Source organism: Tamandua tetradactyla, chromosome 13 (genome assembly GCF_023851605.1).
Source record: "Tamandua tetradactyla isolate mTamTet1 chromosome 13, mTamTet1.pri, whole genome shotgun sequence".
Taxonomy (NCBI): domain Eukaryota; kingdom Metazoa; phylum Chordata; class Mammalia; order Pilosa; family Myrmecophagidae; genus Tamandua; species Tamandua tetradactyla.
The window spans coordinates 58,670,668-58,741,376 of NC_135339.1; the positions used below are offsets into that span (position 1 = coordinate 58,670,668).

At 45.3% G+C, this 70,709-nt stretch overlaps 3 protein-coding genes across 5 annotated transcripts in view; 1 reads left to right on the forward strand and 2 right to left on the reverse strand.

The window, feature by feature from the left end:
* Positions 1-3,946: 3,946 nt before the first annotated feature.
* RRP12 (ribosomal RNA processing 12 homolog) lies at positions 3,947-39,604 on the reverse strand. 2 transcript variants are annotated; one of them, XM_077125632.1, is made up of 34 exons: positions 39,366-39,604; positions 38,663-38,892; positions 37,002-37,085; positions 35,905-35,981; positions 35,268-35,373; positions 34,945-35,061; positions 27,358-27,496; positions 27,139-27,266; positions 26,125-26,223; positions 25,402-25,493; positions 23,167-23,278; positions 22,911-23,008; positions 21,505-21,619; positions 20,119-20,261; positions 19,781-19,902; positions 17,501-17,565; positions 17,246-17,408; positions 16,659-16,813; positions 16,338-16,405; positions 15,712-15,805; positions 14,685-14,843; positions 14,489-14,569; positions 14,237-14,342; positions 13,904-14,011; positions 13,194-13,351; positions 11,714-11,805; positions 11,386-11,547; positions 11,091-11,266; positions 10,742-10,864; positions 8,354-8,403; positions 7,151-7,226; positions 5,610-5,677; positions 5,167-5,249; positions 3,947-4,459 (listed from the first exon to the last, which is right to left on the reverse strand). In XM_077125632.1, the coding sequence occupies exons 1-34, from the start codon at positions 39,502-39,504 to the stop codon at positions 4,357-4,359; spliced, it is 3,891 nt and encodes a 1,296-aa protein (XP_076981747.1). In that variant the 5' UTR covers positions 39,505-39,604; the 3' UTR covers positions 3,947-4,356. The 2 variants fall into 2 exon arrangements, with proteins under 2 accessions (XP_076981747.1, XP_076981748.1); XM_077125633.1 differs by lacking the exon at positions 38,663-38,892 and having other exon boundaries at positions 39,366-39,475.
* A 16,452-nt stretch (positions 39,605-56,056) lies between these two features.
* On the forward strand, positions 56,057-63,284 carry PGAM1 (phosphoglycerate mutase 1). Its single transcript, XM_077125649.1, has 4 exons — positions 56,057-56,320; positions 60,420-60,694; positions 61,262-61,442; positions 62,193-63,284. The coding sequence occupies exons 1-4, from the start codon at positions 56,182-56,184 to the stop codon at positions 62,360-62,362; spliced, it is 765 nt and encodes a 254-aa protein (XP_076981764.1). The 5' UTR covers positions 56,057-56,181; the 3' UTR covers positions 62,363-63,284.
* A 2,037-nt stretch (positions 63,285-65,321) lies between these two features.
* EXOSC1 (exosome component 1) overlaps positions 65,322-70,709 on the reverse strand; it is a 33,529-nt gene continuing 28,141 nt past the window's right edge. For both annotated transcript variants that reach the window (XM_077125655.1, XM_077125654.1), the window contains exon 8: positions 65,322-70,636. In XM_077125655.1, coding sequence (XP_076981770.1) covers positions 70,530-70,636 — 107 coding nt within the window. In that variant the 3' untranslated portion in view covers positions 65,322-70,529. The remainder of the gene's footprint in view (positions 70,637-70,709) is intronic.

Genomic DNA, 70,709 nt, shown 5'->3' on the forward strand with positions numbered 1-70,709 from the left:
TATACAGGGCCAGGGGAAATCTACTCAGGGTAATATTAAACTCTGTCATTTTTATGAGCATATTTACAACTGAGGGTTAGTCCCGTGTTATCTGTGTATACGGTTGAGGCCCAGTGGCCTCAAGTCCAAGATCTACAGTTTAGCAAGTTCTGGTTAAAAGCAAGACATTACAAGGGTTTGCACAACCTACAGAGGCTCAAAAAGACTGTACGAGCTCTTTCCGGCATCATTCACAAATGGGTCATGTGGTTGGTGCCTCAGATTGTCTCTGAAATTCTGACTTAAAATGGTATTAGCTCGGGCGGGCCATGGTGGCTCAGCAGGCAGAGTTCTCGCCTGCCATGCCAGAGACCCAGGTTGGATTCCTGGTGCCTGCCCATGCAAAAAATTAATAAATAAATAATAACCTCTCCCTTTAAAAAGAAAAAAGGGGGGTTAGCTCTATGGGTCTACAGGGTGACATCCCTGGAATGTGGAAATCAGGTTGCCCTCTAAGTTAAACCCTTCAAGTCCACCCTTGGTGGTAGGATTAGTTATCTCCAGGAAGCAACAGAGGAATAGGACACCTCCCAGGTGAAAGCAGGAAGAACTCGGTTTGGAAATTCAATGTAGGCATGCCTGAATGTGAAGGAAGTAGGAGGAGCCTAATTAAATCTCAGAAAATCTTGTGAACAGAAACTGGCTGCAGAGTCTTCTTGGAAGACACCGGAGAGGATCTGTCTGTCTCTGCAGCACTAACCAGAACTGATGGGGACCCAAGAGGCTGCCAGGAGAATGGGTCCCACCAGCAATTATATCCCCATGGAGATAAAACCGTCCCACCTGAATGACACCTAATGTATCATTTGCATGATTCCTTTCGCTTTGACTTCCTCCGCAAGGGACAGCATGCACGGAGCAGCCACCATGAGTGTCCTGGACTCCTTGGCAGTTGTAATTCTCATTACAAATTAATAGTTTATAATTTTGACTAAGACTTTCTAATCTGTTTGTTCTTCTCTGAACCTAAATCAACCCTGATTTTAGAATTGCAAAGCTGATATCCAGACCCCAAATCTGGGATGGTGACTGTGTAGCAGTAAGCCACCACTCTTTTGGTCCATGCCCACTGCACACGTTCTTAATCATATTAACTGATAACTGATCCATCTCCACAACCTGTCCTAGGCATTTCTACTACCATCAACAGGACTCGGCACGTGAGGAGAAAAACATCTACCATCACAGCCCAGAGCCGGACTCTACCAGTCTTTTTAATAAAAACACCTATCTTTTTTTTTGCATTAAAAAAGAGCTCCATGTATAGAAAAAGGAGTGAAATACATTGAAGCTAAAAGAGAATCTAAGTAACAAATGAGTATGACTGCTGAATCATTATATTGGTAATTCTTTTAGCCTCCAGTACCTTAGAGCAACTAGAAGTAAAAAACCTAAAATTGTGGAATTGTAACCCTTACCAAACTCTGAAACCTGTTCTACCACTAATTGTTGGAATGTGCTTTGAAATTTATTGATTTTCTGTGTATATGTTATTTTTCACATGCACACAAATATTTCTTCTAGCCTCCAGTGTTTTGGAGCAGCTAGAAGGAAAAATCTGCAATAGTAGAATTTTAACCCATTAACAAACTCTGAAATCTGTTCTGTTACTACTTGCTGAAGGGTACTCTGACAATTATTGTTTTTTCTTTCTTTTCTTTGTATGTTATATTTAACGATAAGTGTTTAAAGAAGAGAATCTAAGTAGAAATGTACTAAATGAATCTTACTTGCAGAGGAAGAGCCCCTGCTCTTATTTCCGTATTTTTCTAAATATTCTATGCATCTTTGTGACATATAGTGAAATAGAGAGCCCTTTAAATTTTAAAAATTACTCTTTGAGGACACAAAAGCATTTGAGAAGGAGAATGGGAAAGTACCCTGAGGACTGAAAAGAGACTACCTGAACTTCACTAAAACATTCTCATATGTTGCAAGTACAGGAAAAAACACCCTTCCTGGGGCTGATCAAGCTTGGGGGTCTGAGGTGGGCTTGCAAATACAAGGTGTCCCTACTAAGGACAACCAGTGCTAGGGGTGAACTGCTGGGACAGTCCCCCCCGACCTTGTTGTCTCAACCACAGGAAATTACAATTCCCCAGAAGGGACATGGTGAAGGGGCAGGATTGGTTTAACCCGATCCACTTGTGTCCAAAAGTGTACTACGGGGTGTCCTGACTAGCTCATCTTTGTAAATCTGCAAATCCTCATTGTGAAAGAGACAAACTCGTCCATGCTTGACCATTCCCTCAAGTGAGGGTTGCTGTTTTGGTGCAGTCAGATGGGGTATGTTTTGTCTTCCATTTTTAAGAAAGAGTAGATGGACCCCAGAGAAGAAAAATCTTAGATTTTGACAATGTCAAAAGCATACCGCAAGTAAAACAGTAAAATTGGATGTTGGGGGAAAGAGGGGCGGTTCTCAACTTTTCTACTTGCCCATAAACCAGATGAGCCTTGGGCGGTACGCTGTGCCTGCCCCTCAGCTACCACTGACTTGCATAACAGATGTTGGCACCTGAAGTTTCAACGGCAGGTTAATAATTTTTGCTTCTGCATGAAAATAAGGTGCACTTGAGATCTGCTTCCAAAAGAATATGGAGCTCAACACACACAAACACCAAGCTTTCTACATCACCTGCCCCTCCCACCTTTGAAAGAAAGGAAAGCTCCTTGGAAAACACTGTAAGTAGACTGGCTTCAAACTTTTTTTTAAACATCAATACTGGGTAATTGGCTCATACACGTACCCACTTTATACCAAGCTTCCTGCTGCATTTTATATTTCCCAATAAAGGACACAGTAAAGGGCTGGAAGTGGCATAATTTGACACACCTCGTGTCCAGAGTGTCATAATGGGTCAGGGTTAGACCACCTCTGCAAATCTCTAATAACCACTTCTTTTCTTCCAGGCTTTCTGTAACCAAGGCCTGTAAACAGCGCCACCTCTGGGCGAAGTGTTGTACATCTCAGCTTCCTCACCCAATCATGGGGAGAGAATGCCCAAATTTGGGGAGCAATGAATCCAGTTAAGACTTGAGTCCCCTTAGAGAAAAAAATGGAATATTATTGTGGGCCAGGCTGCTAGGAACAGCAGCCTGTTCTGAGAACATTATCAGAACTAAGAGCATTGAACAGAAATGGAAATTCTGAAGGGGAGGAGATGAGATCTCATCTCAAGTGAGGAGAATCTACCATGAGAAAAATGAGCACTCAAGTGGCAGAGGACAAAGCACAATTCTTCAAGGGGGAGGGAGGAGTGCTAGGTTATGTGCTTCTTGATCTCTGCTGGAAATGCACACACAAGAGGAACCCTGGGCTGATGGGAGGAGTGAGCTCAGGAGCACAGGAGGCCTGTGCCGTACTCTTCTCTGCTCTGGACCAAAAATTAAAGCTGGACCAGTGGGAATCATGTTGCACTTTGCACAACATGATCCACTTTGCCTAGGAAAGAAAATGCAAGGAAACAGGAGGTGGGTGAATCAGGCTGTGTATGCACGAGGAGGGGATCAGTAACACTCGGTTGAATAAATGAGCAAAGCTGTAGGGAGAGACTCTGAGCCCAGGGGAAGCCTGAGGCAGTAAAAGCTGCAGCTCTGACCAGCTCTGGGCCTGCAGCCTCCTCCTATTCTGAATCCCTAATGCTCAGCCCACAGCTCTGGAGACCAGTCCTGTGATACTGGCTGCCCTCCCAGCCCCCCAACCAGCACTGACTAGGATCGTAAAGTGAAGTCAGAGGTGGGTACCGCTGGGCAAGTTCCAAAACCTGACCTTGTGTGCCAAGCATCCAGCTACACTCTGGCCTGGATGCATGGAGGTGGGTAGAAAGGGGTCGAGCCACCAATGTCAACAGCTGACTACTACTTTTTTGGTTACTACTGGTGCAAAACAGTGTTTCTAGGGATAATGTGAGGTTGTGCATGTTTATTCTACATCTGGTCACAGTAAATCTCACATAGCCAGACCAGAGCCAGGCTGAGAGTGCCACATGGCTACAAAGCAGTTGGAGAAAACAAGAGTGCTGGGGAAATCCCTGGACTGTCTGCTCCATTAGGCACCATTCTTGGCAGAAAGTACATGCGCCTCTTTGGGCCTACCCAAGGGCACTGAGGCCACACTCCCATCTCCAGGTGCCAGGGACGTCTCTGAAGGATTGTCCTGATTTGGAGCTTCCAAAATCCTGGGTGTCCGTCTGGAAGCCAACCCTGGTTCCAACAAGTAATTCTGATGCTAGGCTCTGCCAGAGTCTCGTGCATCTGGAGGCAGCTCTGAGGCTAATAAGGGGCCTCAGGCTGGACCACAGAGCAGCCCCAGGGGCTTCAGGAACGCCGATCTTTTCTGCGGAGTTTGTTTCCCACCTGGGACCCCCGTTGGGCAGCTTTGACCAGGCCTTTGAACTGTCCCTGCAGCTTCACCTTCTTCCTGCAGGGATGAAGAACAGGAGGGTCACACCGTACTGAGAACAGGTAGCCTTCCCGTTATGTCAAAAGATGGCTCACCCCAAGTGCCAGCAGGGACTGGGGGAGTGCACTGCCAGGCACAGGAACATGTGATCAGGCAGACACGTGCACAGCTCCAGCTTCCCCACGATACAGCCTGGACTTGGCTGTCCCACTTGGGGCATGATCCCCCAGGACAGAGCAATTGCTCTTTCCGATACCTCTTTAAATGTATGTGCAGAGAGGACTGAAGCTCACTCTGCCCACCCGTCCTTCCATCTAAAGGTAACTTTTATTCAGAACACACTGCATGGTTGCAGTTTAGAACATGGTCCTCCTATCTGTGCAATGTTAATTTCCAAAGCCTCTCGCATACGCTACCTTATGTGACCCCTAAGAATCTGACTTAATGGCCCAAAGTTGGAAACAACCTAAATTTCCCACCAATGGGGGATTAGTGAGACAAATTACACAAAGCTATTTGAAATGATGACTGTAGAGGTGTATATGCTAGAAAATGCTTTTATGTCATATCACATTTAAAAAGCAGTTGAAATCATAATATATATACACCAACTACATATATGTGCATCTTAAAAATGAAAACTGGCAGACTAGAGCAGTGGAGTTTAATGAGACCAGGCCTGCCTTCCTTAGTGTCGAGCCCCCCACCCCAGCACAAAACCATACCTGCGGTTGAGCTTGGTTCTGTTGAGGGGGATGTAGGCGTAGGGGTCGAGCCGACCTTTCTTCTTCACATCACCCTTGGCTTTCTGCTCGTTCAAAGAAACAGGCACTGGGAGTGCTGCATCCCCTTCTGGCCCTCCCCAAGCTCCACAGGCACGACCCCCTGCCCTTCAGTCTCTGCCTTAGGTGGTACCAAAGAGTCCCGGGAACCCTGGAAGGTCACTCAACAAAGGTCCTTAACCTCAAATGTCAACAAAGGCTCAATGTGTCCCCTTCTTCCTCCCTGGCCTCCATCTGGCTGCACAAGGCCGCCTCTCCAGGATGGTGCTGGGCACAGATGTCCTGGCCCCTTTCCCAGGTACTCTGCCAAGGTGGCAGCGCTGCACCTACTCGCCCCTCCATGACACCAGTCCAGAAGGCCCCTCTCCCCTGCCCACAGCTCTTACCTTGGCCTTGTATTCAGCCCCAGGCGCAGCCTTCTTGGCCACAGGGCGATGGATGCCAGAGCCTCCAGCTACAAGGGGACATGGAGACCTTAAGTCAGATAAAGGCAGGGGACTCCTCCTCCTGGAGGGTGCCCAAAAGCTGAAGAAGGTAATGGGCACCTTCTCTTTGGAGAGCTGCCGGGGCAGAAGGGGAAGGCGAGGAACTTGGCTCTGTTCTCTACGAACCCAGGACAAAGCTCTCCTTCGAGGATGGACTATCCAGGGATCCAACAGTTGGGCCACTGAGTTCCTCAGACTGAGACAGAATCCCCAGAGACCTCTATGTATTTTCTACTAACATAAAAGCACCCCACACTCTTCAGAGCTAAAACTGGTCCATTTGTTCTAGGAGAAAGAACACAGGCTTTGAAGTCAGATGGACCTGTGTTCAATAACCAGCTGCCACTTATTAGCTCCAACCTTGGGCGAGTCTCCTTCTAGAGCCTCTTAACTTCATCTACAAAATGAGCTACTTTTAATTTCAAAGGCTTTCTCCTTTATCTCATTTGGGCTTCACACCAACACTGTGAGATAGAAAGGCAGGGATCCATCCCATTGCCCAGATAGGAAAATGGCGGCTTAGGTCACAGTTGTTTCCGGCCTGGACTCTGACAGTCATAGATGGAACCCTGCAAAGCTGACTCAGGAGCACTCTTGGAGATGACTAGGATGAATCCTTCTTTCACAGATGAGAAACTAGAAGGTCAGAGAGGGGCAGTGTGACTGGGTCAGGGTCACAAAGCAAAGCAGCAGTCAGGTGAGGAGCTCTGAATGCAGGCTTTCTGCTTCTTGTTCGGTGCTATTTCTTTTGCACCTCAGAGCAGAAGAGAAGAGCTGGGCCCAGACTTGTGGGGTTACAGGAGAAGGAGCCGTGGTTCTCCAGCTAGGTTACCGTGCCTCTAAGGAGGGGTGCACCTGCTACGGGGGTCAGGACGTTTCTACAGGAGCCCCTGGACCATGAGGTACACAGCAAGGGCTGTGCTGTAAAGACTGCCCTGGGAGGAAGGAGGCAGAGGGGAAGTAACACAGGCCTCCTCTAGCACTGGACACCGCCTTGGTATTTCTAGCAGCTGCTCAGGAGAGGGAGACAGCTTGGGGTCCCCTAGACAAATGTATAGGGGAACCCCCTTGGACCAATACCAACCCTCCCAATTCCCATGCTCAACAAGGACAAAGTGACTTCTCTAAACCTGGCCTGACTCAGGCCTGGAATTTTTGAGGCAGAAATACTTCCTAGGAGTGGGCTGCCAGCCTCACAGGAGGCCTGCGTGGGAGGAGAGGATCGGGGCACAGAAGCTCCCTGGAGGGGCTGGGGGTCCCATGTTCATCTCCTAACTCCCAGGCTCCCCCTCACCCCCTCATTCCTGGCCCTCTTAGTCCCCAGCTCACTGCTGGGTAACTATCAGCCCATCTATCTTTGTGCCAAGGGCAGTTAGGCTCTGCTGTCCCTCCCCAAGCAGGTGACAGAGACCAGCATGTCCCAGGAGAGACCAGAGCCTCACCTTGATACTGAGGGGGCATCTCCAGCTCTTCATCATCCTCAGCCTCTTTCTGCTGCTTAAGCTTCTGATGTTTTTTCTATAAAGAGAGAAATAGGAAGTTAGTGAACAAGGGGATGGGATCATCCTCAACAACGATAACAGTAAAAGCAGAGGTCATCTGCATTGAGCATGAAAGGTTCCTAATTCACAGATGTGAAAATAAGGCTCAGGAAGGGCAAGGAACTATCCGAGATCAAACAGCAAGGAAGTATAGGTTCTAGCCCAGCTCCTGACTGCAGGGCTTGTCACAATTGCTCCACTGCTCTGCCTCCATGCAGAACCCCGCCTGCCCATCTGGGCACCCCAACCCTCAGCTTAGCATCCTTCTTCCTAACGGAAAATGAAGTCTTCAGCCTTGACAGAACAGCTTTACTCATTCTTCACCTCACACAAACTGTACTCTACCTTCCTCTGATTCCTCACTAAGTGCCAGGCCCTGGGGACACAGATGACAGAAGCAGTTATTATGATAGATTGGGAGTACTTTACCCTCATTGGTTCAGGCAGGGCCAGTTAGAAGTCTGTCCCATGCTGGGCAGAGGCGAGTGCCAGGTCAAGGGGGATAATGGGGGCAGGGATGTTAAGTGCTTGGGCAGAAAGACCTGGGTTTAAACCCCTACTACTACCACCACCATTTGGCATTTAATGAGCCCTGTCATCTTGGGCTAGGTGTAAGGAGTGTGATGTACCTCTGGAAGCCCCTTTCTGGAAACAGGAATGATAAAGTGCTCCTATCTTCCATGAGGGATAATTCAAGGAATGCCTGGCACAGCGTGCACCCCTCAAATGGTGGATGCCCCCACCCTATGCAGGAGCCTCCCCCTTGGAGCACACAGGCCACTTGTGGCCCTTCCATCCATACAGCACATGGAGAGACTCGGATGGGGCTTTGCCTCTTTTCCTTCCACTGGATAACTCGGCCAGCACTAACTGCCACCACCAAGAGCTTCAGAACAATCCAAACCCCACCCACCGTGCTTAGCCATCACATCTCCTCCCTGCCACGGGCACCCACATCCCTCTAGACTGGCCACCATGTGTATCTGTGAAGATTCTAGAAACAGAGCAGGTGGCGGTAGGGAGGAATCTGGGGATGAGAAGGGGGTGCTGGGCCCAAGGCTTAGGGCAGAGCCCATGGGCCTCCACTCAGCAGTGATTACTCACATTCCTGACACCCATGTCTTCCATCAGGTCAACCATCTCTTCATCCTCACCTGGAAGGAAGAGAGGCCTGTGGGCACTCCGGGAGCCCTGCTGTTTCCCCAAAGCCCACCCTGTCCTCCTGCTGCATCCTGATTCATCCAGCAGAGACAGCTGCCAAGTCTAGCCCCAGGAAATTTGCCTTCCCCAGAAGTTCTCCTTCTGTGGCAGAGAAGTTCTCCTTCTGTGGCAGACAAGAACCCCAAATGCTGCCCCTCTCTCCTTCCCATCCCAGTCCCGGGGGACAATGTCCCCTCAAGGAGGCAGTGACCCCATTTCTGTGGTGAATGTGACGATGTTTGAGGCTCTAAGAAAGCCCTGAGATTCCTGGGAGTACAGGCACTCCCCCGGCCCCACATATGCCCCTGCTTTGCCAGGAGGACTACAAACCTTTTTCATTTGCCCTGAATGTGCTGGGCACTATGTGGGGATATAAAGAAGGATGAAACTGACCACCTTGACGGAAGACAAATTTAAGCAACCGAAAACCAAGTCATAAAGCAAAACCAAAAAATACCAGTACAGGACTAGACTTGGCGGGATTTCTGAGGGAAGAGGCCTGAAGGCTGAGATGCCAGAGAAAGGCCATGAAAGAAACCATGAATTGTATCTTATAGAGCAAGGACGGCTTGGAGAGACAGAAAGCAAGAAGGGGGATTCTCAGGATCAGGAATACATGGGCAGAAAGGGACCAAGGGGACCAGGAGTGAAAGGGGAGCAGCAAAGAGCCAGATAAGGTAATAACAGTCACATTCACTCCAAGCCACACACGTCACCTCCTTTCATCCTTCTAACAACTCTGGGAAGGATGTACTGGTACTCGGTCCACTTTGCAGGTGAAAAAACTGAGGCACAGAGAGGGTGAATAATTGCTCAGTCACACAATGGTGCATGAGCTGGCCAGGATCCAAACTCAGCCAGTCTGACTTGCAAATCCAAGCATAGCACTAGCTCTGCTTGAGGACAAACAAGATTATGTGTGCCTAGAAATGTGAGAAGGGCACTAGGGACTACCAGAGGCAGCACTGAGGGGGGCTGGCCAGGGAGCTACAGCAAGCTAAGGACAGGAGGGCATGGCAGAGGGAACTGAAAAAAAGGAAAGACAGAGTTTTAGAAGACATAAGCTTTTGTGATTTAATGGACGGCTAAGTGGAGAGAGGGAGCAAGAAAAAGCTAGATGACTCCAAGAAGTTATGACCGGGTAACCCCTGGATAACAAGAGACAATGGAACTGGAAAATGGGGAGGGTCTGAGTTTGGCTCTTTCTACCTTTAAAATGAGCTTCAGGGCCTCAGCCAAGTTTACATTAAAAAAAAAAAGTCTGGGGGGAGAATAACAAGAGTGAATCTAACATGGTAAGGGCAAAGCACTGTTTTGTGAAGATTTTGTTTGAATTATAAATGTATTATACGAATGGCTGGGCAGCCGGAAGGATTCCTTAACATGGTTAAAAAAGTTTGAGAACTGTGGGACATGACTCCCAGGGGTGTGGACCGCCCTGGCAACGTGGGATGGAGATCCTGGAATGAGCTGAGACTCAGCATCAAGGGACTGAGAAAAACCCTAGAATAAGCTGAGAATTAACATCAAGGGATTGAGAGAATCTTCTCTATCAAAAGGGGGAAGAGTAAAATGAGACAAAGTGTCAATGGCTGAGAGATTCCAAACAGAGTCGAGAGGTTATCCTGGAGGTTATTCTTACGCATTAAGTAGATATCACCTTGTTGTTCAAGATGTAGTGGAGAAGCTGGAGGGAATTGCCTGAAAATGTAGTGCTGTGTTCCAGTAGCCATGTTTCTTGATGATGATTGAACAATGATATAGCTTTCACAATGAGACTCTGTGAATGTGAAAACCTTATGTCTGATGCTCCTTTTAACTACTATATCAACAGAAGAGTAGAACATATGGAATAAAAATAAATAATAGGGGGAACAAATGTTAAAATAAATTCAGTTTGAAATGCTAGTGGTAAATGAAAGCGAGGGGTAAGTGGTATGGTATGCAAAGTCTGTTGTCTTTTTATTTCTTTTTCTAAATCGATGCAAATGTACTACGAAATGATGAATATGCAACTATGTGATGATATTAAGATTACTGATTGTATATGTAGAATGGAATGATATCTAAATGTTTTGTTTGTTAATTTTTTTTAATTAATAAAATAAAGTTTAAAAAAAAAAAGTTTGAGAACTGAAAAAGTTTAAGATAGAGGTTCCTGGTATGTTTTCACTTTTGCTTCCCCAACCAAGGGCCAGCGAATGAAGGAATGAATGAGTGAGTGGATGGACGAAGGCATCCCTGGCCCAGACCAGAAGCAGCTGCGTTTCCCGAATGGGTAGGTGGCCTCACCTTTGGTGTCCGACTCATCCTCCGTCTTGTCATCTTCCTCCTCCCGGATGATGAGCCGGCCATCGGCGCTCACCTTGAAGCCGTGGTCCTTCCGCCTGCCCCGGCCGGGCCCCGGCTGCGTGGCTGGGGTGGCAGAGCTCAGCAGTGAGGAGGTGGAAGGCCAGCACTGACCCACTCCCCCCTCGCCGTAACCAATGGGCCCTGGTCTGTGCCCCTGAACGTGCCCTCCAGGCTCTGGCCCACAGCGATGCCCAGTGAGTGAGGAGTGTCCACTGGCCAGCACAAACTCCCGCTTCCTCCAAAAACCATGCACCAAGCCTGTCCTCAGAAGTGATGGCCGGCTGCTTACCAAGGACTCGCTGGGCCACCTTGGGGTCCAGGAAGTTGAGGGGCTCGTCTCCTCCACCTTCCTTCAGCCACGCCCTGCTCCTCTGACGGGTCAGCTTCCGCCGCTCCTTTCCCTGGCTCCTTTCCTCCTCCACATTGTCCTCCTCGCCCTCTGAGTCAGCCAAAATCTCCTCGATGCTGAGAACAGAGAAGCCCCAGGTCAGAGGCACTGCCGAGGTGTCAGGGATGCAGGGTGCCGCCTGGTGGGGCCCTGGTGGGAAGAGCCCAGGTCTCAGGAGCCTTGCCAAGGCCTTCACCTGTCGCCTCTGCCCTGGGTGGGGTCCTCCTCTTCATCTTCTTCCTCCCCGCCAGCTGCCTGCTTCAGGGCACGCTGCCTCTTGGCCCGGGCCTCGGCCTTCCGGATATTTACCAGGACCCTGTGGTACTCCTCAGGCAGCAGCCCCTTCACCAGCTCAAATCTGATGGTAGCAAAGAAGGGCCGGTGAGGGCAGTGGTCAGAAGCAGGTGTTCAGCGCAAGCCCTCCCAGGCCACAGCAGAGGGACCTTGTCTCCCACCTGGTCCCTGGGATCTGAAGCCCCTCAACCCCTCCCCTGCTCCCTCCCATCCTGATTCTGCCCACAGACCCAAACTTGCGGATGAACTTGGTGAACAGGTTCCGAAGTTTCATGCGGAAATGCCGCCGCATATCATCTGAAAGCTTCCCGATGGCTTCCATCTGCCAGACAGAGCACCAGGGCTGCACAATGGGTAGGGGACTGCCTCCCACCATGCCTACCCCTTTCAGCACTGTCCAGATCAGGGGCACAGGATGACAAGGCCCGGCTAAGAGGTAGGGTCGGAGTGGGCTTGTTCCTGACCACCTCTGGTCCAATCACACAACCTGGGCAGCCCTTCTTCCCCCACAAACGCTCCTTCATGACACCGTACTGATTACCCTACTACCCCACCAAGATTATGGTTGAACAGTGGTTGGCACTTCCCATGCATTACCTCAATAAATCCTTAGAACTCAATGAGGTAGATGCTATTATTATCCACAATTTACAGATGAGGAAACTGAGAGTCAGAGAGTTAAGGGGCTGCTAAACGGCTTCAGTAGCAGAGGTAGGAGTCTAGTCCAGGTCTATCTAAATCCCTGCCCACACTTTCCCCTACAGTTTATCTTTCTCAGTTCTATACTCCTCACTTCCATTGCACTGTGTTATTCTCTGGCTTGACTATTTTCAAGCTTTACCCATTTGTAGCAGCTCTTACTATCTGAAGAGTCTCTCAATGGTATTGGAGGGACAGGGACCACCATCCTAAGGGATCAGACTGATCCTCTGAAGGGATTTTATAAATCCTAATGCCCCTGTTGCAGGTCACTGCTTGGGTTGCTCTACCTTTCTCTGTAGGCTCTGGAGGGCAGGGGCAGGACACCCTAACTCACATCTGTCCCTTCCTGCCTTGACCCACAGCCAGACACCAAAAGGGACCCAGAGGTCAGATGTGGCTCAGCCCAGCTGGAATTAGGAAGCTGAGGCAACAAGTGTGGTACACAGAGGGTTTGGATTATTAGGCCTAGTTTGTCCCAAGCCGTATGTCCTGCTGGGTTATGCTCCACTTAGGCTGGTGGAGCCATGCACCCAATTCCAAAGAACTCTTCAGACTTTCTGCAGCCCTTGCAGGGGGTATCCAGAGGATTTGCTGAGAACCACAGGAAGGTTCAAATGAATGTTGAGGGGAAAAAAGCAAGATGAGGGCCCTGCAGATGGAGAGCCCAGAGTTCTGAGCCATGGGTTCTGGCCCCAGTACTGCTGGTGACCAGCACCGTGACCTCGGGAAATCCTGGGTCTCTGGGGAGCCTCAGTTTCCCTCTCTGTATCAGGGGTAGCCCTGCTCATTTGGCTATTGCTCTGCAGAGACCCTGGTTCCCTGGAGGGGCTGTGGTGGGTGAAGAGGGGCAGCCTGGGCACTGCACCTCTCCTTGCATACACCAGGGTGGCATACCCCTGCTCATCCCATTCCAGGGCTTCTGCATGACCTACTGTTGCACAAAATTGTATGTGGAGCTTGGAGGCCTGCTTACAACCCCACTCCCATCCTAAGGGGAGGGGCACTCACCACCAGCTGCACGTGCTTGGCCAGGTGCACCACGTCCATGACCACCAGTGCCACCTTGATGAAGCCCAGTGCAGACTTGACCACATCGCGGGTGCGGGAGGCCAGGAGCAGGCACACGTTCACCAGCAGCTGCTCCACTGTACTGGTCCCCATCAGACCTGTGGGGGTGAGGAGCTCAGTGTCAGACAGCCAACACCCCACGCATGGAAGCAGCAGCTGCCACCTGCCCCTGGCAGGTGAAAATAGTGGGAGCTAACACTTGGGGGAATTTCCTCATGCCTGACCCAGTTAATCACTCTCTGTGGAGTAGAGCTCCTTCTTCTCTAACTCCCCTATGATGAAGGTGCTACTCCATCCCCCGTTTGAGAGGTAAGAAACTGAAGTTCTTACAGGTTAAGAACTTGTTCACCATCCTACATGTCAGTAAGAGAACCAGGACTAAAACCCAGCATCTGACCACAGAGTCTGTGTTCCTAACTGGCAACTGATTTGAGACCCAGAGTGGCTAGGTCATGTGGCTGTTCCGTGGGCAGGCTTGAGGAGGGGTAGAAAGAGAGGTGCCAAGGAAGGACCATGAGAGGCAGGAGGCTGGGTTTGTTTGGGCTCTTCCTGCCCCCGTGGGCTTCCCCCACGGCTGCCACTCTGACCTAATTGCCAGGCATTTTCCCATGCTGTGGATTTTCCAGGCCTTCGAGGAGGTAAGCATTTACCTTTAAACTGGAAAAGGAGGTGGGTCAGGGCCAGGATGCTGCAGCTGACCATGCTCACGGGACCCACGAGGCCAGGGTAGATGAGGATGAGGTAGCGCTGCAGGGCATCTGGGAGGGCAGGGACCAGGCAGATCACACCAGGACCAAGACCCCAGGGAGGGGGATTTTGGGCCAGAGAGTGATACCTGCTCAGGTCCAGAACCCAGGAGCTGGCCCCCTCTTTTCTCTTTGATCAGTGGCTGTGGGGAACAACCCTCCCTCCCCCCCCCCCAGGCTGGGGGCAGAGCATCCCTTCCCTGCCCACCCCCCCATCCCACAACACCCGGGCCTCACCTTCCTGGTTTGGACCAAAGCGAAGGAAAGCATGGCCCATCTCCCCCAGCAGGGCAAAGGCGCTCTTCCGGGCCCCCACCGACACCTCCTTGGTGCACAGGATGACCTGGCCCAGAAAGCCCCATCCGATGAGCTCTCGGGCCTCCCTGGGAGGCAAACTGGGCCCACCATGCACCCCCAGCACCGCCCTCCCTCCATCCTGACGCCCTCTGGAGCCACCCTCCAGGGAAGAGCCCCCAGTCCCGCCCTCACCTCCGGCACAAGGGCGGCAATGAAGTCCTCGTGCTCAGCCGAGAGCCTCCTCACCACGTGCGCCAGGCACTTGAGGCGGGGCTGCGGGCGGGGGACGACAGTCAGGGCCCCCAACGTCAATCCCCCCACAGGCCCAAGGGGCCTCCACGGCTGCGCCTCTCCCGGGGTCACCCTCCCCCTCGGGTGGGGCCTTCACCCGCTTGGCAGGGGAGGAGGTGCCTCGCAGCGAGTCCAGCAGGGTCCTCTTCAAGTCGTCCAGGTGGCTCTGCACGAAGTGGGCCCCGGGGCCCTGAGGGCTGGCGCACACCTCCTCCAGCACGCGGTAGGCCTTCTTCTGCACCCCGTGCTCCTTGCTCTGGGAGGGGAGCACGGCAGACGGAGAGGGGTGGGAGGAGGGAGGAGGCGGAACTGGGGTTCCACCACACTCCCACAGAGCAGCAGTCACAGAGCATCCGCCGTTAACTGGGACCAGCACTGGAGGGGATGCAGAGGCTAGTCTGCCCTTCTGGGGCTCACGAGGTCTGACGAGACCAGTAAAACATGGACAACAAGAGATTTACTTCCGTGCCAGGTACTGGGGATATGGCAGGAGTGACCCCAGCACAGCTCTTGGTTCCTGCAGATCTTTCCAGCTGGAGCACTCTACTTTCTCCGTGTACCTGACTCCTTGTTATTTCAGTGTGGCTCTGTTACTCTGCCCCAGGACACCTACCTGGACTTCAATCCACCTGCATGATCTCCCCCCCAGCACTTTCACGCCATTTGATAACTTCTTATTAAAATGTCACTATGGTGGAGCTTGCAGGGGGTAGCTGCTGAGCCGAGTTTGACATGGCATTAGCCTCGGTGGGCAGGGGCACGCGTTACAGTAAAGAGCCCAGGTGAGGCAAAGGCACCGAAGAAGTCTGTTCTATCTGGGACCCTTAAAAGCAGCTTAATAAGCCTGGAGAGATGTTGGAAGTGGGGGGATACTGAGATGGGTTTGGGATGGGCCTGGGGAGCGAGCCAGGCAAAGGGGCATAAGAGACACCTGAGCAGTTCAGGTACTTTGGTACCTACGTGAGTGATGGCTGGATGGGGACATGGGGAAGCCACCACAAGAGAAAGCATACAAGGACCTGATCAGGGGTAGCAGCAGGTGATGGACACAAGATGTCCCACATTCCCAGGGACCCCACTTCCCCAAAGTGAGCGCCTGCAGGGGTCTGCCGTCCACAGCTCACCTCTAGGTAGGGCCGGATGGTGGAGTACAGCTTACTGATGGCAGCTTCATCAGCATGAGGTGCCAAGGCCACGATCAGGTCCAGGACAGACAATCTGCTCAGGGGCAGAAGACCAAGGAGGGGTTGGGGGTCTGGAGAAAGGCCCAGGTGGTCAGTGTTCTTCAGTCTACTCGGTACTGGGGTGGTGGAAGAAACCAGGGAGGACAGAAGCCTCTAAGTAGCTGGTGAACAATACACAGCTAGCGCCTAATTGAGCACGCACAATGGGCCAGGTGTTTTCAATCCTCACAGTAAGCGGTGAGCCAGGTACTGCTATCATGTCCATTTTATAGATGAGGATACAGAGGCACAGAGTGGGTAACTTGCCCAAGGTCACACAGTTATGTGAGTGATAAAGCTGGGATCTGAACCCACACACAGTGTGTCTCCAGGGTCCTTCTTCTTCCCAACAGGTAAAATGCCTCTCCAGGAGAAAGGAACCAGTCAGGCATTGTGGTGGAGCTGGAACACCCAATATCTCAGGACTTCCCCAAATATTTCCAGACAGAAGTCACAGGGCTTTGGCCAGCACATCCCCAGCCCCATGGGCTTCTCCAGCTCAAGTGAGGAAGCCCTGAGCATGTTACCTGGTGAAATCAGAGCTGGTGGGGTCGAGAACCTTCTCACTGGCTTTCTCTAGGAAACTGTTCACCAGCTGGCAGTCCCGAGGAGAGAAGGAGGAGTTGTTAGGGAGGAGAGAAACAGAGCAGCAACAGCATGCCCTGAAGTTGCTGCCTCACCCTCACGGCCCCATGGTACCTGACCCCATGTTCTCCAGGGGGAGAAACGCGAATGAGCCTTGGTGGGCTGAGTGAAGAACACTAACAGTCTGGGCCCTTCTCTCTCAGCCTCTCCCACACGCCACCCACCTGAGGGCACCCCTCCTCCTCCTCCATTTCCCATTTCACCTGAGGCTCAGTAATGGTGAGGTAAGTTTTGATGGTTTCCAACACAGCCCGGCGAGGGGCTGGGGAGTCCCCGGTTGCAGTGGGCTGCCCATAAAGATTGAAGAGAATTGGCAGAAAGTTCTTGGCAAAGCGGCTCACTTCGGCCCGGTCGGCCTCTGGTGGGAGAACCAAAGCTTGCATGAAAGGGATGACCCGCCTCAACAGCCTCTGGGGCTGCAGCCTGGAGGCATCTTTTGGGGCACTCTGTGGCAGGACCTGAATACATGGGTTTGGGGCTTCCATGTGACAGGAGAGGCCGAGACCAGGACACAGGCGCTGCTCCTCCATGGCTCCTGTCCCGGAGGCCAGCACAGCAACAGCCACACAGTGCCTCTGGCACTGACTGAACAAATTCACAGCAGTTGGGAATCAAGAGTGAGAAGGGGCAGTTTTCCGCTCCTTACTAACTCCTCAGGTCCCTACCATACAAAGAAGCCCCAGGTCCTTGCAAAGGATTAACTTAAGAGCTGCTTCTGTGGCTCTGGCCAGGAGACTGGGGCAGGGGTACTGTGTCACTCAGCTGCCCCCTGCCCAGAGCCCACACATACCTGCCTCACAACCCTTGGTGATGAGGGTGCGCAGGGCCTGGCACACTGTAACCCTCAGGTCCGGGCGCTCACTGATGGCTGTGCCCAGCGTCCGTGCCAGCCCTTTGAAGGAGGTGGCCACATCTGTGGGCCTCGTGCAGAACCCAGGCAGGAGGGTCCAGATCTGGGAGGGAGGTGATGTCAAGGGGAAAGTGACAGGTGCAGTCCTGGGCCTCTGTCACCCAGCCCAGGCTCCTGCCCCTGATGGCCCCTCACCTGCCACTGGAGAGTGTCGTATATCTTGGACTCCACCATGCTGTCTGCCTGGGCCAGGACCATTGCTGGAGTGAAATAAGGACACAAGTGACCCTGGGTACCTGCTGGTCAGTGGGCATCATTTTACCCAAACTTAAAGACCAATGATGAGGGTGGCATTATGGGTATTTTCCCCATAAACTAAAACATAACACTTGTGCATTATAAAAAACTAAAACAGACCTACATAAAACAGAAAGCAGGTATCTTTCCGTAATCTTACTCCTGCAGGGATTGTCAGAAGAAAACATACCTCTTTAAATACATGTATGTGTTCTTAAAGCATAAACAGAACTGCACTATATACCTTTTGTTCTGTAACCCTGCTTCACTTGACAATAAATAGAAGTTGGTAGCATTTACTGAGCAGCGTCTGCCTGCCGGGCTGTGACCTGTGAACTCCACGGGCACCATTCTGTTCAGCCCCTACAGCATCTCCATGGCTGTCTTTGTTTCACAGCTGAGGTGCAGCCCCACGGTGTTAAATCACGTCAGCCAGTGCCCTGTGGGTAGCTGAGCTAGGATCTGAATCCAGGCTGTAAGACCCTGACACCTGTGCTCTTTACCAGCTACTAAAACACTTCCATTTCTACGAACGGTCTTTCTTTACAACAACTACATTGGATCCCATGGCAGGACTTGACCTCAACTAACTTAACTGGCACTCTAGTGGGGACAGGTAGGTTGTCTTGGATTTTTTGCTACTGTAAACCATGCTGCTACAGACATCCTTGCATATATATAAATCGATGGGCATATGTCCAATTATTTCCTTAGGACCAATGCCTATATGTAATATCTCAAACTGAAAACCACTGCCAATGCATATGGGTATTGCTAACATCCCAGGAGGGGCTCATCTGTATTTGCTTTGATGTCTTTTTTCTTAAATTGCAGAGAAAAAATTTTCTGACATATATAGAGTAACTTCAATTTGGTACATAAAGTGTAATTCCTATTTGGTAAAAATATAATACTACTTTTACACACAAGAAAATTGAGAAGCAAATAGGTTACGATTTATCTCTGGATGGGGGTATTGAGTAGTTTTTACTTTCTTCTTCAAATGCTTCCTGTACATTCTGCAAAATAACATTTGAAATCAAGAAACTCTGCTTTAGAGCAGCAGCGTTTCTTATCCTTGCACTTCTGACATTCTGGGCCAGATGCGTGCTGGGGGGGCCGTCCTGCGTACTGCAGGACAACATTCAGTAAACTCTTAGCCACCACTGACGAGACGCCAGCGGCACAGCCCATTCCAACTGTGATAACCAAAACTGTTCCCAGGCATTATCAAATGTCCCCTAGAGCGCAAAATCTTCCCCACCCACCCCTGCCCTAGATCACGGGCTGGCAAACTTTTCCTGCAAAGGGCCAGTGTTTTAGTTTTGCAGGTCATAAGGCTTCTGTTGCAATGACTCTGAAAAAAGCTGAAAAGCACTGTGAAAGCAGCCATGGAGAATATGTCAAAATAACGTAACATCCAATAAAACTTTAGTTACCAAACAGGCGGTGTGTAGAATATGGCCTGCATATTGTAGTTTACCCACCCCTCCCCTAGACCCTCAAAATCTAATGAGACCAAGGGCTCCTGGAGCCATCACCTGGCTAAGAAACGTGACCCAGTCCCTCTGCCTGTCCCTCGTGCAGGTGTGAGCCTAATTAACATAGGATATAAGTAAACTAGAGGATGGGGGGAAGGAAGACCAAGATTATGAGGGGAAACAAACCATGCCTTAAGAGGAGAGTGGGAAGGAGTGAGGACTTTCAGCCTGAAAAAGGGACATCTCAGGGAGGTAATAACCATGTTAAAACATTTAAAAATTCCCATTATTGTTGTAAAGTAACCCATACATAGGCCATATGAGTAAACGCACAGACAAACCAAAACAAATATACTGTCAATTTTAAAGAACCTATCCCAAGGGTTCTCAAGCAGAGGGACAGACTTGTTCCTTGTGACCCAAGGGGGTAAGAACAAGGCTCAAGGGACCAAGGCCCCATGTGGGTGGGGCCAACGTCTGCATGACAACGAGCAGGTTCTGTAAGATATGAAATGCCTGTCATGCCTCAGAGCCCCACTAAGGAAGCACCGGGCACTGGCCAGCTGCTAGGCAGGGACATGCTGCCCGAGGGCCTGACAGTGGGAAGGTACTGCACTCGGGGCCTCTCCCAGCTCCTCCTAGCTAAGGCCCCAAGACTGCGGTGGCCCTGAGAAGCATGCAGTTAAGGGCTCCTCACCTTTGCTCTTCAGGGTGGTAGCCAGGGGCAAGAAGTAGGTGGTAAAGAAACCAAGTCGCGTTTCCTGGACGTGATCCCTGATGACAGGCAGCAGCCAGCTTCGAGGGAAATCCAGAGTCTCTCTAGGCAGAAGGAGGAAAGGACCCAGGGAGGATGAACTGACAGCCTGGAGGCCGGCATTCCCTGCTGAGCTGAAGAGCAGGTCCCTGCTCTGGCCTCTCCTGCTGGTCCCTGGCCTGCACATGAAGACTCAGCCCGAAAGAGCGGACACCCTTTCCTGGGACAGAGCAGGTCTGACTGCTGGGGCTTGTGTGGAAGCCAACTCAGGTCACACTTACTCAGAGCCATCAATTTCCAAAGGCACAGCCTGTAACAGCACTTCGGGTCCCATGCTGGCCACAGCAGCCCCCACCGCCTGGTCCAGTGCTGCCGTGTGGGGGAAGTGGGGGGAGAGGCGCAGGTCACACAGGGACTGTAGGCACTGGAGTGGACGAGAGAACACACAGCAAGACCTTCGCGGGGGAGGACTGCGGCGGAGTCGGGGCCAATGTCTCAAAGGCTGAGTGTGGCTCACGGGTCGAGTTCCCAGCGTCACCAGGCCCAGGCCACAGCTGATAACCAAATTTAACCCACTGATGGGTCCGGCCCCCTCCTCTAACTCCCAGGATTTAAAATTCTTTATTCATTAACAAGATGTAAAAATTAGGAGATAATATACATATATACAAATGTAGATTTCTAGTTTAATACGAAGGTCTGGCAAAGGCAACAAAGGGCCCCTATTCCTGCATGCTGACAAATTAGCAGCTGCTCCTCCAGCCAGAGCTGAACTCTCTGTTCATCATCTGCTCCGACCCCTGCAGCCCCACTCCCTATAAGGCCTGGCCTCTTACAGGAAGCTTTGTTTGCCACTCACATATGACAGCCAGAGCCAGGCATCTCAAGAGAGGCCCTGTCCTGCCAGGGTCACCCTTTTCCTCCTACCAGCAAAAGGAGTTGGTGAGGAAGGCCATACGAGCCCAGGGGCTGTTCCAACTGCTGATGTGGGGGTTTGCAACTGTCCTCAGGCCCCACCCCCCCGCCCAGAGCTGATCTAGACTTGGCTCAGAATCCCTGAGCCCTAAATGGTTTGCTCTGCACTGCAGTGACCTCTGTGGGATCTATGGCTGCTTAAAAGTATCAACGTGGGGTGCTAGGGTAGTTCAGTGGTAAATTCTTGCCTACCATGCAGGAGACCTGGGTTCGATTCCCAGCCCGTGGACTTTCCCCCCGCCCCCCGAAATAAGAAATTCAACAAATAGTGCTGCAAAACGGAACAGTCACATGGAAAAAGAATGAAACGTGATCCCCACCATACAGCATACAAAAAATAAATAAATACATAAAGCACCAATGCTCTTCATAGAGAACAGAAGAACTAAAAATAAAAAAAGACATAGGAGTAGGGAGGGGAGGAATCATACTGGTTCCCTAAGCTTCAAAAAGATCAATTTCAGCCAGGACAAGAGAGCAGGAGTCCTGACCTCCCCACCCCTTCCTGTTCCTCCTAAGCTGACCAAGTCACCTGGGTGCACATTCCCACATGCCTGCTGTGGGCACTGCCAGGGGGTGGGGTAGAGTGCAGAGATAACAGGCACACACACCCCTCCACCCCATGAGCTTCCAGTGGCAGGGGGGTCCAGAACTCCACACACAGCCCAAGCACTGCCTCCTCCCCAACTCACCTTCTTCATCACAGGGTGGGCCTGCCTCCCACAGGCCTCGAAGAAGACACACAGGAGTTGCAGCACGGAGCTCCACGCTGCATGGAATTTGTATGTCAAGCCCTCCTCCACGGCCCTGCCAAGGGAACAGGCAATCAGTGCCATGCTCATGCCCAGCCTGGGCCGTGGCCAGGAGAGTCTGTTGGCACAATGAGCAACAGGCCCTCGCAGGCTAGTGCGGGTGGGCTCCAGGAAAGGCAAAGGGAAGCGCTAACACTTAGGATGCATCCATACTACTCTGGACACAATGCTAGTTTAATTCATGTAATTTCTAGCCCTCAAAAAACAAAAAACAAAAAACAGACCTGTGAAATGGAGTATTTGTTTCATCTTCACATAGGGAAACTGAGGCTTAGAGAGATTAAGTGACCTGCCAGGGTCACTCTGCTAGTGGCCAAACTGAGCCTCCAAAGCCCGTTTCGTTTGCTGTCCTTTTTTTCTCTTGGTTTGATCCAAGGTGGAAGGATGAAATAGAAGCAGGGTGATCTGGGCAGAAGGGGCAAAGCTATAGCAGCGAGGGGGCCAGCCCAGCCTCTAGCCCCTTCTAACTTGGATATCCCTCGACTCTCCATCCACTAAAGATGCCTAGTTCTCTGGAGGTTTAAGGCAAGAATACCCAACAGGGGTCAGTCTGGAGAAAAGGGTGAAGCTGGGAGTGGTGGAAGTTCCAGCCCTTGAGTATTCCTAAAACTGTGTCCCAGATCCAACCATAAGAAACAGGCCTACTTGCTCCCGAGGGACAGTAACCAAAGCACCACACCTTGGAGCTGAGCAGACAGATCCAGATCCAGGACACCTAGGGATACTCAGGGTGCTTGGTGCTCTGCAAGTTCTCACTGCCCTGCCAGGAGGGTGAAGGTAAGTAATAACCTCATCTGTGAATGGCTTCTCTTGCAGGTGTGGAGGGCAGCATGGTGAGCAGGTAAGGGAACTCTGCAGACAGGCTGCCACTTACTAGGTGGGTGAGCCTCACCTCCTCCATCTGTAAAACGGGGCTACTAACCATCTCCTAGAAGCATAAGAACTACCAGTAGCAGTAATAATAGCTTACACTTAATTAAACACTTTGCTATGGGCCAGGCACTGTTCTGAGACCTGTATGACCTCGGTTAATCTGCTCTTCCCTGTCAATCACTTTTCACTGATGAAGACACCGAGGTATAGAGAAACCTGCCCCCAATGACTTGAGCTTGTGATCTCATGCCAACAGAGGCTGCTCTAAGAGGAGTCCATGAATAAACACAGCCCCAAATTCCATCATGGCCTGCACTCTGTGCAAGGCCCACTGTGATACGTGAATACTCATCATTATAAACTTTCCCTGAAATGCAGCTCACCCCTTACTAACGCATATACCATGTTCTCACCTGAACATTTTGGTGATGTACAGGGCAGGCCCTGGGGCCAAGGAGGTCACGGAGTGGATGTCAGCCATGTGGGGAGTGACACATTCCTTTAAGATCTCCTGCAGAGAGAGGCCACGGACTGTCTGGACTCCTGGCAACCCTCTCCCTCCCAGGCAACCACTACCCAAAGCTTCTTCTAGGGAGGCCCTTTCCCACCCTGAGAGCCTCCTCACCAGGCTCCAGCTCTGGGCGAGAGTGGGCAGCTAGCAGGCACTACCTTGAGGCTCTGGGTGGCAGCAGTCACCACCTGCGAGTGGGGGGAAAGGAGGCAGGTCATCGCAGTTCCAAAAAAGCGAGGGAGGTGGCCCAGCCCTAGGTCCCGCTGCAACCTGTCAATACAAAAGGATTCTTTGTGGCCCGGCCCTGGGCCTCGGGGACCCAGGTAAGCAAAGCTCAGCACTCAGATGATCCAGGTCCAAACACAATTGACAGACAGGGTGTACTGGGCCCTTCCTATGGGTGATTAAAAGCAAGTTCTGTTGTTTAAATAATAACTACCTGTGGTACAGGATCCACACTCAGAATAAAACCAAGAGCTCACCTTCCTTATCACGCCTTCTCTCAGACTGACTCTAAGACCCAGTTCCAAGGGGAAATCAATTTTAAGTTTCTCAGATATCCTTCCAGCAGTTTTTATACATTTACAAACATAAAATAATAACAGTAGCTAACATTTCTATAGCCCTTTTCACATGCCAAGCACTGGCACTGATACAACAGCACAATACATTCAGTCATTTAAACCCTGTACCAACCAACTTAAGTCCGATTATACAATCCTCATTTCATAGATGACGAAACTGAGGCACAGAGAAGTTAAGTAACTTGTCCAAGAATCACCCAGGCACTATGGCAGGGGCTAGAGTCACACCCTGGCAGTTTGAAGGTGCCTCATACAGGCTGCTGTGCCCCTGCCTTTTCTGACTGTATCTTGGAGGGTTTTCCATGGCACCATGTGCACATCTACTTCAATTATTTTGAATGTCTACGGAGCATTTCACTGCTTGAGGGATCAACATCCAGTTCACCAGTCTCCTCCTGTGGCACTTTTAGGTGGTTTCGCATTTTCTGCCATTATCTATAGTGCTACAACAAACACCCTGGGATATGCACCATGACAAGCTGGTGGAAGTGCTCCTGCCGGACAGATAAATCCTGAGAAGTGGGCATGTTCTGCCTCACCCCACCCCCTGCCAGGTGAAAGGTGGCTCAGTGTAGGGGAAATGAACATGGGCCTGACAGGGCTGGCCTGGAGACCTGGCTTTGCTCCTTAGTGGCTGCATGACAAGTTAACTCACACAAGTTCAGTCTGTTTACAAAATGGAGCTAAGACCTTCCTCATAGGGTTGTGATTATTAAAATTAAGCAATGATGCAAAGCTCTTAGCCAGTGCCAGCCTCAGAGCAGGCCAACTGGGCCCTCAGCTGAAGGGAAAATTCAGAATCACAGAAGGGTGGAGCCACTGGGGCCTCAGAGACCCCCATTCTGGACAAAACGCCTCAGTACAAGTCAGCAATTAACGTCTGTATCTTAACCTTCTCAGCCTTATTCCAGAAAAGTGGAATTATTAAGTAGCTACTATTAAGTGACCAAGTCCCAACTGCGAAGCTATGACAGAAACTAGGTTCATGGAATTAGGAAACCCAGAGGAGGGACCCTTTTACTCAGGTGTACAGTGGGGTGGGGTGAAGCAGCAGGAAGGAGATGATACATTCTGATGAAGGAAAGCAACTGCACAGGCTAATACGGCCAGGGAGTGACAGGGATCAGACTGAACTTAGGCCCTAACCTTGGTGTCTCACTACTACCTGGTGAATGCTCTGGCAGGAATCCCACTAGAATATACCATACTCTTTGTGGTAGTTAGATTCAGGCGTCAACTTGGCCAGGTGAAGGTACCTAGTTCTGTTGCTGTGGACATGAGCCAATGGTACTGAACCTCATCTATTGCACATTACATCTGCAGTTGGCTAGGAGGCGTGCCTGCTGCAATGAATGATGTTTGACTTAATTGGCTGGTGCTTAAATGAGACAGCATTAACATAGCACAGCCCAAGCAGCTCAGCATTCCTTATCTTAGCACTCACGGCTCAGCCCAGGCCTCTGGAGAGGCAGAAAGGAATCACCCCAGGGAAAGTTGTTAGAACCCAGAGGCCTGGAGTGAAGGCCAACAGAGATCGCCCTGAGCTTTCCCACATAAGAAAGAACCTCAGTGGAAAGTTAGCTGCCTTTCCTCTGAAGAACTAACAAAATAAATCCCCTTTTATTGAAAGCCAGTCTGTCTCCGGTGTGTTGCCTGCTGGCAGCTAGCAAACTAGAACACTCTTCAACTCATCATATATGACATGGGAACACCTACCAGGCCACAGGAAGTTCTGATACATATCCCTCCTTCCAGAGATATCCCAGAGCAAGTCCCCTAGATGGAGATATGGGGTACTCTTGTCTCTACCTGACGAGGTTGATGTGGGCTTTCTCCATGACCTTAAGCCAAGCCAGCAGGGGCTGCAAGTCATTCTCGCTGGGAAGGTAGTCGTACAAGGCCTGGAGGTGGGAAGGGAGAATAAGCGGGTGACTGAGTGAGTGCGTTCAGTAGCAGTCCCAATTCCTAGCAGTATTCCCATGGCAGGCTGCACACAGAGACCTCTTGGCTTTCCCAGTTCTTGCCTTTCCTTGCTCCCATGAAGCCCTTTCAGTTCTGACTCTATGGGTAAAAAGCTTTTAGGAGCAGTGGAGTATAACTCGGGTCACACAAAAGCTTTTATGAATCTAACAAAAGCCACAGAACTACTCTCCAGGAAAATGCATGTGAGAGCATGAAGACATTTTGGAAACTATTTTGGGGGTTTATGCACACACACACCCTGAAATCCATTCATGGATCCCTAAGGTTGAGAGTCTCTGCTCAAGGCAACTATTAACACCATGGAACTAGGCTAAATAGCTTATTGCATTAAACCCACTAGTCTAAGAAAGACACCTGGTCCATTCAAAAGACGGGCCCCTAGCCACCATGGACAATGATGTAGCTTCCAGGGTCACTCTCTTGTCTACTGGCTTCCTCCTCTGGGGCAGATCCGCCCAGGCTGATTCAGCCTCACTCTGCAGGAAAGACACAGGGCCCAGGCCCACCCAGCCCAGCAGGCCCTCTTCCCCCAACAGCATCAGGCCTCACCGTGATGATCTGGGCGTTGAGCTCTGCTGACAGGGTGCGTGGGCCAGGCTTGGCGTGGAAGAGGCTGTGAAAGGCCTGCATGGCACAGGCCGTCACCAGCTGGAGAGGACACACAGACTGAATGGGGAGCTACAAAGTCCCAGAACCCCTTGCACCCCTCACCCTCCCACTGCAAAACATGGCCCCCACACCCAGAAGAGGACTGTCACTTTAGCAAGGATGTGGCAGCACTGAAAGATATGCACATGATTTATACAAAGTCAACGGAGAAACAGGAACAAAAATACTTCTAACAGGATAACAGGCCAGAAAAGCAGGCTATCAAGCTCGGCATAAATAACTAGAGCTGTATTATTATGTAGATTTGTTTATCCAAAGAGAAAATATCTGAAAGGAAATACAGCAAGTTGTCTCTCAGGAACAGGAACTTTATCGCTTGGACTTGGAGGGAAAAACAGACTCTTACTTTCTACTTTATATATTAGTGAATTATGTTTCTTTTTAAACAATGACCATGCTGCTTATATAATAAACATTTAAAATATGTACATGAACAAAAACTATAAAGAGATGTACAATGATTAGCAGGAGTGTGATAGGATAGTAGAAATACAGGGGACCATTTTTTACGCGTTTTTAAAGCTACTATACCGATTTGTTATAAATAACCACAAAGAAATATTAAAGAGAAATAACAATCTGTGACTTGTAGCAGCAGAGCTCGTGGGCTGGGAAGGATGGAGCCTGATGCCGTGCCAGCTCCACAAGCTTTCTGGCCTCATCCTGACCTGACCTTCTCGGAGGCCAGCTTTCAACTGGATGCTGACCCAGAAGGTGGCCCACCCTGCCTGACAGTACGGATGAGATGGTATTCTCAGTGAGAGCAGAAAAATAGGGGCAGGGGACATCCGCGACCCTGCTCCCTGCCTGATGAGTGAGTTACCCAAGCTCCAGCACTGTGGGCATAGGGTCTGAAGCTATGCTTTCCCCTCAGCTCTCGGGCCCCGAGCTCACCACGTGGCTCAGGGTCATGACCCTGAGAAGGGTTTCACTGCAGCTCTTCACCAGTCCTTCCGGGAAACAGGGAAACAGGTCCTTCAGGAGTGTCAGCATATGCAATGTGGTGGTGGCCTCCTTGGAGCCTGGCAGGCAAGACAGGAATTGAGAACCCAGCCCATCCTCTGAAGGTGCTGCTGCCTCCCCCGCACCCTGCCCGCAGACTGGCTCCTCCACCTCCAGACTTCTCAATCTCTTGGATGCAGAACTTGGCAGTAGAAATGGCAGCAGGGTGGTGAGCAGGGGCCTTTTCACCAAACATGAATTCGCTGCCCTTGAGAACCAAGGACACTCCGTATTGGGCACCCTTCCGGATCTGCAAGACAAGAAGGAAGAGAGCTGGATCTGCACTTAGCCACAAAGCATGAAGAATGCCTCCTACATGCCCAGTGCTAGGCTAGGGGCTTCATAAGCATAGAATCCTGGGCTGTGGAGCAAGACAAACATCAGTTCTACATCCCCACTCTGCCATTATCTCGAGAGGTCCCTGAGCAAGCTAAACTAGTAATCTCAGAGGTCAGTGTCCTCATCTTTAAAATGAGGATTGAGCTCTTTCTCCGCCAGCAGCGCTCCCGCCACCATCTAGCCCTCCTCTTCCCCCTTCTCTGCCGGCGCTCCCGCTGCCATCTAGCCCTCCTCTTCCTCTTTCTCCGCCAGCGCTCCCGCCGCCATCTAACCCTCCTCTTCGTCTTTCTCCGCCGGTGGTGCGCCTGCTGCCATCTTGCCCTTCTCTTTCCCCTTCTGCCCTGGCGGCGCTCCATCCGCCATCTTATTCTTCCCTTTCTCCTCCTGCTCCAGTGGCTCTCCAACCACCACTGTGCCCTCTTCCGCCTTCACCGGCTCCTCTGCCACCGTCCTCGACAGCCTTGCCATCCTCACCTTTCCTCCTCCAGAACAGCTACTAGGGGAGTAGAAACGATACAGAACAGCTCCCGGAGCCATGACAGAGATCAAAAAGACAGCGTACCCCATCCTGGAACGGCTGACTGGCTGGGAGAACCCGCTCCGGTGAGATCGCCGAGGGGCGCGGGCTTGCCGGGGCGGGGCGGCAAGCGGCCGGAGTCCCTCCCCTCCTCCTTCCCGGGCCAGCTGGCAGAATTGGGCAGGCGGTCCCCTCAAGCCGCGGCAGATGGCACCCCCACCACGTGCGGCCCCCCGGACGAACAGAGAGAATTGGATCAGAAATCCCCAGGCCACGGAGAACGGTGACCTGGGGGGTCCCTTCCAAACACGTGACTCCCCGGTCCGGCTGGGAACGGTGCACTATCCCGGGCAGCCGTGGCTGGCGCCCTCCCACCACACTTGGCGCCCCGGGCCGACTAGGAAATTCGGACGGGCGCTCTCCCGGGCTGCGGTGGCCGGCGACCCTCCCCGCGTTCGGATCCCCGGGCCGGCTGGCACTCCTCCAAGCCGCTTCGGCTGGCGAACCTCCCCCACGGCGAGAGTTTTCCAGGGTTAAAGGACCCACAGCACCTTTTACTGGTGGGACCCGCAGACAAACGTATGCCCCGAGCGCCACCTACTGGGCAGGATAAGAAAAACAGAACCCAGAGATTTCACAGAAAAATCTTTCAACCTGTTGGGTCCAACACCCAGGGAAATCTGACTAAATGCCCAGACGCCAGCAGAAGATAACGGATCACGCTCAGAAAATTGAAAATATGGCCCAGTCAAAGGAACAAACCAATAGTTCAAATGAGATACAGGAGCTGAGACAACTAATGCTGAATATACGAACAGAAATGGAAAACCTCTTCAAAAACGAAATCGATAAATTGAGGGAGGACATGAAGAAGACATGGGCTGAACATAAAGAAGAAATAGAAAAACTGAAAAAACAAATCACAGAACTTATGGAAGTGAAGGATGAAGTAGAAAAGATGGAAAAAACAATGGATACTTACAATGATAGATTTAAAGAGACAGAAGATAGAATTAGTGATTTGGAGGATGGAACATCTGAATTCCAAAAAGAAACAGAAACTATGGGGAAAAGAATGGAAAAATTTGAACAGGGTATCAGGGAACTCAAGGACAAGATGAACCGCACAAATATATGTGTTGTGGGTGTCCCAGAAGGAGAAGAAAAACTAATGGAAGAAATTATCACTGAAAATTTCCCAACTCTTATGAAAGACCTAAAATTACAGATCCAAGAAGTGCAGCGCACCCCAAAGAGATTAGACCCAAATAGGCGTTCTCCAAGACACTTACTAGTTAGAATGTCAGATCAAAGAAAAAGAGAGGATCTTGAAAGCAGCAAGAGAAAAACAATCCATCACATACAAGGGAAACCCAATAAGACTATGTGTAGATTTCTCAGCAGAAACCATGGAAGCTAGAAGACAGTGGGATGATATATTTAAATTACTGAAAGAGAAAAACTGCCAACCAAGACTCCTATATCCAGCAAAATTGTCCTTCAAAAATGAGGGAGAAATTAAAACATTCTCAGACAAAAAGTCACGGAGAGAATTTGTGACCAAGAGACCAGCTCTGCAAGAAATACTAAAGGGAGCACTAGAGTCAGATACGAAAAGACAGAAGAGAGAGGTATGGAGAAGAGTGTAGAAAGAAGGAAAGTCAGATATGATATATATAATACAAAAGGCAAAATGGTAGAGGAAAATATTATCCAAACAGTAATAACACTAAATGTTAATGGACTGAATTCCCCAATCAAAAGACATAGACTGGCAGAATGGATTAAAAAACAGGATCCTTCCATATGCTGTCTACAGGAAACACATCTTAGACCCAAAGATAAACATAGGTTGAAAGTGAAAGGTTGGGAAAAGATATTTCATGCAAATAACAACCAGAAAAGAGCAGGAGTAGGTATACTAATATCCAACAAATTAGACTTCAAATGTAAAACAGTTAAAAGAGACAAAGAAGGACACTATATACTAATAAAAGGAACAATTAAACAAGAAGACATAACAATCATAAATATTTATGCACCGAACCAGATGCCCCAAAATACGTGAGGAATACACTGCAAACACTGAAAAGGGAAATAGACACATATACCATAATAGTTGGAGACTTCAATTCAACACTCTCATCAATGGACAGAACATCTAGACAGAGGATCAATAAAGAAATAGAGAATCTGAATATTACTATAAATGAGCTAGACTTAACAGACATTTATAGGACATTACATCCCACAACAGCAGGATACACCTTTTTCTCAAGTGCTCATGGATCATTCTCAAAGATAGACCATATGCTGGGCCACAAAGCAAGTCTTAACAAATTTAAAAAGATTGAAATCATACACAACACTTTCTCGGATCATAAAGGAATGAAGTTGGAAATCAATAATAGGCGGAGTGCCAGAAAATTCACAAATACGTGGAGGCTCAACAACACACTCTTAAACAACGAGTGGGTCAAAGAAGAAATTGCAAGAGAAATTAGTAAATACCTCGAGGCGAATGAAAGTGAAAACACAACATATCAAAACTTATGGGACGCAGCAAAGGCAGTGCTAAGAGGGAAATTTATTGCCCTAAATGCCTATATCAGAAAAGAAGAAAAGGCAAAAATGCAGGAATTAACTGTCCACTTGGAAGAACTGGAGAAAGAACAGCAAACTAATCCCAAAGTAAGCAAAAGGAAAGAAATAACAAAGATTAGAGCAGAAATAAATGAAATTGAGAACATGAAAACAATAGAGAAAATCAATAAGACCAGAAGTTGGTTCTATGAGAAAATCAATAAGATTGATGGGCCCTTAGCAAGATTGACAAAAAGAAGAAGAGAGAGGATGCAAATAAATAAGATCAGAAAGGGAAGAGGAGACATAACTACTGACCTCACAGAAATAAAGGAGGTAACAACAGGATACTATGAACAACTTTACGCTAATAAATACAATAATTTAGATGAAATGGATGGGTTCCTGGAAAGACATGAACAACCAACTTTGACTCAAGAAGACATAGATGACCTCAACAAACCAATCACAAGTAAAGAAATTGAATTAGTCATTCAAAAGCTTCCTAAAAAGAAAAGTCCAGGACCAGACGGTTTCACATGTGAATTCTATCAAACATTCCAGAAAGAACTAGTACCAACTCTCCTCAAACTCTTCAAAATAATCGAAGCGGAGGGAAAACTACCTAATTCATTCTATGAAGCCAACATCACCCTCATACCAAAACCAGGCAAAGATATTACAAAAAAGAAAACTACAGACCAATCTCTCTAATGAATATAGATGCAAAAATCCTCAATAAAATTCTAGCAAATCGTATCCAACAACACATTAAAAGAATTATACATCATGACCAAGTAGGATTCATCCCAGGTATGCAAGGATGGTTCAACATAAGAAAATCAATTAATGTAATACATCATATCAAATTAATGTAACAAATCAAAGCAGAAAAATCACATGATCATCTCAATTGATGCAGAGAAGGCATTTGACAAGATTCAACATCCTTTCCTGTTGAAAACACTTCAAAAGACAGGAATACAAGGGAACTTCCTTAAAATGATAGAGGGAATATATGAAAAACCCACAGCTAATATCATCCTCCATGGGGAAAAATTGAAAACTTTCCCCCTAAGATCAGAACAAGACAAGGATGTCCACTATCACCACTATTATTCAACATTGTGTTGGAGGTTCTAGCCAGAGCAATTAGACAAGAAAAAGAAATACAAGGCATCAAAATTGGAAAGGAAGAAGTAAAACTATCACTGTTTGCAGACGATATGATACTATACGTCGAAAACCTGGAAAAATCCACAACAAAACTACCAGAGCTAATAAATGAGTACAGCAAAGTAGCAGGTTACAAGATCAACATTCAAAAATCTGTAGCATTTCTATACACTAGTAATGAACAAGCTGAGGGGGAAATCAAGAAACGAATCCCATTTACAATTGCAACTAAAAGAATAAAATACCTAGGAATAAATTTAACTAAAGAGACAAAAAACCTATATAAAGAAAACTACAAAAAACTGTTAAAAGAAATCACAGAAGACCTAAATAGATGGAAGGGCATACCATGTTCGTGGATTGGAAGACTAAATATAGTTAAGATGTCAATCCTACCTAAATTGATTTACAGATTCAATGCAATACCAATCAAAATCCCAACAACTTATTTTTCAGAAATAGAAAAACCAATAAGCAAATTTATCTGGAAGGGCAGGGTGCCCCAAATTGCTAAAAACATCTTGAAGAAAAAATACGAAGCTGGAGGTCTCGCGCTGCCTGACTTTAAGGCATATTATGAAGTCACAGTGGTCAAAACAGCATGGTATTGGCATAAAGATAGATATATCGACCAATGGAATCGAATAGAGTGCTCAGATATAGACCCTCTCATCTATGGACATTTGATCTTTGATAAGGCAGTCAAGCCAACTCACCTGGGACAGAGCAGTCTCTTCAATAAATGGTGCCTAGAGAACTGGATATCCATATGTAAAAGAATGAAAGAAGACCCATGTCTCACACCCTATACAAAAGTTAACTCAAAATGGATCAAAGATCTAAACATTAGGTCTAAGACCATAAAACAGTTAGAGGAAAATGTTGGGAGATATCTTATGAAACTTACAATTGGAGGCGGTTTTATGGACCTTAAACCTAAAGCAAGAGCACTGAAGAAAGAAAGAAATAAATGGGAGCTCCTCAAAATTAAACACTTTTGTGCATCAAAGAACTTCATCAAGAAAGTAGAAAGACAGCCTACACAATGGGAGACAATATTTGGAAATGACATATCAGATAAAGGTCTAGTATCCAGAATTTATAAAGAGATTGTTCAACTCAACAACAAAAAGACAGCCAACCCAATTACAAAATGGGAAAAAGACTTGAACAGACACCTCTCAGAAGAGGAAATACAAATGGCCAAAAGGCACATGAAGAGATGCTCAATGTCCCTGGCCATTAGAGAAATGCAAATCAAAACCACAATGAGATATCATCTCACACCCACCAGAATGGCCATTATCAACAAAACAGAAAATGACAAGTGCTGGAGAGGATGCGGAGAAAGAGGCACACTTATCCACTGTTGGTGGGAATGTCAAATGGTGCAACCACTGTGGAAGGCAGTTTAGCGGTTCCTCAAAAAGCTGAATATAGAATTGCCATACAACCCAGCAATACCATTGCTGGGTATCTACTCAAAGGACTTAAGGGCAAAGACACAAACGGACATTTGCACACCAATGTTTATAGCAGCGTTATTTACAATTGCAAAGAGATGGAAACAGCCAAAATGTCCATCAACAGAAGAGTGGCTAAACAAACTGTGGTATATACATACGATGGAATATTATGCAGCTTTAAGACAGGATAAACTTATGAAGCATGTAATAACACGGATGGACCTAGAGAACATTATGCTGAGTGAGTCTAGCCAAAAACTAAAGGACAAATACTGTATGGTCCCACTGATGTGAACCGACATTCGAGAATAAACTTGGAATATGTCATTGGTAACAGAGTCCAGCAGGAGTTAGAAACAGGGTAAGATAATGGGTAATTGGAGCTGAAGAGATACAGACTGTGCAACAGGACAAGATACAAAAACTCAAAAATGGACAGCACGATAATACCTAATTGTAAAGTAATCATGTTAAAACACTGAATGAAGCTGCATCTGAGCTATAGGTTTTTGTTTTGTTTTGTTTTTACTATTATTACTTTTATTTTTTTCTCTATATTAACATTCTATATCTTTTTCTGTTGTGTTGCTAGTTCTTCTGAACCGATGCAAATGTACTAAAAAACGATGATCATGCATCTATGTGATGATGTTAAGAATTACTGATTGCATATGTAGAATGGTATGATTTCTAAATGTTGGGTTAATTTCTTTTTTTCCGTTAATTAATAAAAAAAAAATGAGGATTGACCCATTCATTTGTTCATTCAATCATCCAATACATACTAAGAATCCACACCAAGCTAGGAACCATTTCAGGGGCTGGCAGTTTGGCAGTGAACAGTACAGACAATTTGCCTTTTATTTGGGAGGGAAAAAAAAAATACATATCAGAAGGTAAAACATATTTTGTAGAGAACGGAGGAGGGACCGTGACTTTTTAGAGAGTGGTCAGGGAAGAAGTTTCCCATGAAGTGACCTTTCAGCAGAGACCTGAAGAAGTGAGAGAAATACCACATGAACATGTAGGGGTGGGGATGTGAGTATATCCGGGATAAGAGACTTCAGCAGTTAGTGATCAATGATGACCACTTTTATTACTGTATATTCCTTGCCTTAAATTTCAGCAGGAAGCAAGAGAGGGACCCATCACGCCCTGGGTACTTGCTGTAAGCCAGGAACCTTGCCTAGCTTGGGATACACGCTGAACCTTACCACAACCTTGCAGCAAGTTTGTGTTATCATCTCTAGTTCACAGTTGGGAAACTAAGGCTCAGAGAGATTAAGTAGCTTGCCCAAGGTCACTCCCCAAGTGGTGAAGCCAGCATCCGACCCAGAAATAGGTGACTCCAAAACTCAAGCTCCCTTCACCCTTTGGCCCTGCCTGCCAATATAAACATGGTATATGATTCCATGTGACTCAAGAAGGTCTACAGTCAACATCCCTCCTGTACAAGGAGGGGTTGCCCCCTGTCTTCTAGATCTAAGCAGAAGAGGCCTTAAGGGCCTGAAGTAGAGCCTTGGGGCAAGAGCCCCAAGCAATCTCCCTGACCCCACTCAGACAAGCCAGCCCCAGCCCCAGACTCAGCCCTGTTTTCTGGAGGTCCAGCAGTCTCACCTTAGGCTTGGTATGCACAGTGAAGCTCAGCAGCCCGTGGTACACCTGGAGGGTCACAGGGTAACTCCAGGCCTCCAGGTTTTGCTTCCGCAGAAGGGTGGCCAGGCAGGAAAGGACCTTGAAAAAGTAAATGAGGGTATCTCAGCCCCACCAGGTTTGGCCAGGGGCAAAAGAGCCCAGGTTCTCACCAACTCCAGTAAATGTCAAAGGGATCATCTGAGAGTCCATGGAGCACCTAAACCCTTCCCAGGGGACATCCAAGCTTTTGCCAAATCAGACAAGCTATGAAAAGATAGCCAAGGGAAAAATGATAAGATACTAACCCATCGGAGGGCAGAAGTGGAGCCGCTGCTGGCCTGGGCTGACATGATATCCATGAAGGCTTTGGAGGTATCAGAGAACTTCTTAATGAGAACCGGGCTAGGCACTCTGTGGGGAGAGAAGAGAGGTCAGAACCCCAGAGGGGCCTCCGACATCGGTTAGTGGAACCCATCATGGTACAAAGGAAGAAGCTAGGACAGAGAGGGCACTGTTTGCCCAGTCACTCAGCTAGTGAGCGACAAAGACAGGATAAGAACTCATCCTTCCTGGCACCTAAGCTCCGCCCCCCTCACCTTCTCCATTGCCCACAACCCATTCTCTGTGGTGCTCATGAGATCAGGATCCTTACTAAACCCATGACTAAACCCTTACTAAATCCTCTCCTTACTTCTCCAGGTCTCCAGTTATCCTGAAGCCAGCATTCCATCCCCATTTCTCCTAGCCCACTCGTTGCATCAGGGCTCCCTCTACCCAGGCTCCAGGCTGCTAACGCTTAATTCCCCTGGAGCTTGATGTTATAGAATGCCATCAGACACTCAAGTATCTTGGGTTAACAACTCCCTGTTTCTGTTCTTCCTGTACACACCCCCTCATCCCTTCCACAGAGATACTTGGGTTCAAACAGGCGCCAGGACTTACCGCTTCAGGACCAGGTTCAGCAGATAAGCAACAGCAGCCAGAGACTCGGGGGACTCCACTGTCTCCATTGTAGTCATCTGAGAGTCAGATAGAAGGGGTGTGAAAGGGAAATGTGTCGTGCTAGTCAAATGAAAGAGGAGTGGGCAGGGAAACTATGTGCCCAGGAAAGCAGTGATGACCAGAACTCTGGAGCAGATATTGAAATCCCAGCTCTGTCACTTACTAACTGTGTGACTTTGGGCTGTGTGACTTTTAGGGTTTCCTCATTTGTAAAATGGGCACAATAGTACCTCATAAGTTGTTAGGAGGTTTGAGTTAATACATGTAAAACTCTCAGAACACTGCCTAGCACAAGATAAGTATCATGTACTGCTGTCTCATCTATTTTAGTATTCTGGAGCAGGGGCTGGCTAACTTTTTCATAAAGGGCCAGATAGTAAATATTTTGGGCTTTTTAGGTCACATAAAGTTCCTGTTGCATATTCTTCTTTGTGTGCATATGTTTAAATATTCCTTTAAAGAATGTAAAGGCTATTCATAGCTCTCAGGTTGTTATAAAAATTAGCTAGAAATCAGATTTGGCCCACAGGCCACAGTTTGCCAGCCCCTGTTCTAAAGCAGTCATTTTCATTCTCAAATTTTTACACCCTAAAAAATTATTAAGGACCCCAACAAGAGTTTGTTTATATAGGTTATGTCTATCAATACTTACCATATTAAAAATTAAAAGTAAGAAATTGTTAAAATGCAAGAATATACAACTGTTAAAATAACGTCACCAGACATAATGCAACTTTAAGAAAACTTTGCTGTACAGTTATGAGAGCATGCAACTGAAAATGGTAAATGAAATCCTGGCGTCATCATGGAAATAATGTGACCTCACCAACTCTTTAAAAAGGTTCAGGGGATGCCCAGGGATCCTGAACCAAATGTTAGCTCTAACGAGGCACCTGTGAATGAATGATGCACTTTCACCTTGTCAAGGCTGGCTCCTCTATCCACAGGTGCCGGGGATGTCCTCCAATTCTATCTTCTCTCTATAGCCTGCATAACCCACTGCTCTGAACACCCATCCCCAACCTGCACCCACTCACCAGTGCAGCAAAGTATTCAGTCTCTGTCTCCTTCCCGCCTTGAGAGCGGATCACCTCAGTGACTGCAGCAAGGACAGCACAGATCTGCACAGAAGGGAGATGGTGCCTGTGACATCTCTTAGAGCTAACCCACCCCAGGGTAGCCTCTTTCCCTGCTCCCTGACAAATGAATATCCCAACAATGCTCAGAGACAGAAAAATGAGCGGCCTTCAGAGCTAAGATTATACACCATGGGCCACCATGAAGAGTCAGAACAGTTGTGCCCAAGTTCCACCTCTGGAACTCAATCTTTTAGAAATCCCTGCACAAGTGTGCAATCATTTCTGTATCTAAAAAAAAAAAAAAGAGGATCAATAATGTTGTATTATCATACAATAAAAAAGGGTATATTCAAATACTATATAACCAATGGTAAAAATAATGTATATACCATTCAGTGGAGAAAAAAGTTGCAGAGTAGTGCATATAAAATATAATCATGTTTCAGTAAATCTAAATAACAGAATGTGGGTAAAATATATACAAAAAAGTCTAGAGCAGTGATGTGGACAAGAGGTTACTGAACACTTGAAATGGGGCTAGTGTGACTGAAGAGCTCTCTAATTTTTTGTTTTAATTAATTTAAATTTAAAAACTAATACCTGATTCAGGGCAGGCCACAGTGGCTCAGCAGGCAGAGTTCTCGCCTGCCATGCCAGAGACCGGGGTTCATTTCCGGGTCCTGCCCATACCCCCCCAAAAAAACTAATACCTGATTCAGTTCTTGAACCACACACACTTTGAACAACTTGGATACGCGTATATTCTTTTATATTTTCATAATTTTATTTATTTTTTAATTTTTACTTTTGAATCTACTTTTTAAACTGTAACCTGTATGAACTTTAAATACAAATAAAGGATTTCCAATGAAAATTTAGCTTCCAAATGGAGATGTGCTATAAATTAAAATACACATTAGATTTTGAAGACATAGCATGATGAAAGTTAATATTTTTATACTGATTGTAGGTTGAAAGAACATTTTGGATATACATGATTAAATAAAACATATTAACTTCAATTGTCCCTTTTTCCTTTTTAATGTAGCTACTAGAAAATTTAAAATTATATATGTGGCTTGCATTAATTTCTATTGTAGAATGCTGGTCAAGGATACATAACTTGTTAAAAGCAGCCACTGCTATAGACACAGGTTGGAGAACAACTTTCACATTGTATTCCAGTCACTTTGGTATCATTTAGAATTTTGACACTTTCCATTTTTTTTAAAAAAAGGAAAAGATACATAAATATATAACTTTAAAATACATAATTTAATTCTTGCTAAAGTAATTTCTAACTACTATTATGCAGCATTTAATTTACTCAACAAATGTTTCTTGAAACTATTCCATGTGGAAAGTCCAGTGTCAGGTACAATTAAGTAGATAAATATTAGGAAGCTATTTCTACCCACAAGGGGGGAACGTTCTTTAAAAAAGCAAAAAGTGGAAACTGTCCTGGGAGAGACAGTAAGTAGGGTATACAAAGGGAGATGATGCATCTTCCAGAAATACCAGCAGCTGTTATTCGACTGCAATCACCCTGAGCTGGAAGGAAATAAAAAGCATGTCTGTCTCCACCTCACTTTCCCAGGCATTCTGGACCCGTCCCCTACCTCCTTGTGGGCAGCAGAGTTGGACTCCCAGAAGCGCTGCACTTTGCTGAAGGTGACATTTGTGCAGTCGGAGAGGCCACTCAGGAAGGTGCCAGAGGACTTTTGACTGAGAGCCGGCTCCACCTCTTCTTCCATGGCCATCTCAGCAGCTTCACTTCTACCCAGTTGCAAGGACCCTGACTGCAGCTCATTATGCAACTTCACTGCATCAACTGTCAGGTCGCTCTTTCCTAAGAACGGGAGGCACAAGGGAAGCCCCCCATTTCTACCCAACCCGTTTTTGGCAGAGAGAACAACCCCTACAAACCAGGAGTCCAGGCTCCAAACCAAAACCAAATTCTGAGCACTGCCTGCCTCATCAGTCCACTATGTGCCTAGAATTTAGAAAACGAAGAAATAAATGAAGGTGAATACGTGTTGTAAAGAACTATCCAGGGCCAATTATTAATTAAGGTCATAAGTCGCAACGCAACTCTGACACCCGCGGCAGCCTAGACAAGTCATTTCCCTACTCTGGACGTCAGTTTCCTCATCTGCTAAATGGGAAGGGTGGGCCTTTACAGTGGTCTCCAGATCTTGCATTCCAGGAGATAAAAGATCTAATTCCTGGACCCTGGGCCTCTCCAGAGAGCCCCAGCCCCTTCCGGACCCAGGCCTGCCCAGAACTCCGCTCCTAACCCCGACCAAGTTTCTGCCCTGCTACCTGAGGGCCGGCTAAAAAAGCGGCTGCGGGCGGCCTGGCGGTGGCGGCAGATATTGGGGTTACTGTCGCTGCTGTGGCCTTTCTTCCAGCGCTTCAACTTAGCCGACACACCAGAGGGCAACTTCCCCGAGCGACCCATGTCGACTCGTCCTCCGCCGTCAGCGGGCTAAAAGGACGGACTAGCAGAGAATAAGAAACACGCGCAGAACCCACGTGGATCACCAGCCTGCTTCACTTCCTCTTCCTCTGACGTAAATTCCGGATTCGCCGCCCGTTACTATGGCAAAATAGTCAACATCCGGTTTTCCCGAAGGGGCGGCTTGGAGGAGATCCGCTGCTAGGGAGGGGTACAGTTGCTAGGGAATCTGTGGGGTTTCTTCTGCAGGGCCACCCTTCTTAGTCTGGGGTTTCTTCTGCAGGGCCACCCTTCTTAGCCACAGGAATGAGTCTGGAGTTCCTTTTCAGGTTTCTTTTATATATATATATATATATATATATATATATATATATATATATATATATATATATACCTTTATGTTATGTTTGAGAATATAATTTCAAATTTTAAACAAAGAAAGAAATTCATTTGAAAGAGTCAGAACCTATACAGTCCTGAAATAGTGAAGAGCAGGTCAGCCTGAAAAAGAGAAAAAAGCGTCCAGTGACATTCCAGATCTGCTTTGTGATTTTTATTTATTACTGGGGAAACCCACAGCGTGCCAATTGCTAAGCACCCTGCCCTCATGACAGCTCTCAACCCGTAGGTAATCCCCTCTTCTCCTAATCCTTCCTCAGAGCCAGCACCAATCCAGAATTGATCCCTGCTTCCCTGAGACCCTCCTCAGATCCTTCAGCCGGAACTCAAACTTTACAAAAGATGCATCTCTCCCCACTCTTGCTGAACAGCAGTCCAAGGTTCCTCTGGAATTCCCTTCCTCACTGTGAATCAATAAATTCGATTTTATTACACTAGGTGCTTATTCCTGGTGGGTTTTGGTTAATCAGACTTTAACACATTTATTTCACAAACTTTTTTTTTTTTAGCTCTCACAGAATAAGACACAATCCGTCAATCTTTAAAATGAACCAGATATCCATACAGTTTTTAGGTCCTGCTTCTTTCACTTGATACTGTGTGAACCCCCCACTGCCTGTATTCTTTAATATTCTTTTGCAGTTCTCACAACTGCTTGGGAGCTGAGTCACTGGGAAGCTTAATAAGAAACGTGGGCAGTAAGGCTGAGAAAAGGGAACTGGTGGCTTGGGGAGGAAGAGGAAGCAGAGTTTGGAAATTTTTGTTACTGAGCAGGTGCACACGCCCAGAAGTCTAGATGTGAGGATAACTGCTGAGAGCAGGCAGAGGAAGTGTTGAATTCAAGATTGGTTTACCATGCAGTGTGACACTGAGCAAGGCAATTCACCTCTCTAAGTCTCCGTTTCATCTTCTGCAAAGTGATGATAATAATATTGGACTCACTAGGTTACTGAGAGGCATTAATGTGAAAATGTGTGTGTATGTCAAAATATGGACGACTACAAAAAAAAAAAGATAGTAGTGATACCTTTCAAAGGGTGAAGTGCTACATCTTTGTCACCAGAGGGAGTTTGGCAAACAATCAGCAGCTTGCCACATTAGGGCTAAAACCCTCCGGAAAGGCCACAATACTAGCTAAATTGGTTGGGATTTCGCAAATCAGTTGGGGAGATAAGAGGCCCAGGGTACTGACATCCTTCCTAGCCTTTTCCGGGGCAACAGAAACCTACTGACCTCCAAAATTTGGTCTGAATCGCAGCTGGATACAACTCTGGATGAACCAACAGCAGGGGTCATGGGCCACCTGCTGGCCCTCCATCTGGAGGCATCTGTCCAGAACCTACTCTGGGAGGTGTGTTGTGCCAGAAGAGAGACAAGAGGGAGCCAAAGCACACTCTTTCCCACCCTGTATCCCAGAGTTCACTTTTTTGGTAAAGGACCAACTTCCCCAATCCTGAATTCCAATAGCATTTTCTATCCGGAGACATTAGCTGACTCCATGATCAGCCACACCATGGATATTCCATATATATATATTTGACGTTAGACTGTCTGGGTTGGAAACCAAGTACACCACTGACTGTGTGACCTTCAGCAAATCCTCTAACTCCTTGAGCCTCAGGTTTCCTCATCTGTAAAATGGGGATGACAGCTGATTTAGTTTGCTAGCTACCAATATACAAGTTATTTGCTACAATATACAAAGGAGGAACAGTCATAGGATAAATACCTCCATTTCCATAGGGAGAAAATGGAAGGAACACAATGGTCACTGGACCTAAGCAGTCTTGAAAACCTGCAGGGCAAACTCCATTAGATTTCACAGTCTGAGAGTAATTTATCCTCAGGGCTTTAGAAAGCGGCAGTCCCACCCTTTCCAAGGGCTTATGTAGTGGCCCATCTCTCTCTGAATGCATCCTTGGGGGACACTGGGGAGACCACTTTTTTCTCAGCTGCACCCTCTCCAAGCACCAGGGCCACACCTGGGCTCTCTGCCACCTCCAGGGCACATGCTGGAGCCCCTCCATGTGGTGGTAGCCAGGGTTTTCCTAATCCCCAAGGAACGTGCTGCACCCTCTCCAAGGCCTGAGGTGATATGACTCTTCCACTGTAATGAGGTGGAAGGTCCGTCCTCTGCCTTTGGGGCAAACTCACCCTCTCCAAGTACTTGGGTGGGCATGTTCTCCTGGCTCAAGTTTCTGGACTTTAGACTAGCTTCCATAGTTCTGCCTTTGAAGTTATTTTACCTTCACATTGTCCCTTTTCTGAGCCCCCAACCCCTGCCCTGAGTCAAGACTGGCAGCGGTTCCTTTTACACAGGTCCTGCAACACTCTTGTTGGCTTTCTATGTAGCAAGTAGGCATCATGCTCATCAGACAGCAGGAGTTTCCACAAGTCCTTCCTGGATAACTCCATTTCCAATCCTGGCTTTTTCTGAAATGACTGACTGGTTCTACCTTTGGTTAAATCCTCTTGTGGGGCATTATTCTCTGGGGTCTCCCTTCCTGGAAGCCCAGAATTTTCCAGAACATCAGTTTCTGGTTTCTTTGTACCCAAGAGTTCAGTTCTCAGCTTATCTCTTTCCTGTCATATTTCACTATAAGCTGTGAGGAGAAACCAGGCTACACTTTCCACATTTAATTTGGAAATCTCTTCTGCTAAATATCCAAGTTCATGGCTTCTAAAATCTGCCTTCCAGCCAAAGCCACTAGTCAATTTTGCCAGATTAGCTGCCATTTTAAAACAAGGATTGCCTTCCTTCCAGTTTATAGTAATATGTACCTCATCTCTGTTTAGAGTCTTGTCAGAGGTATCTTTAGAGTCCACAATTCTACCAATAGTCTCTTCAAAGCATTTTAGGCCTTCTCTGTCAAGCTTTTCACAACTCCTCCACAATCTTCCCCTTATCCATTTAAAAAGCTGTTCCAACATGTTTGGTATTTGCAAACTGCAGCAGCACCCCACTCCTGGTACCAAAATCTGTTCTAGTTTGCTAGCTGTCAGAATGCAATATACAAGAAATGGAACAGCTTTTAAAAAGTGAAATTTGGGCAGGCCACGGTGGCTCAGCAGGTAAGAATGCTTGCCTGCCATGCCCAAGGACCCGGGTTTGATTCCTGGTGCCTGTCCATGTTAAAAAAAAAAAAGTGAAATTTAATAAGTTGCAAGTTTACAGTTCTAGGCCATGAAAATGTCCCAATTAAAGCATGTTTATAAAAATGTCCAAATTAAGGCACCAGCAAGAGGTTACCTTCACTCAAGAAAGGCCAATGAAATTCAAGGTTTCTCTCTCAACTAAAAAGGCACATGGTGAACATGGTGACATCTGCTAGCTTTCTCTCCAGGTTTCTTATTTCATGAAGCTCCTCCAGGGACATATTCCTTCTTCATCTCCAAAGGCCTCCGGCAATGTGGGCTCTGGTAGTTCTCATGGCTATCTTGCTGTTCTCAAGCTTTCTCCAAAATACTTCCTCTTTTAAAGAATTCCAGGAAAGTAATCAAGACCCACCTGGAATGGGTGGAGTCACATCTCCATCTAATGAAAGGTCAATATCCACAATTGGGTGAGTCACATCTCTGTGGAGATAACCTAATCACGTTTCTAGCATACAGTACTGAATAGGGATTAAAAAAAAGCTGCCTCCATGAGATTGGATTAGGATTAGGTATGGCCTTTCTAGGGTACATAAATTCTTTGAAATAATCACAATAGCAATGCCTACCCTTTAGTTTATGAGAACTAGATAATATACTTCATATAAAGTGCTTAGCACATTGCCTGGCACATAGTGAATAATAAATGCAAGCTATTATTACTATTTAAAAAATTATTCTTGGGTTCCAAAACACCTTCTCATCTATTATCTGAGGAAGTGAGGAAGACATTGCAAGTGTCCTCCTCACTTAACAGTGGACCTAAGGGGTTCAGTGGTATCTCTGAAGTCACACAATCAGCCAAAGGGCAGAAGCTGGAACTCCAATTCTTAGCCCAGGAACCCCCTCAGTAGCTGCTCCTTTTAAAACCTCTGCAAGGTCCTTGTAGAGGGAACAGGACTGCTGCACCCAAAGCGCAGAGCTCATGCGGAGCAGGAAAGTGATTTTAAGGTCTAATCTGTAGTAATCTGTTATGACAATGGGCAGGAAGAAAGGGAAATTGTCTTCAAAAAGAGGAAGTGGAAAGTGGGTGGTCTGGGTATTTAATTTAGGGCTGAAGTTCTAGAGGAGGGAGAAGGGCATTATCTCTTTGAACAGCCCCTCATGACCAAGGTAGTAGAGTTGGAGCTGCTCCTGAGGTTTTCATAACTACTTCAGTTGTGTGAAAGCCCAGGCTTTGAACTTAAACAAATTCAGACTTGGAGCCATGTTCTAGCTGTGTGACCTCTGGCAGATGGCTAAACCTTCTGAGCCATAGTTTTGCTTTGTTTTTTATCTGAAAATGGGGTTGCTATTGTAAGGCTAAAATAAGATAATACTGCGGTGGGAGGAGTGGCAACAGCCAGCAGCCCAGCCTCACAAAGGCTCTTGGCACACCACAGCCTGTAGTGCTTAGCTACCCCTCCCCTCCAAGATGCCCAAGTGCAAGTTCAGACCAGTTGAAGGAGCCTTGAAGGAGGAGCTCCAGAGGAGATCAGCAAGGTTGTCAGCTAAACCTGAGCCTTCAAAAGTGGAAATGAAGACAAGGAAGCAGCAGGAGAGAATAAATCTTCAGACAAAAAAGCACAATCAAAAGTGTAAAGGGTAGCAAAGGGAAAACAAGCCAAAGTGGCTGTTTTGGTTTGCTAAAGTTGACAAAATGCAATATACCAGAAATGGGCTGACTTTTTCAATGGGGATTTATTAACTTATAAGTTTACAATTCTGAAGCTGTGAAAATGTCCAGATTAAGACATCAACAGGATGATACCTGGATTCTGAAGACTGGCTACTGGTGAGCTTTGGTTCCTCTGTCAGAGAGCAAGGCACATGGTGACATCTGTTGGTCCTTTTCTCCTGGATTTCATTGCTTTCAGCTTCTGGCTTCAGTGGCTTCCCTCTCAGTTTCTCTGGACTTTTTCTGGGCTTCTCTGCTTGTACTCCTCTCTAAATTTCCCTGGGTCTCTTAGCTTCTTTGAGAGTTTCTCTCTTTTATCCTAATATACAGGACTCCAGTAAGAGGATTAAGACCTACCTTGAATGAGGTAAGACACATCTCAATTGAAATAGCCAAATTAAATGATCCCACTTACAATAAGTCTACACCCATAGGCGTGGATTAAAAGAACATGATCTTTTCTGGAGTATGTACAATTTCAAACTATCATAGTGGCTAACCAAGAAACTAAAGATATATAACATAAACATCTTTTTAACCATTTTAAGTGGCTAATTCTTTGACATTAAGGACACTGACAATACTGTATAACTTTCACCATTATCTATTTCCAGACTATTTTCATTATCCTAAAACAAAACACTCATTTAGCAATAACTACATTCCTCCCTCCCACCATCCCCTGGTAATCACTATTCTTTCTGCATCTATGAATTTTTTTTTTTTTTTACATGGGCAGGCACCGAGAATCGAACCTGGGTCCTCAGGCTTGGCAGGCAAGCATTCTTACCTGCTGAGCCACTGCGGCCCGCCCTGAATTTGCTTTTTATAAATAATTTCTTAAAAGAGAAACCATATTTGTCCTTTCATCTGGCTTATTTTACTCAACATAATGTCTTCAAGGTTCATCTATGTTGTAGCATGTACTAGCTTGAAGTGTTATGTACCCCAGAAAATGCTCTTTTAATACATTCCTGTGGGTGTAGACCTGTTGTGGATGGGAGCTTTTGATTAGGTTGTTTCAGTTGAGATGTGACCCACCCAATTCGAGGTGGGTCTGAATCCTTTACTGGAGTTTTTTATGAGGATAAAAGAGAGAAAAACACTCAGAGAGCTTAGAGAGAAAAGCCCTGGGGATGCTAAGAGAAGCCCCATAGAAGCTCAGAGAGGAGGCCATTGGAACCAGAAGCTGAAAAGCAGTGAGACCTGGGAGTGAAGTCCCAGCAGATGCCAGCCAGGTGCTTTGCTATCTGACAGAGGAAGCCTAGATGCCAGCAGCCTGTTTTCACAATCCAGGCATCATCCTGTTGATGCCTTAATTGGGACATTTTCATGGCCTTTAGAACTGTGAATTTTAAGTTAATAAATCACCATTGTAAAAGTCAACCCATTCTAATATTCCAGCGTATTGCCAATGCAATATTCTGGCAGCTTTAGCAAACTGAACTACAGCATGTACCAGTACTTCACTTCTTTTTATGGCTGAATAATACTCCATTGTATGTATATACTGTGTATTGTTCATCCATCCATCTGTTGATGGACCCTTGGGTGGCTTCCACCTGCTATCTGAATAAGACTGCCATGAACACTGGTGTTCTGCCCAAGTTCCTGTTTTCAATTCCTTGGCATATATACTAGAAGTGAAATTACCAGGTCATATGGTAATTCTGTGTCTAATTTTTTGAGGAACTGCCAAACTGTTTTCCACAGTGACTGCACTGTTTTACATTACCACAATGTATGAGGATTCCTATTTCTCTGTACCCTAATCAACACTTGCTATTTTCAATCTTTTTAATAACAGCCATCCAAGGGGGCGTGAAGAGGTATCTCACTGTAGTTTTAATTTGTATTTCTCTAATGACTATTGATGTTGAGGATCTTTCATATACTTATTGGCCATTTGAATATCATCTTTGGAGAAATGGACCAACCCCCTATTAGTCTCCCAGCCACTGACTCAACTTAATACAAGGTAATACCAAATAACAAAGTTTCTGCCTGTTTTTTTAAAAATTTATTTATTAATTAAAAAAATAAAGAAACAAAGTAAAACAACATACATAATCAGTAATTCACAATATCATCACTTAGTTGCATATTCATCATTTCTCAGAACATTTGCATTAATTCAGAAAAAGAAATAAAAAGACAATAGAAAAAGAAATAAAACGAACACAGGAAAGAAAAAAAAAAGATTATGCCTACCATACCCCGTACCCCTTGCTTTCATTGATCACTAGCATTTAAACTAAATTTATTTTAGCATTTGTTCCCCCTATTATTTATTTTTATTCCATATGTTCTACTCCTTTATTGACAAGGTAGATAAAAGAAGCATCAGACACAAGGTTTTCACAATCACATAGTCACATTGTGACACCTGTATCATTATTCAATCATCCTCAAGAAACATGGCTACTGGAACACAGCTCTACATTTTCAGGCAGTTCCCTCCAGCCTCTCCATTACATCTGGGATAACAAGGTGATATCTACTTAATGCATAAGAATAACCTCCAGGATAACCTCTCGACTCTGTTTGGAATCTGTCAGCCATTGACACTTTGTCTCATTTCCCTCTTCCCCTTTTTGGTCCAGAAGGTTTTCTCAATCCCTCAGTGCTAGGTCTCAGCTCATTCTAGGGTTTTTCTCAATCCCTTGATGCTGAGTCTCCATTCATTCCAAGATCTCTGTCCCACGTTGCCAGGAAGGTTCACAGCCCTGGGAGTCACATCCCACGTAGAGAGGGGGAGGGTGGTGAGACTGCTCGTTGTGTTGGCTGGAGAGAGGGGCCACATCTGAGCAACAAAATAGGCTCTCTTGGGGGTGACTCTTAGGCCTAAATTTTAAGTAGACCTCAGCTATCCTTTGTAGGGTTACGTTTCATATGAACAAACCCCAAGACTGGGGGCTCTGCCTATAGCTTTGGTTGTCCACACTGCTTGTGAGAATATCAAGAATTCAACTTGGGGAAGTTGAATTTCTCCCCGTTCTCACCACTCCCCGAAGGGGGCTTTGCAGATACTTTTCCACTCACTGATCGAATCACTCTGGGATTCATCGGGGCATCAGTCTGGACAAACCAGCAAAATCTCATGTCCCACCTGAGATTCTAAGTACTTATGGCATTCAAACTATCTACATAAGTTATATTAGGAAATGCATTAGTCAAAATACAAATTCTGTAACAAATAAACATTTTTTGCTTTAGTCTCACACAGAAGGTGACATTTTAAAATATTAATTACCATCTATTTCAGTACCCTGCAATAATGACATTCCTTTGTTCTTCCTCATGCAAAAACATTTTTAAAATTGTACCTTGTACATTTCACTATTATTATACACTCTAGGCATTCCTAGATTATACCATCACAATCTTTAACATCTATCTTTCTTTCTGATTTCGTTTATGTCCCCAGCCCTCCTCCCTCTATCATTCTCACATGCAGCTTCATTCAGTGTTTTAACATAATTATATTACAGTTAGGTAGTATTGTGCTGTCCATTTCTGAGTTTTTGTATCTAGTCCTGTTGCACAGTCTGCATCCCTTCAGCTCCAATTACCCAATGTCTTACCCTATTTCTATTTCCTGATGGTCTCTGTTCCGAACAAAATATTCCAAGTTTATTCACTAATGTCAGTTTATATCAATGAGACCATACAGTATTTGTCCTTTAGTTTTTGGCTAGTCTCACTCAGCATAATGTTCTCAAGGTCCATCCATGTTGTTACATACTTCATAAGTTTATTCTGTCTTAAAGCTGCATAATATTCCATCATATGTGCATACCACAGCTTGTTTAGCCACTCGTCTGCTGATGGACATTTTGGCTGTTTCCATCTCCTTGCAATTGTAAATAATGCTGCTATAAACATTGGTGTGCAAATGTCCGTTTGTGTCTTTGCCCTTAAGTCCTCTGAGTAGATACCTAGCAATGGTATTGCTGGGTCATATGGCAATTCTATATTCAGCTTTTTGAGGAACCGCCAAACTGCCTTCCACAATGATTGCACCATTTGACATTCCCACCAACAGCAAATAAGTGTGCCTCTTTCTCCACATCTTCTCCAGCACTTGTCATTTTCTGTTTTGTTGATAATGGCCATTCTGGTGGGTGTGAGATGATATCTCATTGTGATTTTGATTTGCATTTCTCTAATTCTGCCTGTTTTTTTTCCACGTTTTTCCTTTATCTTTTAAAAATATATAATCAAATACATGCTAAAATAAATAATATATATATATGTCAAAAGTCAAAATAGCATAATGAACATCCATGAGGCCATCTGTCAATCTAGGAACTAGAACCTACAGGTGTCACTATGTGAATTTAAGATGCCCTGGAGGATTCATCTTCCTTTGATGTCGAAATCATATTTGCAGGAGGCTGGAAGTGAGTCTTGTTAATGACCTCTGGAAATTTATATCTGTAACGATGCATTTGGGTAACTGCTTAATTCATTTCCTCTCCTCGGGCCTGAGTTTTCATGTCTTTCAATTGAAAGTGCTGGATTAGATGATCTCTAAGGTTCCTTCCATCTGTTGACTAAAATTTATGTTCTGTCAGGTCTTTATAACTCCACTAAGGTTGCTGAAACAGCATTCAACTGCCAGGGCGCTGAAAGCATCACCTAACTGCTTGTGTTCAGTTACAGAATGTCTGTCACTCGTTGGGTGTACTTTCAGGAGTGAAAACAATTCCAGTGCTTTCCCTGAGCATTTCAGAGACTTGTGTCTTTCTTCTCTGAAAATGAAGCACAAACTAGGGGAGCTGGACCCCATCCAAACCTCAAACCAATCCAAGTCACTCACTGTCTTTGAATTTTGCCTGTTTTTTACTTAGAATTTAATCTGAAGAAAATATAGACCGAGAAATCAGTTTGATGTGAACCAAAGCAGAAGGGTCAAAAGGTTTGCTTATTGCTCCACTCTGGGCATTTTATTATCAAAGCTATGACACACAAGGCCTGGAAGCAGTGGGCTCGGGACACTCCTGGGGGTTTCTCTTTAGAGACAAAGCAAGTTCCCAGAAATTCAGAACTCAGGGCCGGGCAATCAAGTCTGAAGTTGAGTTTTGACGTCAGGGAAGAAAGGGTGTGGTCGGAAGAGTCGTTAAAGAAGCCACAAGCCTGTGGTAGAACATTCCTCCCTCCCCTAGCAGTTCTGGCTCCACCTCTGTTCATTTTCAGATGGCCCCTGAATTTAGAAGCCTGAAGCATGAGCTTTATCCCTCTGTGAAGCTCAGATTACTTTTCTTGAAGCACAATTTTGAGGCCTCGGCTAAGATCATCTGGAGTCACTTTCTCTCTGAAGCATAAATCCTCTCTTTTTTAGGCACCAGCCGAGATGGAGAGATCTGAACAGCAGGAGATCAGTTTGCAAGATGATTCAACAAAAAAAAAAAGACATATGGTGTCTTCATAGTGACTACTTAGGCTGAACAGCAACCACCCCTCCTTCCATCTAGTAGAAAACCTGGATTGTCTCACTCTGATTTAAATCCGGTTCTTTTACTGGATGTTCAGTACTTGATAATGGAGCTGTTCTGTAGAAAAAATAAATGGGAAAGGAAGGCTAAAAGAGGTCTTTATTGTCCTTAGGAACAGTGGAGGGCAATAAGGCTGTCACCCCTGATTCTGCTTATCTAAATTTTTGCAACAGCTTGATTGAAAGCTGTTAGAATCTTGGGAATTTCTGTAAGGCCTGAGGAATTAAAGCACCGCACTAGAAGGGGAGGGTTCAGGGTTCAGAGGCTGGTCCAGAGGCTGCAGGTGGGGATGAGATCTGGTTCTGATTTAATTCGTCAGGGCTCATCATTGCCCAGTGTCCCGGGATCAGGTGATGGCTTCTAAGAAGTCTAAAGAGGACAGACTCTACCCTTCCCACCCTCACTGCTTCCCTACAGGAAGGGGGGCTTATTTGGTAACAGTACCCACCCCCTCCAGGGCAGGGGGAGGGTGGTGACCTGGTCAGTTGCTGTGCAGTGGGCCCATCGTGATGCTTGCTGGAAGAGGAGCAGAGGATGCTGGACATGCTGGACCCAGCTGTGAGCAGAGCCCTTCCATGTGCTCTGCCATCAGGATGTGTGAATGCTCACTTGCACCCATCAAATTCTTTGGAAGGGCCCAGAAATTAGCCCTGACCAACAGCTTTGTGTCTTGTGTCCAGCAGATATAACAATGAAAAATATTTATTTAAATAGTGACAGATACATCCAAAATGTTCGATGAACTCCAAACGGGATAAACCCAAATAGACTCATGCTGCACCATAGTATAATCAAACTGTTGAATGCCAAAGAGAAAGAAAGAATTCTGAAAGCCACAGAGAAGTAACCTGTCACATGCCTCAATAAGATCAAATGCTGATTTATCATCAGAAACCACAGAGGCAAGAAAGCAGTAGGATGATATATTTCAAGTGCTGAAAGCAAAATACTATCAACCAAGAATTCCATATCTGGAAAAACTGTCTTCCAAAAATGAGGGCGAGATTAAGACATTTCCAGATAAACAAAAGCTGAGGGAGATCATCACCACTAGATTGACTCCATAAAGGATGCTAAAGAGAGTTCTGCAGGTTGAAAGGAAAGGATAATAGACAATCGGATGAAGCCATACGAAGGCCCTCTGGTGAGGGTGATGGTATATGTAACTATAAATGCCAACTCTAATGTATTTTTGATTTGTTACTCCACTTTTATTTCTTATAGTATATCTAAAACACAAATGCATAAAAGGTAATGTAAATCTCTGGTTGGGGCTCATAAATGTATAAACGTAATTAGTAATGAGAACTACATAAAGGTGGGGGCTGAAGTGGTATAGGAACATAGTTTGTGTACACTATTGCAGTTAAACTAATATCAGAACAAACAAGGTTATTAAAGATTTAGGCTATTAAATTTAGGCCCTATAGTAATTACAAAGAAAATATCAGGGAACATGCAAGCTTACAGAGACAAAAATTAAAGTGCAGGTTACCAGAAGCAGGGGTAATTGGGAGATTGGGAGATTATATGGGGTTTTTGTAATTGCCCTGTAGGTTTGAAAGCACTTAAGAATAAAAAGTTAAAAATTTTAAAAGTAGTGAATTCCCGGTGCCTGCCCATGTTAAAAAAAAAAAGCAGTGAAGGGTGAAACACCCTTTTCTGACATTTGAGAAATCTGTCTGCTTTGATAGGCTCTAAGCTTCCTCTCAGATTTGTGATGCTGTGACAGATGCTAAATGGATTCCCATCTCTGCTCAGAATTTCTGGCTTCTTACTACAAAGCTTTCTACACTGTCCTCTCCATGTGTGTAGACAGAGCCTTCTGTCTCACTCCCTTTCCTAATCTCTCTGGGCACCTGCCTCTCTCTTATTGGCATAGCAAGGCCCAAGTTTAGGGCGCTTCCCTGGAGATCATTTCTGACTTCTCACTGATAAATCTGATGCTCTGCTAGTCTCCTATTCTTTTGAATGGTTCATCTCAATTTCTTCATCTGCAAAATGTTGTGGTAGTCAGGTTCAGGTGTCGACTTGGCTAGGTGAAGATGCCTAGTTCTACTGCTGTGGACATGAGTCAATGGCATGTGAACCTCAGCTGTTCCTGATTATATCTGCAGTCGGCTAAGAGGCATGCCTGCTGTAATGAATGATGTTTGATTTAATTGGCTGGTGGTTAAATGAGAAAGCTCAGTGTAGCACAGCCCAAGCAGCTCAGCATACCTCATCTCAGCACTCCCAGCTCAGCCCAGGCCTTTGGAGAGGCAGAAAGGAATCATCCCAGGGAAGCAGTTGGAACCCAGAGGCCTGGAGAGAAGGCCAGCAGAGATCGCCCTGTGCCTTCCGAAGTAAAAAAGAACCTCAGCTGAAAGTTAAGCTGCCTTTTCTCTGAAGAACTATATGTTAACTAAATAAATCCCCTTTTATTGAAAGCCAGTCTGTCTCTGGTGTGTTGCATTAAAGCAGCTAGCAAACTACAACAAAAGTGAATTGGAAATGGCAAGAGGTAGGGATTTATAGTGGAGGAGTCTAACCAAGGGTAAAGGCATCATTTTTTTTTTTCTAAAGGAACGTGTTGTTTGTGTGTGTGTGTGTGTGTGTGTGTGTGTGTGTGTGTGTGTGTTTGTGTGTTTGCATGCCCAGGCTCCAGGAATTGAACCCAGGTCTCCTGTATGGCGGGCGAGAATTCTACCACTTAGCTATCCTTGCACCACCCTTGAAGGCATTATATTAAGTGCAAGTGTGTTTGTGTATAAATAGTTACAATGTGGTGTTCAACTTTAAGAAGTTTGTAGTGGAGGTGGAGATCTGATGCATACATAGAAAAACTCTGATGATCCAAGGTAGGTATCCTGTAAGTGAGGTGCACAAAGTTCCCAGAGTTCATGAGAATTCCAAGAAGAGGAGAGATTCCTTCTACAGGCAGAAGAGGGTGGTGAAGAGAATAAAGTAGTATTCCTTAGCTCTTTTCAAGGCCACTAGTAAAGATGCCATTCCTCTCCTACCCAGAGTCCTAGTTATCTGCCTTCTTCTGACCCCAGCATGCCAATCACCGCTCCAGGTATCCTGCTGCACAGGGAAGTCTGTCGGTGTTCACTACTCTCACGCCCTCTGTTGTGGTGCCCTTCAGGGAATCTTTTTTGTTTTTTACCTTCTTGATTTGACCTTGATTTGAACAGTCACTAATGCCAGGAACAGCAACAAATGCTTTCCATGAATTATCTCATTTATTCCTTACAACAGTGTTTGTTTCAGTTTGCTAAAGCTGCTGCAATGTAATACACCAGAAATAGGCTGGCTTTTTAAATGGGGATATATTTGGCTACAAAGTTACAGTTCCAAGGCCATGAAAATATTGAAATAAGTCACCAAGAGGAAGAGATTTTCTCTGAGGTTCTGGGGTTCCTCTGTCACATGGGTAAGCACATGGCGATATCTGCTGGTACTTCTCTCCTGGGTTCAATGCCCCTCTCTAAAATGTATAGGTGTTTTCTCTTTGAGCTCTCTGGGCTTTTACTGTCTTTTATCCTCTTCACAAATGACTCTAGTGAAGGAATAAGACCCACCTTGAATGGGCTGGGTCACACCTCAATTGAAATAGCCTAACCAAAACGTTCTACCCACAATACCTCTGCTCCTACAAGAATGGATTAAAAGAACGTACTCTTTTCTGGGGCACAGAACAGATTCAAACCAGAGCACGGTGCTGTACAATGATTGCCCTGGTTTACCAACAGGGAAACTATGAATGAGAGGTTAAGTAACCTGCCTTAGTTTCTGCACCTAATAAAAAGCAAGATGTATTTGAACTCAGGCTTCCAGTGGTGTATTCTCTCCATTCCCACTTGCAAACCTGTGAGACACCCACTAGAAAATCTTGGAAATCTTGAACAGAAGCAGAGAGCCGGGGCGGGGTGGGGGGGGGGGGCGGGGAGGGAGTGAGGGGGAGAAAGGGACATAGAGGGAGGAGTTGGGGCTGGGAACATGGATTAGGGCCAAAGTAGAGGGACAGAAAGTTCAGGCTAAAAGGTGAGGTTAAAGATGGGAAAGGTCTCCCTTGGATGACCTGGATATCAGGATAAGGATGACCAAGCAGCAGGAATGACCAGAGGGAGAACTTCCTAAGAAGAAACCTTCTCTGGAGGTCCCTAATAGGGGCCATGCCTGGGGGTTTGCACCAGGAGGACTTTGAGGGCAGTTGCAGCTTTGAAGCCCTGCTTGCCCTCTTCCCAGCCACTTCTCCAGTCACTCAATTCCTTCTCCTTACAGCTGCCAAGGACGGAGGCAGTAGAGAGTGGCAATTACAGCGCAGGCTTGACCACTGTACTGCATGGGGTTGAGTCTGGGTTTTATCTCCACTTCCTAGCTGTGACTTAGGACACATTATTTCTCTGGGCCTAGGTTTCTCACCAGTGGAATGGAGCTATCATGGTACTTATGTTATACCAAGGTTGGATTGTTCAGATAATACATGTAGAACACCTAACACGTTAAACTCTCACTATAAGCAGCTATTAGGATTATTTCTCTTCAAACCACTCTCATGCATTTTGATTCATGTTGTCCCTATAGTGTCTTTTCTCTGCTTTCTCAAAATCCTTCCCACTCTTGATAGTCAATAAATACCTCAAAATGCCACAAAAATGTGGAGATAGTAGAGTGTAGTGGGTAACAGTCTGGACTTGGAGCCAACTAGCCTAGGCTTGAGTCCTGGTTCCTATAACCTTGGACACACTACCTCATGCCTCAGCTTCTTCAGCTATAAATGTGGACAATGAAAGAACCTGTCTCAGAGCCATTACCAGCATATGAAGATTAAAGGAGCTAATGATTATAGAGCACTTATAACACTGCCTGACACATAGTAAGTACTTTATGAGTGCATGTTAGAAACTGTTTTAGAATCTGTTAAAATATAGCACACTGCACAATTTTATTGTTAACTGTTCCCACGAGGTTTGTATTCATACTGCACTGACTGGCAGGCAAGAAACCACATCTAATTTGCTTGGCTCATATTTGGTGCTCAAAAAAGTGGTTCAATTGAAATAAACTAGGAGATGGTGGCACCGGCAGGATAGAGTTATCCAGATAAGCAGATATTTAAACAGCTGATTGGGCGGAGGGAGAAACAGGCAGTGATTAGAATTCACTCCTGTTTGGAACGTTTTGAGGGGCCTAAAGTTGGCTTCACTGCTGGAGGCATATCTTTGAAGCTTGTGAGAGACGGCACAAAGGACCCTGTGCTGGCTAGGGTCAAGAGTCAGTTTCCTTATGTGTAAAATAGGAATAAAACCATCAGCGTCCTACTCAAATGAGGTGAGAATAGTAATGACTACTGTTTACTGTGGACTTCTCAGGTGAAAAGTGCACAGTAACACCAGGGCACTAGTAGTATGACAATTTCAGAGATAAAGCTGAGAGAGGTTACAACGACCTGCCAAAGTAAAAAAGGAAATAAAATAGAAGCGTTGAGATTCATGGGTGCATGAATCAAACTCTCGGGGCCTTCGGAGGGCAAAGTGATCGGCGGAGCTAAAAAGCAGCTCAAATGATACTGGTTAAATTACCACAATGAAGGGCTTACAGTTGCTAATGGTAATAGGAGTCTAGCATGATTCTAGAACAATCCAGCCAGGATGCTCGCCGGGGCGCCCGCAGGACCCAGCGCCTCTGGCGCGCTTACGTGCGCTCCGTGATCGCCGTGCAGATGGACGGTCGGCGGCGAAGGCCGCATGCGCGCTGGCGTCCTCTCGCGCGCTCCCTCCCCTCGGCGGCCGCAGCGTAGTAATGGGGCGCATGCGCAGCTCAGGAGGGCGGCGGGCGCGCCGAAGCTAGTGGAAAGATTTGGGCAAAAAAAGTGCGCGGAAGCCGAGCGAAGGAGCGTGAGTGCGCAGACGCGGCCGGGGGCGGGGCGGGCCGCGGCTCCAGAATCTCGGCGAGTCCCATTCTGCGCTGCATCCGAAATCCGCTCTCATGGCAGCCTACAAGCTGGTACTGATCCGGCATGGCGAGAGCGCCTGGAACCTGGAGAACCGCTTCAGCGGCTGGTACGACGCCGATCTGAGCCCAGCGGGGCATGAGGAGGCGAAGCGCGGCGGTCAGGCGCTGCGAGGTGAGGAGAGGGGCGGGCTGTGAGGGGTCCGAAAGGCCCCAGTCTCTGGTCTCCCGCCTTGGAGGGCCCCGGAGTCCAGCGTCGGTCGGGGTTGCTCTGCTCGCATCCGCACTCCTCTGAGAGATGGCCGAGACCTTGGGCATCCTATCTCCAGCAGTTTATTTTGCAGTTGAGAAAACGGGCTCTGGGCGGGGAATCGACTTGGTCAAGGTCATCCAGAGGAGTGAGCGGCCGCGCTAGGTAGTGGACCCAGGACGTTCTCTCTGCAGCTCTCGGCTCTCTCCGCCGCACAACACCTTGCGCAGTTCTTCCTCTTGCTGATCTGAGCCCTTAATGACTTGGGAACTGGTTGCCCGGAAAAGAGCCACCTGTGGCTGTCAGTACTTTAGGGTCCCCCCTGGGCCAAAAGCAGTTTGATGAGGGCTGGGGCTCCTGGAGGAGGATGCCCGGCGTCTTACAGCCGCTGCAACCAAGCCTCAAAGGGCGGCTGTGGATGCTAGTGAAACGGCAGGCCACACGCTCGTCCCCTCCAGTGGGGGGAACACGAAACGGGCTGACAGGCCTCAGGATACCAAGAAATCCACGTACTTGTGTAGGGTTATGCCGTTCAGCAACGTTCCACAAATGGAATGAGTGAATAAAGAAATGAATGAGTGATTTGAGTTGATCCCCTCTACGACCACATGAAGTTGACAGATTTTATTCCCGTTATCTCCCTGACGCCTTTTATTGTAGAGAAAAGTGGGAATTGGAAAAACGACTTATCCAAGGTCATATCTTTTTTCTTTTCAATTTTTATTGTGGTAATAAATGTCAAATATACAGTTTAGTGACGTTGATTACACCACCACCATCAAATACCAAAACTTTTTCATCACCCCAGACAGAAAGGTCCTCTCCTTTTATTCCTTGTCCAGTGACCTTGCCTCATTTCTGGGGTTGAGTAACAAGTAGGTGTGAGGAACTGGTAGGCTTTAGTCCAAGGACGCCCGGGCAAAGGTAGAAGTGACAGATAACATGTGCTTACCAGCATGCGCCCCCTGGCTTGGACAGCTCTCCCTCATTTTGGCAAGCTGATAAGGAAGCATTCATTTCCTGCTGCTCTGCTATTCGAAGAATTTCTGGGCTGAGGTGATGCTTCCACTGATGATTAGGCCAGGTCCAGCCTTGCTCTTTCTGACCCTTTAAAAGGGTCGTTGATGCCTGATATGGAACAGGTATTTGGCCCTATGTTCTCTCTAGCTTCTTGCCTTCACTGCGATCCTTTTGGAATGAAGCAGAGCTTTGGAAAGTCTGGGAAACATTCTGCTGTGGTGTGTGAAAGTGTTGGGATAGCGTGATGTGCCCTCATACGGTTTAGGAGAGGCAGGGAAAAGAGAAAGTTCTAGCAAAGGAGGCCATTTTCTTGAGCTGACTGGAAGGAAGAACCGAATGAGTTTGCGGTGGTTTGCTGGTAACTAGCCCAGGACAAAGCAGTTTGCCGCTCTCCTCTATTTAAGACTCATCAAATGGTTAAATGTGTAATCTCTCTGTAAAATTACTTATCCTTTCTCAGTTTTTAAGTAAATTGTGGTAGCATTAGTTTTTAGATAAAAGTTCATTTACATTTTTAACATCTATTATGGGCATCTATGATGATTATATTAAAAATGAAAGACTAAAAAGCAGAAATTCTGAATGATGAAGACCACTGTGAGTAATCTAATATGTAAGAGACCTAAAATGTATTAAATTCATCACTGTCTTATGTGATGGACTGTAAGATCTTGAATCTGATTTCAGCAGGAAGCCAGGGATAACTGAGTTTCCTCCTGTAACCTTACTGCTGAGAAAGAGGGGCGCTCCGGATAGAGTCCACACCACATTGTCCCGCCCTGTTCCTGGGAGTGTCTCTAAGCTATACTTTTGTTTAAGGAGCATGTTAAAGGAAAAAAGCTTTCTGCTTGGGTCTTGTTCTACTGATCCTTCAGAGTTCTCTGTTAAGAGTCCTAAGAAGAGTTCCTTTTCTCCTTGGGGACCTATTTGTATATCCAAAGTGAGATACTCCATTGCAAGTGGATATAAATGGAGTGTAACAACTGGTAGCTTTTCAGCATGGGAGTTGAGGCTTGCGCTATGGATATTCATTTCCTGGTGACTCAGCCTTTTGTTGGGGAGCCATTACCCCCCTTATGGTTAGGGAGGAGAGCCAAGTGGAAGCAGACCAGGACTTGGCCTGAGGCTCAGTGATGAGACCTGACTTTTCCCTTATGGGATGGTGGTGGATTTTCCCAGTGATGAATTCTCCTTTCCCTCATTGGTCTAATTCCTGTTGGCCTCATTCTAGATGGAATGACTGATGGGAAAATTCACTTCACATTATATTAGTTACTATTGCTAACCTCAGTATGAGGCAATTTCCAGGAAGTCTGTGCTATATTTCTAATAGGGCCTTGTAACCTCATGGAGAAACAGGAGTGTTTTACTGGCCTACTATATAAAGAAAGGGCCAGCTCCCCATTAAAAGCGTTTATTTAGTGGGAGGGAAAATAATCTTTCTCTGAAATATGAATAAGACTCTAACCTACTGTTTGGGCCAACATAATTTATGTCGTGATTACTACCTCTTCTCAATAAATACTGTGTATGAAGGAGAGATTTGTTTTCTAAACCAGCTGGGCAGTCTTAGTGTACAGCATTTGCTCTTTCTCCAGTGAGTGTCTTCTCCTAAACTTGTTTTAACAGGTAACCTAGGGTGAGTGTACTCCTCTGAGGGTATTGGGGAATAGGCTGGCCCTGGGACTGCAGTAGGGAAGAATGATGGACTGAGGTGCTTATGTAATTTCCATACCAGTGAAAATAAAATTTCATGCAATAAACTCAACTCAAATTATATTAGTATCCTCCAAGCTCTTGCTGGTGTGTCCTGATCGTTGGAAGTTCAGGATCCCATTTTTCCTAGACCAGAGGCAGAGAGGGCTGAGACATATTAGTGATTATCTATCAGAAATGCCAATTCTAACTAAAATACAAACACCAGGTACCTTAGGTAAGAAAAAGGAACTAATTAGAGATGGTGGTGAAGAGTTAGATTTTGGAGTCATACAGACTGGATTTTTTTGTTTGATTTTTTTTTTATTGTAGTAAACCTACATAAAAATAATTTTAACCATTTTTAAGTGTACACTTCTGTGACATTAAGGACATTGATGTTGTTGTGTAACTTTCACCACTACTTCCAGAACATTTTCATCGTCCCAAACAGAAATTCGTACCCATTAAGCAATAACTCCTCATTCCCTCTGCCCCCAGCCCCTAATAACCACTATTCTTTCTGTGTCTATGAATTTGCTTATTCTAAGTAGTTCATGTAAGAAAGATCATACAAAAATTTGTCCTTTTGATTGGCTTGTTTCATTCAACATGATGTTTGCATAGTTCATACACATTGTAGTATGATCAGCATTTCCTTTCTTTTTATGGCTGAAAAATATTCCATTGTGTGTATATATATATATATATATATACACCACATTTTGTTTTATCCATTGATCTTTTGTTATACGTTTGGGTTGCTTCCACCTTTTGTCTATTGTGAATACTTACAGCCTGGCTTTTAATCTCTCAGGTATTACCTGTGACATGAGATAATTTACTTAATTCCTTTAGTCTTTATTTTTCTTATCTAGTAAAGTGGGTTATGAGACTGGAACCTCATAGGGTTATTATGAGGATTAAATAAAAAATATATATACAAAGCACTTAGTCCAGTGCCTGACAAATTAAGTCCTCTAGAAATGTTAGTTATTATTAGTTTGGGTATCCTTTTCCCAAAATAATTGAAGTAGAAATTAATTCTTGAAGTTTAGTGACACAGATCTCAAATTAGCTGGTGGACTGTACACCTAAGCCTACAGGGGAATGAATGTATATTCGTATATTCTCAGCTGCATCATAAGCAACATAGGCAGAATATTGTATTTCTTGCAAGGATATAAAAAGTAAAACATTTGACCAAATATAATGTTCATTTTGACTACCTGAAAAGATTTGCGTGTAAGAAAATTCTGGGTCAGAGTAGACCTGATTAGCTTATCACAATGAACTTAATACTTTTCAGATGCTGGCTATGAGTTTGACATCTGCTTCACCTCGGTGCAGAAGAGAGCAATCCGGACCCTCTGGACTGTGCTGGAAGCCATTGACCAGATGTGGCTGCCAGTAGTGAGGACTTGGCGCCTCAATGAGCGGCACTATGGGGGTCTGACTGGCCTCAATAAAGCAGAAACTGCTGCCAAGCATGGTGAAGCCCAGGTTAAGATCTGGAGGCGCTCCTACGACGTCCCACCACCACCGATGGAGCCTGACCATCCCTTCTACAGCAATATCAGTAAGGTATGAACAAACTGAAGTTTGGTTCACTCTGCCTAGGATCAGGGAATTAGAATCTGGGCCTCACTCTTTTTCTTTAACTTTTATTAATTAATGTCTGCCTAGTCCCATTCAGCTTACAGTTTATGATAAAATAGTTGTAGTTCCTTTTCCCCAAGGAAATGACCTTTACTTGTTAAAGACTTTATGGTTTATGCTGTTAAGAATTTATATATCCTTTGGCATATTTTATATAGCCCACCCATAGTCTTAAGACTTTCCTAAGCCAACGGCAAGTTAAAGGAAATTGGGAAGAGTCTTATTGTATAACTTATTTTTTTGCTTTTCTAAGGTATATTTCTTTTGAACTTAATCTTCCCAGTCGTGTATATTGGAAGAAGGAGAGGTGGTTTAATAATTATCCCCTTTCCTGAGCTTTCAGCAGCATTCTAGGCCCTGGTAAGGGACCTTATTCCATTGCTTTAATCCCTTAGGGGATTAGAAGTGGCCAGAATTGATGTATTCGTAAAGCCATTTAACAGATGCCACTGCTAATAATTAGCGAGCTTGGATTTTTTTTTTATTGTTTAGGATCGCAGGTATGCAGACCTCACTGAAGATCAGCTACCCTCCTGTGAGAGTCTGAAGGATACTATTGCCAGAGCCCTGCCCTTTTGGAATGAAGAAATAGTTCCTCACATCAAGGAGGGGAAACGGGTGTTGATTGCAGCTCATGGCAATAGTCTTCGGGGCATTGTCAAGCATCTGGAGGGTATGTATGTTTTTTTGGGAGGACTCTGAAGGGAGGAATAAAACAATGCAACCACTATGTTCAAGGAATGGGTTGGACATTTTGATAGCTTTGGAGAGACACTCTAGATTGACTCCTACTGGAAAAGCAACCCTCAAGCTTTGCTTCTTAAACTGGGTTCTGCAGAGCAGCAACAGCCACACCTCCTCAGCGTTTGTTAACCATGTAAAACTTAGGTTGTACCCCAGATCTGCATCTATCCCCCAGGTGACTTGAATATACATTAAAATTTGAGACTCCCAACTAAAGACTAGGATTGCTAACTGAAACTGCTGCTAAGATCCTCCTTAGTCATAACATTCCATGTGAATCTGAATTGGCATCTTAAATTGTTCACCCGTGAGGGCCTACAGGTCATGACCTGATTTTTGGGAGGCTGGATGAATTAAATTTGAAGTGTGTAGTTTTGTTTCACTTATGCTTCCAGATCCCACTTAGGTCGAAATATCTGCAGCACACACCTTTCTGTAGTTTCTCGGTGGCCAGTCTTAAAGTCTTGCATACCTTTTTATACTTCTTTCTTCCTTTTCAGTTTTATTGCTGAGAAATAAGTATTGGGGGCCATTCCTTGGATAATAGATCTATTATTACAAAATTCAGAAGATGGGTGAAAGGTGCTTATTTGTTTTAATTCCTAGTTAAGTCCTTTGTCAGCTTGGGGGGTATTTAGGATTCATGTTTTACTTGGCTGATCATAGTGGATGTTTTCAGGTCTCTCTGAAGAGGCTATCATGGAGCTGAATCTACCCACTGGTATTCCCATTGTCTATGAATTGGACAAGAACTTGAAGCCCATCAAGCCCATGCAGTTCCTAGGGGATGAAGAAACCGTGCGTAAAGCCATGGAAGCTGTGGCTGCCCAGGGCAAGGCCAAGAAGTGAAGGCAAGCAGGCAGATTACTACCCCAAGAATCGCCTTCCCTGCCCATTCATCACTCTACACCTGTCCCCAACACTTGTCACTTTCACCACATTGGTAGGCATTTTTAAGTTGTAGCTGCAGATGGGGACCAGTGGCTCCCATTTTCTTTTCAGTTCTTTAGTTTCCTACTCCCATTCCACTCATACAGTCTGGTCAGAATGGCTCCTCTGGTGCATGGGTTCTCAGTTCAGTGCCTAGGTAGTGACCCAGGGGGTTTTGCCAGTGACTTGTTTACTGAGAACCTGCTTGAGCATGAGATAGGGAGGAACCATGTTAAGCCATGACCAGTGAGGGAAAGCAAGAGCACCTATTCTTGTTTCTGGGAGCCTGTACTATTCTGTAGTCAGTCCTGTCTGGGGTGGGGTGTGGGGAGGGAGCTCTAGTCATTCCAGTAGCAGATGAATGTAACCTGCATGGTGATTTTTAAAAACAACTTATTTCCTCCCTGACCCCAGAGGAGCTGTCTTCAGAAGGTTGAGATCAACCCCCCGAATGTTTATGTGTTGCATTTACTTTTACAAAATATATATAAATATTGAAAAAAAAATACTTTCTGGGGTCTCTAGTGGCAGTTGAAATAATAGTTCCACTTGTGGTCATCAGAAGATAAGCCATTCCTTAGACTTCTGTGGGGTAAGCTCCTTGACTTCTAAAGGGGGTAGAAGGAGTTCATCCTGCTGTGTATTTTAGAATCCCTTCCTCCACTGTTTTGTGACAGTGAAATGCCTCTTGATCATGTCCAAATCTGTCTTTCACTATGTCCAATTTCTGAATCATGTTGGCAGTTGCTTGGCCCTACCACCTGGACACAGTACTCAGTTTGAGCATAACTGTACTAAATCTTTTTTCCAGATCAGTATAATAAAGGAGTGATGTGCAATATTTTCCTGTGTGAGATGTGTAAAAAATACCTCTTGTTTGAGGAATCTTAGCATTCAACTTAAAGTGTCTCTTCATTGCCAAAGCCCGTATGTGACAGATTGAGCTTCAAGACAGCATGCCCAATCACAGCTTCCCACAGCCTGGCCAAGATTTTCCACTTCAGGCTGGAGAGCTGAGCCACTTTTCCCCATTCATGTTGCCCCTCTGCAACTCTCTTGGTGATACTATGGTTACCTAAAACCCCTTTAACCTGAGAGAATCAAGTGCTGAAACCCCATGATGCCCCTTAGGTTCCTAAGTTGGGTGAGGGCTTCTTTGTCAGATCTCTTGAAGTGATTGTCTCTCTGTGTCTTTTGTTTTTTCAGTCTTTTTTGTCGGCAACTTATAAACTTCATTCGCACCTTTCTGGCCCATAAAGTTTTAACCTGGTTAGTGAACTAACATTCTCAAAAATTATAGATAACTTCATAAAATGACTTTTTTCAGTAGCAAAGGGACATTACTACAATATGTTTATAATTGGAAAGGGGCATTGTCACATTTGCCTTTTCTCTCTGGTCTTTGAACAAAGATCAGTGGAACAGCAGAAACTCGTTAAGGCAAGAGGAAGAATATTGATGTCTTTACCTTCTGTAACACGGGTGATTATTTCTAGAGCCTGCTGTCTACCCAAAATGATTTTTTCAGCCAGCAGCGCAGCTAACCTATTTTATTCTTCTTTCTTGATTCGATATTATAGTCTTCAGTGACTGCCGGTGAATCAGATATTACTGCTTGGTTTTTGTTTTGTTCTTCCTAGTGTTTAAGAGCCCTTTACTTTATTTTCTTATTCCTTGTTCCTGCCCAAGTTTGACTTTAACAGCTTACATTTTTGCCTCTTAATCCTCATTTAGCCTTGTTTGCTTTGTCTGGAATAATTTGTTGAGCTACAACTTTCTTCATAAAGATAACTTTAACATTATCCCTTCTGACAATAAACACATTTTGAGTATCTGCTCACCTGTTACCTTCTTGTCAGGGAATGTGTACTTTCCCTGGGAACAGTACCTATTGAATGGGTTCCAACTCCCCTGTGATCTTTTAGCTGTGGGAGCTAACGGAAATGGGCAAATAGGGTCATCCCTGCTACATGCAGTCTGAGGCAAAGAGAAGCAGGGATGAAGCTTTGTGGCCCCAAAAAAGAAGAAAGTCTCAGTTCTGACTTTTCTAGTTCTCATGAGGCTAGACTATACTTGTTTTCTATGCTTGGATTAATGTTACTCTACCTACTTAGATCACTTGAGACAGCTTGTATCAGCCTCCATTCATTGTAATTTAAGGGTCCTGACTAAAACCTACTTTAAGGGCAGGAAAATAACAAAAAGCCAGCACCACAAGAGGCAGATAACCATTATACCTCCAAGACCATCCTTAACCAGTATAGCACATCAGAATCATCTGTGGAGCTTAAATCATAAACACCTGCTCTGGGCGTAGAACGAACAGCTTCCTTGTTCTCTTAGAACCACTTTCAGATTAGTTACTATCACTATCGCTCAGTGGTCCCTGACAGTTTGGGCAAGGCTGCTTGGTGAGCTATGAATACACCCAAGAAAATTTTTATAGAGCATTTATTGTTAGTCACAGTACCAGTTATTGTGGATTCAAAGATAAAGACAGTCCTATTCCGAAAGGTCAGGTGAGTAGCAGAGATAGGCACTAACTAGCTAACTTGTAATACAGTATTGAATGGGTCGGGTAAGAAACCTAATCAGATCCACAGCAGATCAGGGAAGGCTCCATTCAGTTGTCTCCAGTGCTTTTTGGAAACAAGGTGATATATAAACAAATGACAAGTAAAATTTGCATCATCCTACTAGCAGTTTCATAATATGAAAATGATAAATCATGAAAATACCAAATTTCCTAACGAAATATTACATGTAATAGAAACTCAAGATGGTAAGTCAGTCTAGTTGGGCCCAAGTTATAGTGAAAACCAACCTCATTCCATTTTTGGTATTAAGAACCAGTAGATTAAGGAGAAAAAACAAAAGATAATTTAAAAAATACATATCTTTATTAAAACAACATAAAAACATCCATTCTTAACAACCAAACATTCCATACATGGTATACAATCAGTGGCTCACTATATCATCACATAGTTGTGTATTCATCACCATGATCATTTGCATCACTCTAGAAAAAAGAAACTCATATCATACCCCTCACCCTTCCTTCTCATTGACCACTAGTATTTCCATCTACCCAATTTATTTTAACCTTAATTCCCCTTATTATTTTTTTTCCATATTTTTTATTCATCTGTTCATACCCTGGATAAAAGGAGCATCAGACACAAGGTTTTCACAATCAGTCACACTGTAAAAGCTATATCATTATTATACAATTATAATAAATATAATGATATAGCTTTTACAAAAGATAATTTTTAAAATTTAATACAGTTTTATTGAGATACACTCATATACCATACAAACCATCTGAAGTATACAATCACTGTCTCACAGTTATCATGTGGTTGTGCATAAATCTCCATGATCAATTTTGGAACATTTTCATTACTCCAGAAAGGAAAAATAAATAAAACCCAAAATCCTCCCATACCCTTATCCTCCCCCCCCCCACCCATTGACCCATAGTATTGGTGTGGTACATTCATTAACCGTTAATGAAAGAATATTAAAATATTACTTTAACCATAGTCCATAGTTTGCAATAGGTACATTTTCCCCCATGTATCTATTATTATTTTTAATATTTGTTCCCCCTATTATTTATTTTTAATTCATGTTTTACTTATCTGTCCATACCGTAGATAAAAGGAGCATCAGACACAAGGTTTTACAGTCACACAGTAATATTGTGAAAGAGCTATCATTATACAATCATCTTCAAGAAACATGGCTACTGGAACACAGCTCTATGGTTTCAGGCACTTCACTCTATCCTGTCTAATACACCTTAAACTGAAAAGGGGATATCTATATAATATGCAAGAATAACTTCCAGGATAACCTCTTGACTCTGATGGAAGATAATCTTGATTTCAATGAGATACTAGGTAACAGCCTAGGTTAAACTCTTTTTGGCAATTATTTTTTTATTACTGTCCCAAACTATAGCATTAATGTATTTATTTGTTTATTATCTGTCTTGCCCCACTAGACTATAAGTCCCATGAAGATAGTATTATTATTTGTTTGTCACTTTATCCCTTTGCCCCTGAAACAGTGGCAGGTAGGGTACAGGTATCCCATTTTGTTGTGCTTTGCTTTATTGTGCTTCGCAGATATTGCATTTTTTAAAAATACATTGACGGTTTGTAGCAGTTCTGCATCAAGCAAGTCTATTGGCCCATTTTTCCAACAGAATGTGCTCATTTTGTGTCTGTCACATTTTGATAATTCTCACAATATTCCAAACTTTTTCATTATTATATCTGTTATAGTGATCTGTGATCTTTGATGTTATAATTATTTTGGGACACCACAACCTGCGCCTATATAAAATGACGAACTTAATGTATAAATGTTAACGTGTGTTCTGACTGTTCTGTTGATCTGCCATTACCCCAGTTCTCTCCCTCTCCTTGGACTTACCTATTCCTTGACACAAAAGTAATAAAATTAGGCCAATCAATAACCTCTACAATGGCCTCTAAGTGTTCAAGTGAAAGGAAGAGTTGCATGTCTCTCACTTTGAAATCAAAAGCCAGAAATGATTAAGCTTAAAGAGGAAGACATGTTGAAAGGCAAATTAGACAGAGAGCTAGGCCTCTTGCATTAGCCAAATTGTGAATGCAAAAGGAAAGTTCATGAAGGATATTCAAAGTGCTACTCCAGTGAACACACGAATGATAAGAAAGTGAAATGGCCTTACTGCTGTTATGGAGAAGGTTTTAGTAGTCTGGATAGAAAATCAAACCAGCCATAACATTCTCTTAAGTAAAGCCTAATCCAGGGCAACTCTTCAATTCTGTGAAGTCTGAGAAAGGTGATGAAGCTGCAGAAGAAAAGTTTGAAGCTGGCAGAGAAATTGGTTCACGAGGTTTAAGGAAGGAAGGTGTCTCCTTTAACATAAAAGTACAAGCTGCAACAAGTTATCCAGAATTCTAGATAAGAAAACTCATGAAGTTGGCAACACTAAGTAACGATTTTTACTGTAGACAAGTCAGCCTATTGGAAGAAGCGGCCATCTAGGACGTCTTCATAGCTAGAGAGAAGTCAGTGCCTGGCTTCAAGGCTTCCAAGGACCTGACTCTTGTTAGGAGTTAATGCAGTGGTGACTTTAAGTTGAAGCCTGTTACCAGTTGTGCTGGTTTGAAAGGATGTGTGGACCCTAGAAAAGTCATGTTTTAATCAAAATCCCATTTTGTAATGGCAGAATAATCCCTATTCAATACTGTATGTTTGAATCTGTAATTAGATAATCTCCCTGGAGATGTATCCCAATCAAGAGTGGTTGTTAAAATGGATTAGGGGAGATGTGTCTCCACCCATTTGGGTGGGTCTTGATTAGTTTCTGAAGTCCTATAAAAGAGGAAACATTTTGGAGAATGAGAGATTCAGAGAGCCAGAGAAGAACGACATAGCCAAGAGAAGCAGAGAGCCCACAAGCCAGCAACCTTTGGAGATGAAGAAGGAAAGCACCTCCCAGGGAGCTTCATGAAACAGGAAGCCAGGAGAGAAAGCTAGTAGATGATGCCTTGCTCACCATATGCCCTTCCAGCCAAGAGAGAAACTGTGTTTGCCATGTGCCTTCTCACTTGAAAGAGAAACCCTGAACTTCATCGGCCTTCTTGAAGCAAGGTATCTTTCCCTGGATACCTTAGATTGGACATTTCTATAGACTTGTTTTAACTGGGACATTTTCTTGGCCTTAGAACTGTAAACTAGCAACTTATTAAACTCCCCCTTTTAAAAGCCATTCCAGTTCTGGTATATTGCATTTCGGCAGCTAGCAAACTAGAACACCAGTCCAAAAATCCTAGGGCCCTTAAGTATTATGCTAAATCTACTCAGCCTGTGTTCTATAAATGAAACAAAAAAGCCTGGATAACAGTACATCTGCTTATAACATGATTTACTGAATATTATAAGCCCAATATTGAAACTTACTGCTCAGAAAAAAAATATTTCTTTCAAAATATTGCAAAAAAAATATTATTGCTCATTGACAATATACCTGGTCACCCAAGTGCTCTGATGGAGCTATATGACGAAATTAATGTTATTTTCATGCCTGCTAACACAACAGCTGAACTGCAGCCACTGATCAAGGAGTCATTTTAACTTTTAAGTCTTATTATTTAAGAAATAAATTTTGTAAGGCTATAGCTGCCTTAGATGGTGATTCCTCTGATGGATCTGGGCAAAGTAAATTGAAAACCTGGAAAGCATTCACCGTTCTGGATACTACTGAAAACACTGATCTTGACATTAACAGGAATTTGGAAGAAGTTAATTCTAACGGTTATGAATGATGTTGGGGTTCAAAACTTCAGTGGAGGAAGTAACTGCAGATGTGGTGGAAATAGCAAGAGAACCAGAATTAGAAATGAAGCCTGAAGATGGGACTGAATTGCTGTAATCTTATAAAAGTTTAATGGCTGAGGAGTTGCTTCTTATGAATGAGCGAAGAAAGTGGGTTCTTGAGAGTGACTCTACTCCTAGTGAAGATGCTGTGAACACTGTTGAAATGTTAACAAAAGATTTAGAATATTGTATAAATTTAATTGATAAAGCAGTGGTTTGAGAGGACTGATTCCAACTTTGAAAGAAGTTTGTGAGTAAAATGCTCTTAAAGAATATCACATGCTACAGAGAAATCTTTTGTAAAAGGAAAAGTCAATTGATGCAGTTAACTTCATTGTTGTCTTATTTAAGAAATTGTTATAGGCACCACAACCTTCAGTAACCACCACCCTGATCAGTCAGCAGCCATCAACCTGAGACAAGAACCCCACCAGCAAAATTATGACTTGCTGAAGGCTCAGATGATGGTCAGCATTTTGTAGCATAAAGTATTTTTAAGTTAAGTAGTACATTGTTTTATTACATAATGCTAATGCACACTTAACACACTATAGTGTAAATATAACTTTTATAGACACTGGGACACCACTGCTTTATTGCAGTGGTATGGAACTGAACTCACAATATTTCTGAAGTATGTTTGCAGTCATTCAATATAAATATACAAATGAATAAATATATTGAATGACATCCAAAAATGCATTCATTAATGAACCAATGCCAGCCTGGAGAGACTACTGGCATGCCCAAAGTTTTGTTTAGATATTGGCATAATGGAGGCACCATGGCACAGGACAAAATACATGAGCTTTACAGTAAGATAGACTTGGGGTTGAATACTGCTCTGCTGCTAGATGTACGTATGACTTTGGAGCAGATAAGTTAATCTTCCTAAGCTTTGGTTGCCTTCTCTGTAAAATGTGGAAATGAGTAATACTTTATAGGGTCACTGAGAGGTTCAGAAATGACATAAAATGGCTAACTGTTGATTAATCTTCCTAAGCTCTGGTTGCCTTCTCTGTAAAATGTGGAAATGAGTAATACTTTATAGGGTCACTGAGAGGTTCAGAAATGACATAAAATGGCTAACTGTTGATGAAAGAATCAATTGGTAGAGCACTTCTGGAAGAAAATAAGGGGGAATAAAAATTTAAAATATATTGTTACAAAAGAATCACAGGCACATGCAAAGATACATGTGACACAGGTATTTCTCTATTGCATTGTCTGTAATAGATAAACTATAAAGTTCTTCAATAGCCATAAATAGGGAACTGATGAAGCAAACGACATGAAAGTAGTCTAGAATAAGGCCTAGCTTTACTTGAGATGGCAATCAGAGATACAACAACATTCATATATAACCATAAAACTAATATGTCCTAAGCACTTATGCATTTTTTCTTCACAATATCCTGATGAGGTAGGTTATACTCTTCCAGATGAGGAAACGGACTTAAAGTGATAAAAACAACTCACTCAAGAATCAGTGTCAACATCCTCACTGTAATTTTGCCAAATATCACCACTGGGGGAAACTGGGCTAAGTTTACCAGGATCTCTGTATTATTATTATTATTATTTCTAGGGGTGGTTTGAGACTGACCCCACGTGTTAGAATAAAGACAATGGCATCTTGATGTTACGTTCATACATGTACTCTCAGAAACAGCTTAATCCCCTCCATTGGGTAAGACAGGGTTTCTTAGGTCTGCAAGAATTCAGGCTGCACTCGAGCCACTTTCCGGAATTCTTTAGTATGAGTCTTAGGGCACTGCATCTCACACCAGCTGATGGGTACCATCTGGACACCTGGAAAGGAAAAGATGGTGTTGAAACCAGGACTCCAAATATTTGCCTCAGACCCCTCTCTTTTCAGTTGGGT

What these genes read in the sequence shown, in the direction of transcription:
- RRP12 (XM_077125632.1), bottom strand. Translation starts at nt 39,504, where the DNA reads ATGGGTCGCTCGGGGAAGTTGCCCTCTGGTGTGTCGGCTAAGTTGAAG. An exon ending in CCAAGCACGTGCAGCTGGTG is followed by an intron (nt 11,806 to 13,193) that starts GTGAGTGCCCCT and finishes TCTGTCTGGCAG; the next exon opens with ATGGAAGCCATCGGGAAGCT. An exon ending in AAGACATGGGTGTCAGGAAT is followed by an intron (nt 7,227 to 8,353) that starts GTGAGTAATCAC and finishes CTCTCTTTATAG; the next exon opens with AAAAAACATCAGAAGCTTAA.
- PGAM1 (XM_077125649.1), top strand. Translation starts at nt 56,182, where the DNA reads ATGGCAGCCTACAAGCTGGTACTGATCCGGCATGGCGAGAGCGCCTGG. An exon ending in CGGCGGTCAGGCGCTGCGAG is followed by an intron (nt 56,321 to 60,419) that starts GTGAGGAGAGGG and finishes AATACTTTTCAG; the next exon opens with ATGCTGGCTATGAGTTTGAC. An exon ending in TCTACAGCAATATCAGTAAG is followed by an intron (nt 60,695 to 61,261) that starts GTATGAACAAAC and finishes TTTATTGTTTAG; the next exon opens with GATCGCAGGTATGCAGACCT.